General features: G+C 33.7%; 2 protein-coding genes across 2 annotated transcripts; both read left to right on the forward strand.

Moving 5' to 3' along the window:
* The first annotated feature begins 12,139 nt into the window (after positions 1–12,139).
* LOC108458794 (protein GRIM REAPER-like) lies at positions 12,140–12,598 on the forward strand. The gene has a single exon (XM_017758190.2). The coding sequence runs from the start codon at positions 12,140–12,142 to the stop codon at positions 12,596–12,598; it is 459 nt and encodes a 152-aa protein (XP_017613679.2).
* Positions 12,599–38,427: 25,829 nt separating this feature from the next.
* Positions 38,428–39,243, forward strand: LOC108458793 (protein GRIM REAPER-like). The gene has a single exon (XM_017758189.2). The coding sequence runs from the start codon at positions 38,481–38,483 to the stop codon at positions 38,964–38,966; it is 486 nt and encodes a 161-aa protein (XP_017613678.1). The 5' UTR covers positions 38,428–38,480; the 3' UTR covers positions 38,967–39,243.
* The last annotated feature ends 32,846 nt before the right edge of the window (positions 39,244–72,089 follow it).

A 72,089-nucleotide genomic window follows, 5' to 3' on the forward strand; every position in this document is an offset into this window, starting at 1 on the left:
ACTTCACCTATCTTCCATTTTTCATCAAAAGAACATGAAACAACAACCATTTCCTTCATTTTAATTCATGACTAAATGCTCACAACACAACTAAAAATCAAAATATACTTCAAGAGTTAAGGTAGAATCAAGAAGAACTCATGAACCTCAAAATAAAAGCAAGGTACCAAGAACTTACCTTCAATTTTCCTCCTCCTAATAACCGAATACTCAAGAGCTTTCTCCTCTCCTTTCTCTTCTCTAACTTTCAGCTATGATGAACAAAGATGGACAAAACTTTGTTCTTTTCACCCCTTTTTCTTTTAATAAAACTTCATATTTCATCCATTTAATTCTTTAATACAAAAGACATGAAATTCTTATCATGAAACATTTACTTAACCCATTATCATGAAACATTTACCTAACCCATTATCATGGAACATTTACCTAACCTATTATCAATTTGTATCAATTTGTACCATAAATTATGGATATCAAGTGCACATTTTGTCTACAACAACATGATGGCTGACCACTTCATGTAAAATGGGAGGTTTGTCATGCAAATCCTCCTATTTTGCACTCTTATTTATTTGGCTACTTCAATTTAGCCTATAGCATTTTCAAACATCTTCACATAGGTCCTATTTCATAATTTCACTCCCTTTTTTCTTATGGAACAAAAATTAACTAAAATTACCGGGTTCTATCTTAAGCTTGGGCCTTCTAGAGGCCCACTAACATAATTAAACCTATGCCAACATTCATAGGATTCCCGAAAATTGGGGCGTTACAACTCTACCCTCCTTAAAGAAATTTCGTCCTCGAAATTTACCTAATCCAAACAGATGAGGGTATTGCTGTTGTATCGTCTCTTCTGGCTCCCAGACTCAGAAGTTTCCCCTTCTTTAACTTGTTGAAAACAAGCGACCAAAGACTCTTCGTTCAACTGTTTTTCCTTAATCTGATCCACCCAGGTTGGCCTCACTTGCAACTCACCAATGACTTCCATCATCATATGACTCGCAGACGAGCAAACATTGCTCTTAGATCAGGTACAGCTCTACGACTTAGAGCATCGGCTACCACATTAGCCTTGCTTGGGTGATACTCGATCGAACAGTCATAATCCTTAAGCAACTCAATCCATCTCCTTTGCCTAAGGTTCAGCTCCTTCTGAGTCAATAAATACTTAAGATTCTTATGGTCAGTGTATATAATACACCTTTCTCCGTACAAGTAATGTCTCCAAATCTTAAGTGCAAATATCACTGCTGCCAACTCTAAATCATGAATCAAATAGTTTCCCTCATGAGGCTTAAGCTATCGTGATGCATATGCAACCACCTTACCCTCTTGCATTAACACGCAGCCTAAACCCACGTGTGATGCATCACTGTACACAGTAAAATCCTTCCCAAACTCCAGTTGAATTAACACAGGTGCTTCAGTCAGAACTTTCTTCAACTTCTCAAAAGCTTCTTACTGCTTCTTAGTCCATACAAATGGTACTCCTTTCCTTATGAGTTTTGTTAGAGGTGATGCCATCACAGAAAAACCTTCTACAAACCTTCTGTAGTATCCTGCCAGTCCTAGGAAACTCCGTATTTCCAACACTGACCTAGGTGGCTTCCATTCCAAAATCGCTTCAATTTTCCGAGGGTCCACCTTAATCTCCTCAGCAGAGACCACATGTCCTAAGAAGGTTACCTCCCTCAACCAAAATTCACACTTGCTGAACTTCGCAAAGAGTTCCTTCTCCCTTAACACTCGCAACACTATACGAAGATGCTCATCATGTTTCGCTTCGCCAGAATATACCGTGATATCGTCAATAAAGACGACTCTGAACCGATCTAAAATGGTTGGAATACACGATTCATCAGATCCATAAATGCTGCAAGAGCGTTCATCAGTCCAAATGGCATAACCAGAAACTCGTAATGACCATACCGAGTCCTGAATGCTATTTTATGGATATCTGCCTCCTTGACCCTTAACTGATGATATCCAGATCGAAGGTCGATCTTGGAAAATACAGAAGCTCCTAAGCTAGTCGAACAGATCATCAATCCTTGGCAGTGGATATTTATTCTTAATCGTCAGTTTGTTCAACTGGCGATAATCAATGCACATCCGCATCGTACCATCCTTCTTTTTCACGAATAGCACCGGTGCTCCCCATGGAGACACGCTTGGCCTAATAAAGTCCCTATCCAACAACTCTTGAATTTGAGCCTTTAACTCCACTAACTCCTTCGATGCCATCCTATACGGTGCGATGGACACGGCGCCGCCTGTGCAACAAATCTATTCCAAACTCAACTTCTGGTTCGGAGGCAATCCTCGAAGCTCCTCCTAAAAACATCTTGGAACTCCTTTACGGTCCTAACCTTATCCATCGCGCCCCTCCTCTTCTAACCGACTTACAAATGCCAAATAGACCTCACAACCTTCCGAATCCACTTTTCGGCTCTTAATGCCGACACCACATTGGACAAATAATCCTTCGCTCACCTATCACCATAACCTCCTCATCCTTTGTGGTCCTTAACACCATTCGCTTAGCAAGACAATCCGAGTCGCTTTATGCTTAACAAGCCGTCCATTCCCAAAATGAGATCAAACTCTCCGAACGGTAACTCCATCGATCTCCGTGGAAAATGTTACCTTGAGTTTCTAAGGGTACATCCCTATACGCTTTGTCTACCCTAACCGAAAGTGACCTAAAGGACTTAGTACAGATACCCCACTCACAATCTCCTCGAGCGGTCCAAGTTGTCCATAATCCGCTTCGTGGCCTTCAACCAATATTCCTCCACATTCGGGCTATACCGACACGCCTTAACGATCTCCGCTCCGTTAGTCTTGAGTCATTCAAAATCGATCCTCGAATTTCGTTGCGAACTTGTCCCAGAACCCTTTCCGAACACGAAGCATTGCTGCGATAGAGCATCATCCTCGGTACCGCGATCATGAGACTCTACCTCTATTATCGGTGGTACCGGTGCATCCACCGCAGTATATGTCTCAAGACGAAGATCTCGCCGAGCACTTACTCGGCCACGCCCACGGCCTCTTGTACTCATATCGTATTATCTTGATTACTAATTTTATGCATCAATTAATATTCCAATGTTTATTAGAGATGTTTTATGAATCGACAATAGTTGAGAGTTTGTTTTCGCAGAATCAAGTCTAGCTACGATTCATCTCTTATCGATTTTCCTATGGTTTCAGATCATCCTATCTAGAGTATCCTAATAGGGTTTCATGCATGACAGATAATTTAGGAAAATATTCGAAAAATTCGAATACTTACAGACTTGAGCCGAGATTGAATGCCACCTTCTAAAGATCTAAATTTTGAAAATCGCTTTTTTCGCATTCTTTATAAAATTTTCGCTTTCAAAAATCTTTGTTTTTGTAAACCCATTCCACAGAGTTGTTGTAATCGGGCTCGATACCACTAAATGTAGCACCCCAAACCCGACCAAGTTATGGCTTGATCCGCATGCCACATTAAAACGTAAAAAAATCCATTCTAAGTCCGTAAAATCGTATTTAATGTTCAAAAGATTAATTCATTAAGGGTTAAAGTGAATGGAAGTCGCACCGTAGGAAACCGGAAAAGAGGTGGTGAGTCCATCGGATCGCTAATACCAAGCTCCTTCGGATCCAATCCTAGACATGCATACTGCCATTGCCACACCTTAACGTCATGGATATTTCTAGGAAACCGATTTGATTAAGTCATTTTTAGGAAAAGTGATTAATTTTGGAAAATACTTTCATTGCGGAAGCTTTGCTTGTTGTCGTGTTATTTTGAAATCAACTGTTGTTTTTGAAAACGCGCCCTAAAGCTATCCAGTTTCAACAGTTAAAATAAGTAATACCTATCTTAGTAATACATATTAAAACCATCAAAATTAAATAAGCGGCCTTATTACATTTAAAAGCCCAAAACCTCAAACGTAATTAAAAGGATGTCCAGTTCACCGTAAGAAAATCAAACTTTCGAGCGGGTGGCCACTCCAATTCCCTCACGCCCAAGCCCACTATGGTTGGGGATTTCTTGCGTGGATGAAAATAAAAGGGTGAGTTTGGGAAACTAAGTGTAAGGAAAACCCATTCAAAATCCAAGTCACTCAAGCCCATTGGGCCTAAGCCCATTCAGTAATAATGGTCTTGGGCGAGCCCTTTTCAGATTATAATAAACCGGGCCTTAGCCCCTTATTCAGATAACAGTATGGCCCATAGGCCCATTTCAAAATACATGCAACATCAATAACATATGTAAGCCCATTTGGGTAATAGTGATACTGGGCCAAAGCCCTTTTCAGATTACAATAAACTGAGCTTTAGCCCCTTATTCAGATAACAAGATGGCCCATAGGCCCATTTCAAAATACATGCAACATCAAGAAACATATGCAAGCCCATTTGGGAGACTACTCAACCCACCAACCACTACACTCCACCCGTACCAGCCATACACTCCATGTGGGGAATAGCTCAACCCACCCAAATTAACACTCCACATTTGCTGACCTTTTCGCTCGCTTATCAATAAATTGAGGCAAAGCCTCCAAGACATGGACAAGCCACTTTCAAGATTCCTCCGTCAATATCCCAGGTCCATGCATCGATAATAACAACATGGCATGCAAGAAATAACAACATCAAACATGCATTTAGGTCAATTTAACCTAGGGTTATTTCTAATTTATCTACTAGGGTAAACCGTAAATTTTCCACTTTTAAAGGTATTTCAAGAATTTATCTATTTTAGGATTTTTCATGCATATTCCTACTTTTCACGTACTAATGTAATCACGCATCGAGGGTTCTTACCTAATTGGGCCCGTTGGCCCATCATTCCAATTTTGGCCCATTAAGCCCAAAAATATCGAGGGCATAGAAATCATGCACTTTGCGTCCAAACATTGAGCTTACTAAAACATTAATCGATTTACCTCACGAGCATTCGCACACTCGCAAATCTACAAAATATCGGTTTTGAGATTTCGCTTTTTGGCTTTTGCCGATCTAGACTAAGAAAGAGGGTGTTAGTTACACACTGCTTATGCGACGATATCTTGTTAAATCCACACACGAACCGCCTACAATTGGATTACTAACACGTTAATCTAACTATTCAAATAGAAACTACGTATTAACCCCTTACAATATTCGGCCAACCACACCTACAGATCATAGTAAGCATATAAGAAAACAATAAGTAACTCATTAACAAATTTTTGTCAATGTTTACCACATAATCATAATTTCACTGCAAGTTGTCTTCCTGAGCAATAGTCACTAAATCATTTATAACTGGAGCTACGAAACTCCAAATCAAGTTTCGTTAATTTTCCTTGAAAATAGACTCATATATCTTCTATCTATAAAAATTTCAGAATTTTTGGTTTGTCCAATCAATACCAGAGTTTTCTCAAAGTTTCGCATGTTTCACTGTTTGACTAATCTGACCACTCTTCATTACGAATCAAATTTCTCATTGTACAGAATTCAAAATATGTTTTCCTTTATTTCATTTGAAACTAGACTCAACAAGCTTTAATTACATAATTTATTCAGCTTCTAATTCATCTCCCATAATTTATGGTGATTTTCCAAAGTCACGTTACTGCTGCTATCTCAAGCAGATTTATTACCAAATCACTCTTTCACACATACCTTGCATGCATGTTATTTAAACATGTATATCACCAATCAATCATCACATATCTATGATTTTACTTAAGTATAATCTCCATTTCATCATTTTAAAGCACAACATGTTAGCTGGTTTTTCCCTTTAACATCTAAGGCACATGCATGCTCATTTGTTTGGCTCAACTTCACCTATCTTCCAATTTTCATCAAAAGAACATGAAACAACAACCATTTCCTTCATTTTAATTCATGACTAAATGCTCACAACACAACTAAAAATCAAAATATACTTCAAGAGTTAAGGTAGAATCAAGAAGAACTCATGAACCTTAAAATAAAAGCAAGGTACCAAGAACTTACCTTCAATTTTCCTCCTCCTAATAACCGAATACTCAAGAGCTTTCTCCTCTCCTTTCTCTTCTCTAACTTTCAGCTATGATGAACAAAGATGGACAAAACTTTGTTCTTTTCACCCCTTTTTCTTTTAATAAAACTTCATATTTCATCCATTTAATTCTTTAATACAAAAGACATGAAACTCTTATCATGAAACATTTACCTAACCCATTATCATGAAACATTTACCTAACCTATTATCATGGAACATTTACCTAACCTATTATCAATTTGTATCAATTTGTACCATAAATTATGGATATCAAGTGCACATTTTGTCTACAACAACATGATGGCTGGCCACTTCATGTAAAATGGGAGGTTTGTCATGCAAATCCTCCTATTTTGCACTCTTATTTATTTGGCTACTTCAATTTAGCCTATAGCATTTTCAAACATTTTCACATAGGTCCTATTTCATAATTTCACTCCCTTTTTTCTTATGGAACAAAAATTAACTAAAATTACCAGGTTCTATCTTAAGCTTGGGCCTTCTAGAGGCCCACTAACATAATTAAACCTATGCCAACATTCATAGGATTCCCGAAAATTGGGGCGTTACAGTGATCCTTTTTTTAAAGGCGATCAATCGAGTAAAAGAGAATTTTTATAGAATATATATAACTTATTTATCCAAGTGATCAACGATAATTAAGCTTTCTTATTTATTGTTTATCACATATTACTTTAATAATGATATTGTTGGGGCCCAATTTTGGCCCGAGTACAAACCAAGCTCCAACCCCAATTAAACCAAATCAACCCACCCTAAAAATAAAGAAATTAAAACAACCCAAAACCCAATTACAAAATCAGACCCCAGCCGAAATAAATTAAACCAAAAATTAAGACCCAAACTTAAACCTAAACCCAACAGCCCACAACATTTTCAGAAAAAAACAAAACAAAAAAAACCTAGCCCCATAACCCTAGTGCCGCCCCTAACCTCTGCCACCAGCTGCCATGGCAGCACCTCCACTGGCCACGCCTGCAACACGCCACCGCCCTTGTCACCGTCCAACTTGCACCTGCAAATACAGAGAAAATAAATTAAAAAAAGAACAAGTTGTAAAATGGCTATAAAAGCCATCTAAAACCATTGTAAAAGGGGACATTTTTTTGAATACAAAAAAGAAAACAGATTCAAACAAAAAAAACAAAGCAAGCAAATCAAAAACAAATTCATCGAGCAAAGGTTTTTTTTAGTTTGCTTTTCTCTTCATTTTTTCATTTGAATACATATATATATTTCTTTTACTTTTCTTTAAAAAAAAGCATATATACAGACATATATAAAATATAAGAGAAAAAATACCTTTTTTGAACTTCCGGCCATTGTGTGTGGTGGCCGGCGATGGCGGCGAAGGCGGTGGGCCACGGCGGCGATCGGCCGGATTCCTTGCCGGACTTTCAGCCCCTTCAGAGAAAAACAAGAGAGGGGAGAAGTTTTTTTTGAAAAAGTGTTAAAAGTGATTTTTTTAAAAAAAATTTGGCCTTAAATAGACCTCCAAAACGACGTCGTTTTGAGTAGGCCTTTTAGGCACCAAAACGACATCGTTTTGACCTGGACCAGACCGACCCGACCCGAATTGCCTAGGATCCGCGCGTTTTTTTTGCAAATGGGTTATTTTTGCTTTTAGCCCTTTCGCTTTTCTATTGTTTTACAATTAAGTTTATTTTATTTCTAATTTTGCCCTAGAATGTTGCTTTGATTGCATTTTAGCCCCGCGTAAAGTGCTACGTTTTGGGGGGCGGGGATATTTTTCTTTTTGGTCCTCCCTTGTTATCCGCACGCCCAAATAGGTCCTTTTCTTTGTACTTTTATTATTTTAAGTTCAATTTAGTCCTTTTCGTTACTTTTGTTATTTTATTATCAATTAAATATATTATTAATATTAGTATTATACTTGTATTTATATTTATTTTATTCAAACACTATTATTATTGCTATTTCATTATTATTTCTATTCTGTCATTATTACTATTTTTTTGTATTATTATCATTATCTGTTATTATTATCTTAGTATTAAACTAATTAATTTCATATTGTTATTATTATATTATATATTTTCTTTTTTGTGTTCATTTACTTATTACTTTATTATTAATTAATTTAGTATTATTTATTATTATTATCCTTATTAACATGTCATCATTTTATTATTAATATATATGATTATTACTCTTGTTTACATATTATTATTTTCTACTTTGACTTGTTGTGTCATCATTATTATTATTATTATTATTATTATTATTATTATTATTATTATTATTATTTTCATATATATTAGCATTTACATTATCGTTATTATTACTATTATTAATACTCTTATTATTACTACTATTTTTATTCCTTCTATTATTTATTATCGATATATTATTATTATTATTATTATTATTATTATTATTATTATTATTTTTTTTTTTTATTTAACATATTATTATTATTACTAATTTTATTATCATTATTACTATTGTATTATTATTACTATTTTATTTTCATCTATATTGATTTTCTTATTACTTATTTATTTATATTTTCGATATTATTGTATTTTAAACATTATATCTATATTATTATTTCACTATTGTTATATTTTTCATATTATTATCATCATCACTATTATTATCTTTTTAAATAGTTTCACATAATATTTATTTACCACTAGTTTCTTTATTTTCAAATACTTTTAGCTTATTTATTATTTCTCTCTTATTTCTTTTAGCTCATCTGTTTTATTTTGTTTTTGCTTTTATCGCTATCGTTCACATTCGCGTTTATATTCCTTCTGTCATTCCTGTCAATACCGAAATTTGTATTTGTTTATGCATTCTTTATTATCTCCTTTCATTACGAATTTATGTTTTATCCAACCCAATATTAATTCTTTCATAAAGGCAATATTTCGTATTTAGAAATTCGAGAAAATCATGCCCTAACTTACTGGGTTTCAATTTTTCTCGTTTAACCTAAATAACGGAATATTCTTTTAAACCGCAATACGTGTTTTTGAATAAAAAGGTTTACTCTCAAAGGTACGAAGTGTTGTGCCCCAACTTACTGGGTATGACAGCTTATTACCTCGAGATAAGATTTTGGTAAACAAAGGCAATATCCGGTATTTAGAAGTTCGAGATATCGTGCCCTAACTTACTATGTTTCAATTTTTCTCGTTTACTCTAAATAATCGAATACCCTTTTAAAAAGTTAAAATGCACGAACTTCAAATAAAAGTCAAGCTCATTCTCAAAAGTTCGAGATGTTGTATTCTAACTTATTGGATGTGACATTTTATTATTTCGAGATGAGAAGGTCTTTAACATTCGAGTTTTTTTACAAAAAGAGGGATCGTATTTCAAAGTCTTTTAAGTTTTGAATTTTCGACACTAAGACACTAATTAATCAACTAGGTACCAATTTTTGGGCGTATCAAGGGTGCTAATGCTTCCTCGCGCGTAACCGAATCCCGAACTCATTTCTGATTTCCGTAGACAAAAAATTATCGTTTTAGTAAATCTTAACTTTTATTAAAATGATTAATTTGAGGTGACCCGATCACACCTCCTCAAAAAGGATTGGTGGCGACTCCCATTTTTTGTTTTTGTTTCCAAAACTTAAGTCGATTCCCGCTTTTCAAAAAAATGGTTTCGACAGATATCATACGAGATATCATCGTAGCCAACAAAATAATTTGTGTTTGAACATGAAGCATTACAATTTATTTGAAAAATTCTTCCTATACAAATGCTGTCTCAAGATTTAATCATGTATATAATATTTTTAAATGTGAAATTGTGATTTGCTTTTGAATCACAATTTTATGTGCACATTGAACTTGATTATATTGAAAGTTTTTGACGTCATCCTTTGTTCAATAAGAATTGCCATGATGACAGGAACATTGTATTGAAAAACCCAACTAATTTAGCAAGCTCATGGTTTTGTACTTGAACATGAACTAAGCTAATCCCACTCAATTTGACTTTCTTTGGATATTAGGTTTAATTGTTAATTGATTAAGAATTAAGCTTTATTCACTTAAAGTCTGAGTAGGAGTTATAGCCCCATGAGATTTGTCAATTATACAAATTTAGCATACTTGGGTCATTGAAATGCACCAATTCAAAGTTGCGTACTTCTAGATAAAATCTACTCTTAGGGCAAGAATTTATTAAAGGTCCCTAGCCATACACCGAGTATCCATGCATTATAAATTGCTATCTTCCAAATGTTACCATGCCCTCACATGCATACTTTGACATGCATTATTTTGCATGTGTTTCATGCGATTTCGCTTTTTGTTTAACATCCAAATAACTTATGCATCAAAAGTTGGATATAAGATCGATATTCGATATTCCAAAATTAGAACACCAAGATATTTCATATATCTGGTGTGGAACATCAAGAGTCAAGCACCAAGACAGCTCATATGTTAGTTTGGAGCATCGAGATATCTCTTTGTTAGAAGCTCCATATACTATTTGTTTATGGTTGATTTAGTTCCTCTATTATAATTGGATTGTTTTTAAGCTTTATTTTCCGAAATGTGTATATTCAATATTTTCACCAATATTTTCTTTAGTTCCAGAGGCAAATTTAGGGGCTTCGGCCTCCCATAAAATGAAAAATTATTGTTTTGACCCTTTAGAAAATTTTAAAATTTTAAATTAATAAAAGTAAACTTGCACTTTGGCCCCTCTAAAATTATGAAAATTTAATTTAATCTTTTAAAAAATATAAAGATATAAACTATTAAAAGTTAAAATTTCATTTCGGCCCCCTAAACAAATTTTCTGGCTGTTCATTTAAATCTTTTGAGGTTTCTTAAAAATTTATTTTAGGGTAAATTACAAGAATAGTCACTCAACTATTCAGTTCATTCTATTTTCGTCACCCCACTATTATTTTTTTGTTTTAGTCACTTAACTTTTCAAAATTAGATATTTTAGTCACTCTTTTGTTAGATGCTTAATGAAGTCTAACATGGGTTTTATTTCATTGGACTAATAACAAATTTAGCCCTACAATGTTTACAAGATTTGTCATTTTAATCCTAATTATAAAAATTTTAAAAAGTAAAAAGTAGATATAAATTTTAAATATTTGAAAAACAAAAAATAACAGTATTTTTAAGAAATTTGTACCCAAAATGAATTTCAATAGTATTTCCTCTTTGTTCTTTCTTTCATTCAATGACAAATTTGAAAATATCAAGTGTCACGTCCTTAAATGCTATTTATGTAGCAAAAAGTAAAGTCGTTGAAGTTGATGTCATCAATCCAATCATTTTTCTAGGTTTATAAATTTGTTAATTTTGAGCTTTTTTCTAGATTTTGATTAGGCATTTGAGCAAACAATACAATAAAAGAAAAAAAGGCACTAAATTAAAAGAGATTGAACCTAAAAAATAGCTTTAACTTATGGGTTTTCATGTGTTTGGTTGATGAGAAAATGAGAATGGTTGATGGGAGAAAGTAAATATAAATTTTAAAAATTAAATATAAAAATATTTTTAAGATTGTTTAAATATGTTTTATAATTTTTAGAATTGGGACTAAAATGACAAATCTTTTGAACATTCAAGGCTAGACTTGTTGAAAGTTTTAGATTTAGATCAAATTGATAGAATTTGTAAATATTGGACGGCTAAATTTGTTATTAGGCTAATAAAAAAACCCATATTAGACTTTTATTAAACGACAAGAGTGACTAGAATATTTAATTTAGAAAAGTTGAGTAACTATATAAAAAAAATTAATAGTTGGGTGACCAAAATAGAACAAATTAAATAGTTAGGTGACTATTTTTGTATTTTACCCATTATTTTAACCTTATAATTAATTTCTAAAAATATGATAATTTGTGTCTACCTTCCCATTATAAGAATTCAACCCCAACCCGAGTATAAACAATTACTATTTTTAGCAAAGACTTTTGTACTTGAAGAACATGGCTTCCTTTCCCTAAATTTATGGGGTAATCTAGTATAAATATGCAGCTTAAATGAAACACCCTCTCCACCTTCCCTTAGCTTATACTCGTTTGTGCAAATATTCCCTTCCATTTGATAAACAATGGCTTCTAACACTCTCAACCTCATTGCCATCCTCTCCCTTACTATCTCAATCCTCTTATCTTCGTATCCTCAACCAGCCTTCTCAATCCAAATGGAAGATTTCGATGGCGAAGAAGAATATGTGCTTGATCATCCTGTCATTATCCCTAACCTTCGATCAAGAAGCCGGTTCTTAAAAACCTCGCCAACGAAAGATAAGATCAGGAAAGGTGCCGATTGTGATCCCCACCCTTCTCTAAACATATGCAAGGGCATTTCAAAGAAACAACGGGACCGATCTCAGATTGCTGCAAAACGCATTGTCGTAACGTGCTTAGTGATCGGAACAATCTGCGGAAAATGCGCAACCGGTGCAAGTTCGGGCAACGCGTTGTGCGGTGGAGTTTGTACTAATGTTGCTAACAATGTCAACCATCTGCGCAAGTGTGGCAATCGAGGCTCGTCTGGAGTTCAGTGATAATGGATTTTGTGGTTATGCTTAGATTTAAGTATTATAATGGTTTTATCAAAATATATTTGCCAATCGAAAAAGCTTTGTCTAGGGCCGCTTTGATTATGAATAACACTTCGTTATCTATATGTATTTTTGTATAATGGGGAGAATATATATACATTATACACATATATTATGGTGCAGAATTGATTTTAGTCATTATTTTTATATATGTTATATGATATTTTCTTTTAAATTTTAAGTAGACATACTCTCTATTTATTTGTTAAATTTTTTGGTGTGACAATTTGAAATTATAAAAAATACTCGCTCGGTATCCATGTAATGAAATGACATTGTAATGGACTTTTGTAAAGGTTAGTAATCTCTTGTTATTATTGAAGTATTTGTTTATTTTCAAGTCTTCTTGGAGTTGTAAGTCTTCAAGTTCACTAAGTTCAATCATCCATGTTATTAGGAGTGTTTTTTTCTAGGACTTTTGTAAAGGTTCAAGTCCGATCATTGATTTTTTAGTACAACCCGAGGGTTCCATAGGGTTTATTTTATTTTATTTAGTAAAAGTCAGCATGTAGGAGAATTTGTATGTTGGGAAGTATGATTCTGTAAAGGGTATGAGTGAATTCTATGTAAATGTGTCCATTATAATAACTGAATGACACATAACAAAGTATGGTTGGTGATAAGGGGGTTCAAACGGAATGTCAGAAAATTATGTAATGTGACAATAAACCTCGCGGTGATGCTTTGGTGACGTTCATCGGGATAGTAAATACGAAGGCCAATATGGTGAAAATGTAGTCCACCGAAATCGTAAACACGAGAAATGGCCAGTGGGACAGATATGTGGAAAGACCATAACCATGGCACATTCTGGAAATGGCGGACGAGCCACATTTGTCTACTAGGGTTTTTGCACGTCCCGAGGGCGATTATGGGCAAACCTAAGGTGATATTAAGTTTAGGCAAATCCATATCATCAAACATGACGGTTCTATGTGGTGACTTAGTGGCAAACCAAATCGAACCTTTGTGGTGAATTATCTATAAAGCCCTTGTGGCAAATTATCTAAAAGGCCTTTGTGGCTTATTATTTGGGAAGCCTTAGTGGCGAAGTTATTTGGAAAGCCTATATGGTAAATTTTGTAACACCTAAGTGCGAGATGTTAGTCGACCTTTTTGGAAATATCTGGATATGTCTTTGAGGAATTTCTAAAAGAGTTTTCGATAGTTTGCCCAATGGGTTATCTCCCCATAGTAACCCGCCAGGATAGACAGCTTGACATATCTGTGATTATAAGTGGTGTAAGTGCCTGCCAAACCTAGAAGTTCTCACATAATGTATCGAGGTCATCTGGGATTCTATTGGATGATCAAAAACATTGCATTTATCGAATTTAGTTTGTTGTCTAGATCGACTTAAAGATACAATGTGACTGGAATTCTGTCAGCCGCTAGAGCCAGTATAAGAATCTGCCAAGAGTAATATTCGCACGTATATCATTTCAAGAAATATATCCAACTTCTATCTTCAAACGAGATTATGAAATAAGATACGCATTACGGTGTGTAGTTTGTGATCAACTCATCAGGCGAAATGTGTATAAGGTGGTTGAGGGGAGAGATGGATGTATAGTTATCCATCAAGAATCAAAAAAGTATCCATCAAAGTCTGAATGGAAGTCTAGAATCTTCAAGTAGAGGAATTCAATAACAATGTTAAAGGTAATATTAGTTGAGTCTCACTAAGTTTTGATGAACTTACATGCGTCTATTTGTAATGAAAGTTCTTGGAATTGGACCAACACGCCAAAAGGCACTAAGTCAAGATTAAGACAAGATGATCATTTGTAGAGCGATATTATGCATACGGGGCACTCGTAGGAATATGGTGAACAATATATTATGCCACGATTAAGTTTGTTTTACAAAAAGAAATTAAGTTGTAATGTCTCATATTGCTTTTGAGAATCTGTTATAATTGATAAAAATTTTCTTCAAAATCCTTTGACTTAGAAAAGAAAAGAAATAAATAAGAAGCATGTTCAGTATGATTTTTGCCTGTTGTAAAATTTTTGTTAAGTATTTAAGTATAGTGACATCCTATATCCGAATCCGGTGAATCGAGTCGGGTATAGGGTGTTACAACTTCAACACAAGATTATAATTAAACTAATATGAATCTAATAATTAACTAAGAAGAGATAAAATAATCATTAAGATAATAAATAAGTAAATAAGTAAAAACAAATAAAATAAAATAACTAATTTAATAATTGAACTTGTAGAAAAGCCCTAGTGATAACTAAATGCAATATTTTACTTAAAAACTCACATAAATCTAAGTTAAATGTATACAATTACATCTATATGATGAGTACTCATCAATAATAGATTTGAATGTTTGAGAACTAAGCCTTGTTGCCAAGGATTGAACCGTTTGTGTTTAAGGCGAAATTGTTTGATACTATGTGCACATAGTTTAGATGAAATTACCTTCCAAGACTTCAATAATATCACTTCAAAGAGTTGCAAACCTCTTTAAATGTTTTCAAAATCATAGAATTTGGCTCAAATTTCTCTTCACTATAATAGAGTATTAAGGTTAATGTACACACAAATTTCAAGTCGAAATAAGACCTAAACAATTGAGAGCAACCTTTTTGAGAATTATTCATAATTTCTTCTAATTCTTTTATTTATTTACAAATTTCTTGGGATTTTGCAGATAACTTCTAGTCATCAAAATCTTCTCTTCAGTGAACTTATGCACTTCGTGAAGTTGTGTTTAATAACTTGAAGGTGATCCCTTTTTTTAAAACCGATGAATCGAGTAAAAGAGAATTTTTATAGAATATATATAACTTATTTATCCAAGTGATAAACGATAATTAAGCTTTCTTATTTATTGTTTATCACATATTATTTCAATAATGATATGATACGAGGTATCATCGTAGCCAACAAAATAATTTGTGTTTGAACATGAAACATTACAATTTATTTGAAAAATTCTTCCTATACAAATGCTGTCTCAAGATTTAATCATGTATATAATATTTTTAAATGTGAAATTGTGATTTGCTTTTTAATCACAATTTTATGTGCACATTGAACTTGATTATATTGAAAGTTTTTGACATCATCCTTTGTTCAATAAGAATTGCCATGATGACAGGAACATTGTATTGAAAACCCCCCCAACCAATTTAGCAAGCTCATGGTTTTGTATTGAACTTGAATTAAGCAAATCCCACTCAATTTGACTTTCTTTGGATATTAGCTTTAATTGTTAATTAATTAAGAATTAAGCTCTATTCACTTAAAGTAGTTAGAGCCCCATGAGATTTGTCAACCCAACCATTATGCAAATTTAGCATGCTTGGGTCATTGAAATGCACCAATTTAAAGCCGCGTACTTCTAGATAAAATCTACTCTTAGGGCAAGAATTTATGAAAGGTCCCTAGCCATACGCCGAGTATCCATGCATTATAAATTGCAATCTTCCAAATGTTACCATGGCCTCACATGCATACTTTGACATGCATTATTTTGCATGTGTTTCATGCGATTTCGCTTTTTGTTTAACATCCAAATAACTTATGCATCAAAAGTTGGATATAGGATACTCGATATTCCAAAATTAGAACATCAAGATATTTCATATATCTGTTGTGGAACATCAAGAGTTAAGCATCAAGACATCTCATATGTTAGTTTGAAGCATCGAGATATCTCTTTGTATAGAAACTCTATATATTTGTTTATGGTTGATTTAGTTTTTCTATTATAATTTGATTGTTTTTAAGCTTTATTTTTCGAAATGTGTATCTTCAATATTTTCACCAATATTTTCTTTAATTCCATTAAAAAATTTAATGTGACTTACCTTTTAAAACGCATGACGATGTAACATATATACCTTAAGACTTTTTTTGCACATTTGGACACTACAAAATTGTCAAACTAAACGGAAATATCAATATGTAAATGCTTCACTACAAGCAAGTGTGAATTTGTAAATTTTCATTTAAACCTTTTGAGGTTTCTTAAAATTTTATTTTAGGGTAAATTACAAGAATAGCCACTCAATTATTTCAAAGAATAACCACTCAATTATTTCATTCATTCTATTTTCGTCACCCCACTATTATTTTTTTTGTTTTAGTCACTTAACTTTTCAAAATTAGATATTTTAGTCACTCTTTTGTTAGATGCTTAATGAAAGTCTAACATGAGTTTTATTTTATTGGCCTAATAACAAATTTGGCTCTACAATGTTTACAAGATTTGTCATTTTAATCTTAATTATAAAAATTTTTAAAAAGTAAAAAAGTAGATATAAATTTTAAATATTAGAAAAACAAAATATAATAGTATTTTTAAGAAATTTGTACCCAAAACGAATTTCAATAGTATTTCCACTTTGTTCTTTCTTTCATTCAATGACGAAGTTGAAAACATCAAGTGTCACGTCCTTAAATGCTATTTCTGTAGCAAAGAGTAAAGTCGTTGAAGTCGATGTCATCAATCCATTCTTTTTTCTGGGTTTATAAATTTGTTAATTTTGAGCTTTTTTTTAGATTTTGATTAGGCATTTGAGCAAACAATACAATAAAAGAAAAAGGGACTAAATTAAAAGAGATTGAACTGATGTTGCATTGAGATAAGATGACCTTTAACATACTTTATTTCCACCAAACTATGTTGCATCTGATGATTATAATATCGGTGGGAATACTTTTATGGAAACGAGAAGAAGTGTACCGGATGAACAACTGAATGAAGAAGCGGCGAAGTTCTACACGTTACTTGGCGAAATGAATGAAGAACTTTATGAGGGATCAAAATTTTCGAAAATGTCATTCTATATTCGCCTTTTCCACTTAAAATGTTTGGGAGGGTGGACCGGAAACTCTTTGACAATGCTGTTAGAGCTTTTGAGAGAAATGTTCCCATTTGCAAAAATCCCTCAATCATGTAAAGACATGAAGAAAGTGATAAAAGATTTGGGCCTTGGGTACAACAAAATTCATAGTTGCCCAAATGATTGCATGTTGTATTGGGGTGATCGGAGAAATCAACAGTCTTGTCATGTTTGCGGTAAATCTCGTTGGATGAATAGAGATGCAGAAGATGTTAATGAGGATGAATAGGGGCCACAGTCAAGAAGGAAGCCGAACAAGATTTTGCGATATTTCCCGCTAATCCCAAGGCTTCAAAGGCTATTCATGTCGTCAAAGACAGCTGAGTTTATGACGTGGCATCATGATCAACAAATGGATGATGGATTATTAAGGCATTTTGCAGATTCTTTTGCATGGAAATCATTTGACAATAAATTTCCAAGCTTTGCAAGTGATCCTCGGAGTGTAAGGCTCGGGTTAGCATCTGACGGATTTAATCCTTTTAAAATCATGAGCACCTCGTACAGTACTTGGCCTATGGTCATTGTTCCTTATAATTTACCTCCAAGGCTCTGCATGAAGCAATCTTCTTTGATATTATCTATGATTATCCCCGGAGAGAAAGACCCCAGAAATGATATTGACATATATCTACAGCCACTTATTGAAGAGTTAAAACAATTATGGGTGGGTGTTGAGACGTATGATGTATTGAGAAAGGAGAACTTTTACCTACATGCTGCTTTGATGTGGACAATTAATGATTTCCCGGCATATGCGAATTTATCGGGTTGGAGTACCAAAGGACGTTATGCTTGTCCTTGTTGTGCTGCTCAAACGTGTTCACAGTGGTTATATAATGGGAAGAAGTTCTGCTATATGGGGCAGCGTCGGTGGTTAGATGAAAATCATAGATATAGATTTCAGAAGGCTTTATTTGACGATACTGAAGAGTTGAAAAAAGCTCCTGAGCGGACCATTGGATCTGAAATCTTATTCATGTTAAAAGATATGGATTTCGATTCTGAAGTGAATCAACCATCTAATAGGCAAACAAATAGACGATCGAGGGATGAATCTGATGATGAATCTGACGAGGAGGATGACCCTAATGATGCGGACTTGTGGAAGAAAAGAAGTATTTTTTTGAGTTGCCTTATTGGGAGTGTAACATTCCGAATAGGGCATAAACGGAACAGTGGTTGCGAAACCACAAATTCAGGGTAAAAATATATATATATATATATATATATATTTTATTATTATTATTATTTTGAGGTTCATGGTATGATTACATGATTGTGTGAAAATTTCGTGATAAAATTCTATGCATAAAGTGCTTAAATTGAGGTTAGGGACTAAATCGAATAATTTGCAAAACTTGCATTCTAGAAGTTTTTAGTATGATATTATTTTGGAATATTAATTAGGAGATCTTAAATGGTAATTTGACCAATTTTAAGTTCATGGACAAAATTAGGACATGGAAGGAATTTTGAAAGTTTAGTAAGGAGGGCATTTTGGTCATTTGGTTATTAACATTAATAAAAGGTAAAAAGATGATAAAATTGTATCATCTTCTTCAAGTTACCAGCAGAACCTTACCTCTCTCCATAGCTGGGGTTTCTTCAACTTTCAAGCTTCATAGTAAGTGATTCCAAGCCCCGTTTTTAATGATCTTTACGTTTTTGAAGTCCCGATAGCTCGATAAAGCTTATGCTAGCAATAATTTAAGTTAGGAATCAAATTTGGAAAAATACCCATAGGTGAAATTTGTGTATTTCGATGTTTTATGATGGAATATCAAGTTTTAAATTATGTTAGACAACTTGTGCTACTTGGTTTTAAGTGAAAACGAGTAAAAAGGCTTAATCGGTAAAAATATCTAATAGTCATAAGTACATGTTAGTGTGTGAATTTGATGTTGCCATAGAAGGGAAAAATGATCAGCATGTCATAAAACATAAGAAAATAGGATGAAGTTTAATTTACGAGCCTTGGGGAAAAAGTGCAAATATGTGAAAGTTTAGGGGCAAAAATGTAATTTTGCCAAAGTTTGAGTAAAGGGTTGTTTTGATAAATGTTGATATTAAATAAGCTAAATTTGCTATTATAGATCAAGAAGAGCGAAATTCGAGAGTAGATCGGGAAAAGAAAAGTAAAGGACTAAATTGTAAAGTTTAGTCACATTTTGTATCGAGGTAAGTTTACAAGAAATAAATGCAATATTCTTTTATTTTACATTATTATTGTCAATTTCAGCATTTATATATTTATGTTATGAAAATATTTAAAGTCGAATTTAAGGTGAAGTGACAGAGGAAAAGTGTTAGAAAGCCCGGTTGAACCCTAGGAATGTTAGGATATTAGGGTTGACAGAGACGAACGAAATGAGCCATGTAAGTCCATATTAGAAATATGACTTTGGAGACAGGATTGAGCCATGTAAGTCCATATTATATATGGCATTGGAGACAGAATAATTCATGTAAGTCCATGTCAAAGACATGGCATTGGCGAGATATTGATAGACAGAACGACCTAGTATCCTTAGTATTCCGAGTGGTTCAACGGGTCAGGATACGAAAGTTAAATTACAGTGAATTAACAGCAAAGGAAAAGTAGATTATACTTATGAAAAGGAAAGGTCGTAAGAAAGAAGGTAAGGGAATAAAGAAGAAGATAGAAATTGAGAAGTAAAGAAATTTATGATGTTAGATGATATTATGCATAATTATCCATTATGTTGAATGTTGTGATTTATTTGCTTGTAAGCTTACTAAGCATAGTGCTTAATCTCTTTATTTTCTTCTTCTTATAGTACTTATCTAGCCACTCGGGATCGAAGGAAACGCCGGAGGCCGATCACACTATCAAAGAAATAACTCGGTATAATTAGACGTTTTGTTTTGTGTATGGCATGTATAGAAACTTAGCCACTTTTGGTATAATATGAACAATGAATGATGTGTAAATACTTGCTAGTGATTAGCTAATAAAAATGGCCGATGATATGCATGTTTATTAATATGTATGATTGAATGGTGATTATCACATGAAAATTTTGAAAAATGTGAAAGTAACCTAAAAACAGACTCAAGTAACAGCAATGACGTAACTTTGAAAAATCACTAAAAATTACATAAACATAGTTTGAAGATGAATAATATATGAAATTAAATCTTATTATGTCTATTTTCTTATGGAATAAGAAAAATAGGTAAAGGTATTATATTTCATGATATATCTGAGTTTTAGTGAAATAGGGTCAGAGCGATTTCTGGAACCCCTGTTTCAACTTTGGAAATTCACCATAAATTGTACAAAACTAATTAGAAGGTATACTTTATATGGTTATAATCTTTGTTAAGTCTAGTTTTAAGAGAAACAAACGGCTTAGTGATATGAATTTTGTACAGGAAAAAACATGGTTCGTAGTAACAAGAGGTTAGTGCAGTCGAGTTTTGAAACAGGGGAAACTTTAACTAATAAACTGTACTAATTGGCCAAGTCAAAAATCTATGAAAAAAATTAGTAGATAGATATATGAGTCTAGTTTCAGGAAAAATTTACGGATCTTAATTTCGAGTTTCGGAACTCAAGATATGAATTTTTAGGCGACTATGACACAGAATGGCAGTACATTCTGAAATGCTTAAATAAACAATTTAAACCTATTTAAGGGATAGAATAAGTTTAGTAATGCCTCGTGCTCGATTCTCGCAATGCCTCGGGTAAGGAGTGTTACATTTATTGGTATCGAGTAGGTTTAGTCGGTTCTCGAACAGTTAGTGTGAGAAAAGTCTAGCTATACATGCCATACTTGTATTTTGATAGTGTGACGACTCGGCGATTTTTTAAATATTTTGTTTTATAGTAATGGATCCGGGTGAGCCGTGATGATGATGTAGAAAGTAATGCTTTGCTTCCACGTAAGGGCGCTATCTCGAGAATAGGCCAGAATAGTTGATCGGGGAGGAGTGGCTCGAAAGCTCTTCCGAGCTTTGAATGATTTGTTTGCCGAGTTCGTTCGCATGCGAATCCGGTAGTTAGACGCCCACCCCTCATGATTCTCGGGCTACCCATGTAGCTCAAGCTTCCCGATCACAGTACAAGGTAAGAGAAAACCACCAGTTGATAGAATCAGAAACAAGGCGAAAGAGTTCCGAGCAACAAAAGATGATGATGCGAAAGAGCGAATTTTGGTTAGAAAATACTATCGAGTCTTTGACGAATTATCTTGTACACCGAGGAATGTATGAAATGTGTAGTATCACTTCTTAGAGACTCGACCTACTACTGGTGGAAGACACTTGTATCGGTTGTACCGAAAGAGAGGGTCACTTGGGATTTCTTTCAGAAGAATTTCGTAAAAAGTACATCATCGAGGTTTATTGACCGAAGAGAAAGGAATTCTCGAATTGAAACAAGGCAATATGATTTGTGACCGATTATGAGCGTGAATTTGTCGCTCAAGAATATGCTCAAGAATGTGTGTCCACAGAGGCTATCCTGTAAAAGTTTTGAGGATGGGTTAAATGATGATATCCATTGTCGCTGGGTGTCCTAGAAATAAAAGAGTTCGTTATTTTAGTTGAGTGAGCCCGTAAGGCGAGGAGCTATTAAAAGAAAAGGCAAAGTTGAGACAGAGACACAAGATACAAAGAAGAGACAGATGAGCAGATCATTTCGGGCTACATCCAAGAGGCCCAGAGAGTTTTCTACGGATCTAGCTTTTCGGCAGGCAATCTAGTCGAATAGAGGTAGCGATTTAAGGATCCGAAGGCTCGGACCACCTCGACTACGAGTGTAGGTAATGTCGATGTGGGGTAGATCGTGGTGTCCACGGTGTGGTAGACTTCATTATGGTCCTTGTCGGGCGAGCGAAAATGTTTGCTATAAATGTGGTGCTCCAGATCATTTTGTACGAGAATGTCCGAAGTGGCTAGCCGAGAGGTAACAGAGTGCTAGATCCTAAATGCTCCTACTAGAGGCGATCACCGAGGCAACCGGAGTAGGAGCAAGTAATGAGGTACCTCTAGAGATTCGGTGTGAGACCGGATGTTAGAGCCCTGCAAGGACTTATGCTATTCGTGCACGCCAAGAGGCATCCTCCCCGATGTGATTACGGGTACATTTTCTCTACATGATATTAATGTCATTGCTCGATTGATCCGGTTCAACTCATTCTTATGTTTGTATGAAATTGATGCCTAGTATAAGTATGCCTATAGAATCTCTGAATTTGTGATTAAAGTATCGAATCCATTAGGCAAGCATGTATTAGTAGATAAGGTATGTAGAAATTGTCCTTTAATGATTAGAGGCTCTTGTTTTCCTACCGATCTCATGCTATTGCCATTTGATGAGTTTGATGTGATTCTTGGTATGGATTGGTTGACTACACATGATGTGATAGTGAATTGTGGAAAGAAATTCATTGAGTTGAAGTGTGAAAATGGTGAAATTCTTGGGTTAATTCGGAAGAGTCGATAGTTCATTTCCTATAATTTCGTTATGTCCGCCGTAAATACTTGAGAAAAGGGTATAAAGCTTATCTTGCTTTTGTGTTGAACACTAAAGATCTAGAATTGAAAATTGAATCGATGCACTGTGGTATGTGAGTTTCCGATGTGTTTAGGAAGAACTACCGTGTTTGCCTCCTGTTAGAGAAGTTGAGTTTGGTATTGAGTTGATTCCGGTACCACGCCCATTTCTATTGCTCCTTATAGAATAGCTCTATTGGAATTGAAAGAATTGAAAGCTCGATTGCAGAATTAATGAGATAAAGGCTTTGTAAGACCCAGAGTTCACCATGGGTGCACCAGTGCTATTTGTGAAAAAAAAAGACGGATCGATGAGATTGTACATAGATTATCGGCAACTTAACAAGGTAACAAAGAAAGAACAAGTATCCATTGCCTAGAATTGATGATTTGTTTGATCAATTGAAGAGAGCTACTGTGTTTTCCAAGATAGATTTGAGATCCGGATACTATCGATTATGAGTTAAAGAGTCGATGTCCCAAGATCGCTTCCGGACTAGGTATGGTCATTATGAGTTCCTTGTGATGCCATTTGGCTTGACTAATGCTCCTGCCATTTTATGGACTTAATGAACCGAATTTTTAGACCATACTTAGATAAGTTTGTAGTTGTGTTCATTGATGATATTTTGATTTATTCTCATGATGAGACTGAGCATGCAGAGCATTTGAGAACAGTTTTACAAATTCTGAGAGATAATCAGTTGTATGCCAAGTTCAAAAAAAGTGAGTTCAGTTACGAAGTTGGTTTTCTTGGACATATTGTCTCGGTGAAGGTATTAAGGTTGATCGTGTAAGATTTCAACCATTATTGATTGGAAGCCTCCTAGAAATGTATCGGGTTAGAAGTTTTCTTGGTCTTGCCGGATATTATAGACGATTTGTGGAGGGATTTTCCATGATAGCTACCCCATTGACGAGACTGCTACGGAAGGATGTTAAGTTTGAATGGACTGAGAAGTGCCAACAAAGTTTTGACAAGTTAAAGGCATTGTTGACTAAGCTCCTATCTTAGTACAAATGAACCGGGTAAAGAATTAGTGATTTACTGATGATGCATCCTTGAATGGGCTCGGTTGTGTACTCATGCAGGAAGGAAAGGTAATTGCTTATGCCTCTAGACAATTGAAGCCGCATGAGAAAAATTATCCGACACATGATTTAGAGCTAGCTGCTATTGTATTTGCATTGAAGATTTGGGGACATTATTTGTATGGTGAAAGATGCCGGATATTTATCGATCATAAAAGCTTGAAATACTTGATGACTCAAAAAGATTTGAATTTGAGGCAAAGAAGATGGTTGGAATTGCTTAAAGATTATGAGTTAGTGATTGATTATCACCCAGGTAAGGCAAATGTAGTTCTTGACGCTTTAAGCAGGAAACTTTTATTTACATTGCGAGCTTTGAATACCAATTTAGCCATGTCGATGATGGTTCTATTTTAGCTGAATTTAGAGCTAAACCGGTATTTCTTGAAGAGATTTGTGAAACTCAAAAAGATGATAATGAGTTACAAGCTAAAAGAGTTCAATGTGAGTCAGGCATAGAATCAGATTTCTGGATTGGTTCGATGGTTGTTTGATTTTAGAGACGAATTTGTGTACCAAAGAATGATGAGCTTATTCGGAAGATTTTACAGAAACACATAGCGCTTCTTTATCTATTCATCCAGCAGTACAAAAATGTATAATGATTTGAAGAAATTGTATTGGTGGGTAGGAATGAAAAGAGATATTTCAGAGTTTGTTTCTAGATGCTTGATTTGTCAACAGGTAAAAGCCGAACATCAGGTACCCTCAGGATTATTGCAACTGTGCTAGTTCAAATGGAAATGGGACAGAGTTACTATGGATTTTGTGACAGGATTGCCGTTAACACTGAAAAAGAAAGATGCAATATGGGTTGTGATTGATAAGCTAACTAAGTCACTCATTTTATCCCAATCCGTATGGATTATTCACTTGACAAGTTGGCCGAAGTTATACATTTCGGAGATAGTTAGACTACATGGAGTGCCATTATCGATCATTTCGAATGAGATCCAAGATTTACTTCACGGTTCGGAAGAAGTTACAAGAGGCTTTAGGTACGAAGTTGAGTTTTAGTATGGCTTTTCACCCTCGAATCGATGGTCGATCGAGAGAGTTATTCGTGCACGAAGATATGCTTAGATGTTGTGTATTAGAATTTCAAGGTAGTTGGGAAAAATACTTACCATTGGTAGAGTTTGCCTACAATAATAGTTATCGATCAAGTTTGAAGATGGCACCTTATGAAGCTTTGTATGGACGTAAATGCCGCACACCTTTATATTGGATGAGCTTAAAGAAAGCCGATTCTGGGGTTGATCTAGTTAAAGAAACGGAAGAAAAGTGAAAGTTATCGAAATTGTTTAAAAGCGACTTGACATGCGTAAGTCGTATGCGATTTAAAAGAAAAGAGATCGAATATCAAGTTGGTGACAAAGTTTTTTTGAAAGTATCTCCGTGGAAGAAAGTTCTCAGATTTGGCAAGAAAGGCAAACTAAGTCCACGTTTTATTGGACCGTTTGAAGTGATTGAGAGAGTCGGACCATTAGCATATCGGTTAGCTTTACCGATTCAGTTAGAGAAGATTCATAATGTATTTCATGTGTCTATGCTACGTCGTTATCGTTCAGATCCGTCACATGTGATTTCTCAAACAGAGGTTGAGATTCAGCCAGACATGACTTACGGTGAAGAACCCAGGTAAAGATTCTAGCTCGAGAGGTAAAGCAATTAAGGAACAAAAGTATTGTACTTGTGAAAGTACTATGGAATAGACATGGGGTAGACGAGGCTACATGGGAACCCAAGAGGCTATCGAAACAGTACCCATATCTCTTCACGGTAAGATTTTGGACGAAAATCCCTAAAGGGGAGAAATGTAACATTCGAAATAGGGCCTAAACGAACAAAGGTTGCGAAACCACAAATTCAGGGTAAATATATATATATATTATTATTTTGAGGTTCATGGTATGATTACATGATTGTGTGAAAATTTCGTGATAAAATTCTATGCATAAAGTGCTTAAATTGAGGTTAGGGACTAAATCGAATAATTTGCAAAACTTGCATTCTAGAAGATTTTAGTATGAAATTATTTTGGAATATTAATTAGGAGATCTTAAATGGTAATTTTACCAATTTTAAGTTCATGGACAAAATTAGGACATGGAAGGAATTTTTGAAAGTTTAGTAAGGAGGGGCATTTTGGTCATTTGGTTATTAACATTAATAAAAAGGTAAAAAAGATGATAAAATTGTATCATCTTCTTCAAGTTACCAGTAGAACCTTACCTCTCTCCATAGCTGGGGTTTCTTCAACTTTCAAGCTTCATAGTAAGTGATTCCAAGCCCGCTTTTAATGATCTTTACGTTTTGAAGTCCCAGCTCGATAAAGCTTATGCTAGCAATAATTTAAGTTAGGAATCAAATTTGGAAAAATACCCATAGGTGAAATTTGTGTATTTTGATGTTTTATGATGGAATATGAGGTTTTAAATTATGTTAGACAACTTGTGCTACTTGGTTTTAAGTGAAAACAGTAAAAGGCTTAATCGGTAAAAATACCTAATAGTTATAAGTACATGTTAGTGTGTGAATTTGATGTTTCCATAGAAGGGAAAAATGATCAGCATGTCATAAAACATAAGAAAATAGGATGAAGTTTAATTTACGAGCCTTGGGGAAAAAGTGCAAATATGTGAAAGTTTAGGGCAAAATGTAATTTTGCCAAAGTTTGAGTAAAGGGTTGTTTTGATAAATGTTGATATTAAATAAGCTAAATTTACTATTATAGATCAAGAAGAGCGAAATTCGAGAGTAGATCGGGAAAAGAAAAGTAAAGGACTAAATTGTAAAGTTTAGTCACATTTTGTATCAAGGTAAGTTTGATAAATAAATGCAATATTCTTTTATTTTACATTATTATTGTCAATTTCAGCATTTATATATTTATGTTATGAAAATATTTAAAGTCGAATTTAAGGTGAAGTGACGAGGAAAAGTGTTAGAAAGCCGGTTGAACCCTAGGAATGTTAGGATATTAGGGTTGACAGACGTAACGAAATGAGCCATGTAAGTCCATATTAGAAATATGGCTTTGGAGACAGGATTGAGCCATGTAAGTCCATATTATATATGGCATTGGAGAGGAATAATTCATGTAAGTCCATGTCAAAGACATGGCATTGGCGAGATATTGATAGACAGAACGACCTAGTATCCTTAGTATTCCGAGTGGTTCAACGGGTCAGGATACGAGTTAAATTACAGTGAATTAACAGCAAAGGAAAAGTAGATTATACTTATGAAAAGGAAAGGTCGTAAGAAAGAAGGTAAGGGAATAAAGAAGAAGATAGAAATTGAGAAGTAAAGAAATTTATGATGTTAGATGATATTATGCATAATTATCCATTATGTTGAATGTTGTGATTTATTTGCTTGTAAGCTTACTAAGCATAGTGCTTAATCTCTTTATTTTCTTCTTCTTATAGTACTTATCTAGCCACTCGGGATCGAAGGAAACGCGTCGGAGGCCGATCACACTATCAAAGAAATAACTTCGGTATAATTAGACGTTTTGTTTTGTGTATGGCATGTATAGAAACTTAGCCACTTTTGGTATAATATGAACAATGAATGATGTGTAAATACTTGCTAGTGATTAGCTAATAAAATGGCCGATGATATGCATGTTTATTAATATGTATGATTGAATGGTGATTATCACATGAAAATTTTGAAAATGTGAAAGTAACCTAAAAACAGACTCAAGTAACAGCAATGACGTAACTTTGAAAAATCACTAAAATTACATAAACATAGTTTGAAGATGAATAATATATGAAATTAAATCTTATTATGTCTATTTTCTTATGGAATAAGAAAAATAGGTAAAGGTATTATATTTCATGATATATCTGAGTTTTAGTGAAATAGGGTCAGAGCGATTTCTGGAACCCCTGTTTCAACTTTGGAAATTCACCATAAATTGTACAAAACTAATTAGAAGGTATACTTTATATGGTTATAATCCTTGTTAAGTTTAGTTTTAAGAGAAACAAACGGCTTAGTGATATGAATTTTGTACAGGAAGAAACATGGTTCGTAGTAACAAGAGGTTAGTGCAGTCGAGTTTTGAAACAGGGGAAACTTTAACTAATAAACTGTACTAATTGGCCAAGTCAAAAATCTATGAAAAAAATTAGTAGATAGATATATGAGTCTAGTTTCAGGAAAAATTTACGGATCTTAATTTTGAGTTTCGGAACTCAAGATATGAATTTTTAGGCGACTATGACACAGAATGGCAGTACATTCCGAAATGCTTAAATAAACAATTTAAACCTATTTAAGGGATAGAATAAGTTTAGTAATGCCTCGTGCTCGATTCTGGCAACAGTCTCGGGTAAGGAGTGTTACAGGGAGCATCACATATTACTCCACAATCTTGATGTGATGCATATTGAGAAGAATGTCTGCGAGAACATCATCCAGACAATTTTGACCGTCGATGGTAAATCAAAAGATAATCTTCAAAGTCGACTTGATTTAGTTCACATGGGAATTAGGCTTGATCTTCATCCCCAAGTACTTCCTAATGGAAAATATTGGTTGCCGCCTACAATTTTTGCAATGTCAAAGGAAGAGAAAGAAATGTTCTGCACGGTGTTGAAGGATATAAAGGTTCCGGATGCGTATTCATCAAATATATCTCGATGTGTAAGTCTTAAAGATCGAAGACTATATTCATTAAAATCACATGACTATCACATCCTGATGCAAGATCTACTTCCAGTTGCTTTACGGTGCTGTATGTCAAAGAAGGTAACGTCCTGTATAATTGAGCTGTCCAATATAATGAAAGCAATTTGTGGCAAAGTTCTGAATGTTGAAGAACTTGAAAAAGTACAAGATCGAGCCGCTTTGACATTATGCAATTTGGAGAAGATCTTTCCACCTTCCTTCTTCACTATTATGGTGCCCCTTGTCATTCATCTCCCTCATGAAGCAATAATTGGTGGGCCGGTTTTCTATCGTTGGATGTATCCAATTGAAAGGTGCTAATTTATTTCAAAGGCATTCACCTTTATACCTATAGTTATTAGTTTTGATAATGTTGTATATGGTGTTTAGGTTCCTAAGCAAATCGAAGTCTTATTGCCGTAACAAGCGTTATCCAGAAGGATCAATTGCTGAAGGCTACTTGGCAGAGGAGTGTATGACATTCTGTTCTAGATATTTAAATGTTGAAACAAGATTGAATAGACCAAGTAGAAATGCCGGACTCAATGATCCTAACTTGGACAAAACTTATTTATTTCAAAGTTATGGAGAACCAATCGGCAAAGTTGAAATTGTAGAATTAGATGATCGATCTTGGATACAAGCACATAGATATGTTCTTTTCCACCATGATGCACTTGAACAATTACGCAAGTAAGTTCTAGAATATGATAAATATTCTTCTTTTTTTGATTTGTTTATTTTTTAACGAATTAAACATGTGTTTAACATAGTGAGTACAAACAAATCTTAAGATCTCGTCCACGCTCACGAAGATTACAACATCGCGAGATTAATAGGTTATTCGCAGAATCTTTTCATGAATGGTTAAGCCAAACGGCATGCAACTCAACATTTTGTTGACAAATAATAATATTTTCTCATAACATTTATAATTACTCAATTTACTTTCGATTCAATAGGTTTGGTGTGGGATTATCGTTAATGACGAAGTTAAATGGCTTTCTCAAGGTCCGAATCGAGTAGTAAAAAGATATAGTAGCTTCATCATGAATGGATTCAGATTTCATACCAAATATCGCGAGAGATTGAGGAGAACTCAAAATTGTGGAGTAGTTGTTAATTCTTTAATTACAAGTTACGCTAGTGCTAGGGACAGTAATCCTGTCGAGGGAAATGTGGAGTATTATGGACTTCTAACCGACATTATTGAGTTGGATTATTATGGAAAATGGAAAGTTGTCTTATTTCAATGTGATTGGGCTGATGCTAATCTCGCTCATGAATTAAAATGATCGTTTGGTTTTACAATGGTGAATTTCTCTCGATTAATTCACATGGAGAACATTTGATAGACGAGTCAGTATGTATTTTCTTCTCAAGTTAAACAAGTTTTTACTCGAAAGATCCAATTGATGAGGGTTGGTACGTTGTACTCAAAACACCCCTAGAGACTTGTTTGACATGGGGAATGGAAGTAGAGATGACATCGGTGAAAGATCGAAACTTTGCCTTTTCCGAACAAGACTTAGATGAAAATATCCCTAGTACTAGTACACAATTTCAATGGGTTCGTCGGGATGTAGACGAAGATATTTACGATTTATGATGTAGTAAGATTTTATGATTTTTATTTATATGTAATGTTACAATAGTAACATTGGTCATGTTATATAATTTAACTATTTTATATTAACTATTGTTGTTATTTCTTACTAAAATTTTATCTATTTTATGTGTTGCGGAAAAATGCCTAGAAGAAGATTAAGAGATCTTAGTATTGTACGAAATACTACAAATTCGGAAGAAGTAAGTCTTGAGCAATGAGACAGGTTGTTGGATCTTCAAGCGTCTTGGAGACACTTGACGAGTCTGTGGAAATTCAAAGTAATGTTAAGTTTATTTTACAAATTGTATTAAATTTTATTCTTGATTTATTTTAAATTTCAATATAGTAATAATTTATTATTTTTCAGCTGAAAATGGTGGGACGCAAAAGGTCGAGGACGTACGCTCCTAATGATTTATATAACTTAAATTCAGTCGAGCGTGTCAAAGTAACTAGAAGCAGCCATGGTCAGCCTGTTGGACAAGAAGCTCGACTTTTAGCAGGCTATTTGGAGATTATAGCACGAAATGCCAATATGTTGCCCATCAACTACGAATCATGGCATAACATGCCTGATAGCAATAAAAATCAAGCTCTCTCTAATATTAAGGTAACAAAATGTTAATGTAATTATAATACTTTTGTTTAAGTTTCATTTATATTTACTTCCTAAACTTGTGTTTGTTAGGATAGGTTTGCTTTAGAGGTCTCTGATGCCTATATCAAGAAGGCATTGAGTAAAAAATGGAGAGACAATAAAAACATTTTGAAAAAAGAATATTTTAAAAAACCCATAAGCCTCGAAGAAAAATTGCAAAATGTCCCACCGGGAATGCTGAGGTACCAATGGGAAGATGCGGTTCGATTTTGGAATTCGAAAAAAGGAGAGGTATTATGTACTTGTAAACTCTTATAAATTTTTCGGTTTATAGTATTTACTATATACGTAATAATAATTTCATTATGTAGGACCGTGAGCGAGTTGGAACAAGCAGCAGGCAAAAACAAAAATTTACGCATTACCGCAGCGGTCGAAAAGTTTTGCTTGTGTAGCTCAGGCCGAGGTACTATGGATTTATTAAATCTATCAAGTATTAATAACTTTTTACTATTAAATAATATTCTTACTACTATATTGTAGGAAGCCTCGTGCAGTCAAAAGTTGGGCGCCTTCAACTTTTGACATTACGCATGAAAAAAGATGGAACTCCGATGTCATCCGAAATTGCGAAATTATGGTATATTTAGCAAATAAAATTGATTCATTATAAATATTTATAATATTTAATTATAATGTTTTAATTAGTCCTTTTATTAGTGTAATTTAAATAATGTTATGTTGTATTCCTTTTATTGTATATTTCATTTCTAACTCTTTAACCGATTTATTAGGAGAAACTAAAAGATAAGAAGGCGAGTATGAAGCGATCGCTTGATCGATAGTTCTGTTAATTTTGAGGATATTGATAACAGAATTATTAATGAAGTTTTGGGTCCTGAAAGGTATGGTCGGGTTAGATTTCAAGGATCTGGTGTTAACCCGACCCAATATTTTGGATCCACCTCGCACCAATACATGCCTTCCGGGAGTCAAAGTTAAGATGAAGTTCAGAGGTTAAAAGATCAGATAGTTCAGATACAAGCTAGCACAGATGAGCAAATTTCTCAACTTAGAGCGGAGGCAGCAGCGAGGGAGGCGGAGGCAGCAGTGAGGGAGGCGGAGCAGAACAGAAAATACAATGAACTCCAGTAGCAGCTTCAGTCTATGATGACTATGTTCCACCAATTTCAAAATCCGCCATCATAGACATGTTTTCTTGTAACTTTTAACATTATTTTAAGAATATTTGAATATTCATTTCCAATTTATATAATATATTTTTGTATAATTTTGTATTATTTAAATTTGTGTATTTTGGTTGGGTTGGATTTCATGGTATATTTGCTGTTTTTTATTGAATTTCTTGCAGGAGGGTTGGATATAGGTGTAAAAATACATATTGCAAAACTGGGCAAATTAGCGGCGTTTTTTAAAAAAGTGCCGCTAAAAATACAGGTCTATAGCGGCGTTTTTTTACAAAATCGCTGCTAAAAGTACAGGTCTATAGCGGCTTTTTTTTACAAAAGCGCCGCTAAAAGTACAGGTCTCTAGCGGCGATTTTTATAAAAGCGTCGCTAAAGTTCTTGGTCTATAGAGAAGTACAGGTCTATAGCGGCGTTTTTTTAAATACGCCGCTAAAGTTCCTGGTATTTAGCGGCGCTTTTATAAAAAACGCCGCGAACTTTTGTGGCGCTGCATATAGCGACGTTTTTTGCGGCGTTTGGGAAGCGCCGCTAAAAGTATTAGCGGTGCTTAGAAACGCCGCTAAAAGTCTGTTTTCCTGTAGTGTTTTAATTTTCATACCACGCCGAATAAATTAAATGCGTATCACTTTAAGTATCATGTTCCTTTTTTTTTTGCACGATGAATAAAAATAAAATTTCTAAATCGAAACAACATTCATTATTTTTGGAATTAGAAAAGTCGTGTTCCTAACTTACAGAATATGTCTTCTCTCTAAAATCGAGATAATCGAATATATTTTAAAATTAATAAAATTTTTAGCGTTTATTCTCGTTTTCGGGGATTTAAGGCATTGTATCCTAACTTACGGGACATGATCCTTCCTTCTCGAATAACTTGAAATAAACTCTTTTCATGAAAATTATTTTAGTTAGACAGTGCCTTAATACAAAGAGTGATCATATTTTAAATTCTTTTCGAGTTTTCAACTTTCGACACTAAGATATTAATGAATCAACTGGGAACCAATTTTAGGTGTTACGAGGGTGTTAATCCTTCCTCTTGCGTAACCGACTCCCAAACTCATTTTCTAAATTTTGTAGACCAAAAAAATCATTGTTTTAGTAAATCAAACATTTTATTAAAACGATCAAATTACAAGATGATCTAATCTCACCTCATAAAAAAGATTGGTGACGACTCCATTTTCGTTTAAAAAAAACAAATTCGATTTCAAAAAAGAAAATCATAAGGATGAACAAAAAATGTGCTGGTTTAGATAGCCATGCATTATGCATTATAACTTGCTCTCTTCTTCTTCCAAATGTTCCCATGGTCTCACATGCATACTGCACATTTTGATTAAACCATGTATACCTGCCTAGCATTTCGCCACCTTGACTTTGACGTGCATTATTTTGCATGTGTTTCATGCTATTCCAAGTTTTTATTTTTAAGTTGGTATTTTTGTTAGTCAAACCGTTAAGCTTATTTTAGAAAAGGCTTAACTTATAAATTAGTACCTAAATTGTACTATTTTTCCTAAGTTGGTACCTAAACTTTTTTTTGTTACAAGTGGTACTTAAATTTTTTTATTATCCATTTTACACCAAAATTTCATATCCATTAAAAAAATTCTAACCAAAAATAGATTTCCATGTCATAAACTTTAAAAATATTTTTTAGTTATTTTATTTTTTACATTATTTCCCTCTCTTTATTTTTTATGTTTTTCCTTTCTTCTTTTTCTTTTATAATGTCGATAATGCCAGCAATGCTTGAAATTGACTCTCTCAAAGTTGAGACACTAGGGATTAATTTTGTTTACGAACTTCACCACCTGCTTTCTCGACTTGATGGGATAAAAAAAGTACTTTCATTAATCAAAACTAGTGCTTCCAAAATAGGACCAGACTGTTTGGTTGGTTTGGTAACTGATCGAGGTATCAATCCAAAGATAGTGGTTAAACCGATTGACCTGTGAACTGATACAGGCCAATTAAACTAAGCTTTAAAAAATTAGTTAAACTAGTTGAATTGATTTTCTATATTTTAAAATATTTTTATTTTTATGAATTTTTAATAAATTTTAAAATATTTGTACCTAAAAGAATTTCAACAGCATTTTCCACTTTGTTCTTTCTTACATTCAATTGACGAAGTTGAAAATATCAAATGTCATGTCCTTAAATGCTATTTCTGTAGCAAAGAGTAAAGTCGTTGAAGTCGGTGTCATCAATCCAATCGTTTTTCTGGGTTTATAAATTTGTTAAATTTGAGCTTCTTTCTAGGTTTTGATTAGGCATTTGAGCAAACAATACAACAAAGAAAAAGGGACTAAATTAAAATAGATTGAATCGAAAAATAGCTTTAACTTATGGGTTTTCATGTGTTTGATTGATGAGAAAATGAGCATGGTTGATGGGAAAAAGTAAATATAAATTTTAAAATTACATATAAAAATATTTTTAAGATTGTTTAAATATATTTTATAATTTTTAGAATTGGGACTAAAAAGACAAATCTTTTAAACATTCAGGGCTAGACTTGTTGAAATTTTTAGATTTAGAATCAAATTGATAGAACTTATAAATATTGGAAGGCTAAATTTGTTATTAGGCTAATAAAAAACCCACATTAGACTTTCATTAAACGACAAGAGTGACTAAAATACTTAATTTAGAAAAGTTGAGTGACTAAATAAAAAAATTTAATAATTGGGTGACCAAAATAGAACAAACTAAATAGTTAGTTGACTATTTTTGTACTTTACCCATTATTTTAACCTTATAATTAATTTCTAAAAATATGATAATTTGTGTCTAGCTTCCCATTATAAGAATTCAACCCCAACTCGAGTATAAACAATTACTATTTGTAGCACCCCAAACCCGGCCCAGAAGTTATGGCCAGATCCGGCATGCCACATCAAAAATGTAAAAAAAAATTCCATTCTAAGTCCAGAAAATCGTACTTGATGTTCAAAAGATTAATTCATTAAAGGTTAAAGTGAATGGAAGCTGTGCACCAGGTAGGAAACCGGAAAAGAGGTGGTGAGTCCATCGGACTACTTAAGTACCAATCTCCCTTCGGATCCAATCCTAGACATGCATACCGCCATTGCCACATCTTAACGTCATGGATATTTCTAGGAAACTGATTTGATTAAGTCATTTTTTAGGAAAAGTGATTAATTTTGGAAAATACTTTCATTGCGGAAGCTTTGCTTGTTGTCGTGTTATTTTGAAATCAATTGTTGTTTTTTTGAAAACGCGCCCTAAAGCTATCTAATTTCAACAGTTAAAATAAGTATTACCTATCTTAGTAATACATATTAAAACCATCAAAAATAATTAAGCGGCCTTATTACATTTAAAAGCCCAAAACTTCAAACGTAAATAAAAGGATGTCCAGTTCACGGAAGAAAATCAAACTTTCAAAACGGGTGGCCACTCCGAATTCCCTCACACTCCAAGCCCACTATGGTTGGGGATTTCTGCGTGGATGAAAATAAAAGGGTGAGTTTGGGAAACTCGGTATGTAAGGAAAACCCATTCAAAGCCCAAGTCACTCAAGCCTATTGGGCCTAAGCCCATTCAGTAATGAGTGGTCTTGGGCCGAGCCCTTTTCAGATTATAATAAACGGGCCTTAGCCCTTATTCAGATAATGATGGCCCATAGGCCCATTTCAAAATACATGCAACATCAGTAAACATATGCAAGCCCATTTGGGTAATAGTGGTCTTGGGCGAGCCCTTTTCAGATTATAATAAAGCGGGCCTTAGCCCTTATTCAGATAATGATATGGCCCATAGGCCCATTTCAAAATACATGCAACATCAATAAACATATGCAAGCCCATTTGGGAGACTACTCAACCCACCAACCACTACACTCCACCCATACCAGCCATACACTCCATGTGGGGAAGAGCTCAACCCACCCAAATTTAACACTCCACAGATTCTTGACCTTTGTCGCTAGTTATCAATAAAATTGAGGCAAAGCCTCCAAGACATGGACAAGCCACTTTCAGTACTTCCTCCGTCAATATCCCATCCCATGCATCGATAATAACAACATGGCATGCAAAATAACAACAATCAAACATGCATTTAGGTCAATTTAACCCTAGGGGTATTTCGTAATTTATCTACTAGGGGTAAAAGCGTAAATTTTCACTTTTACAGGTATTTCAGTAATTTATCTATTTAGGGTTTTTCATGCATATTCCTACCTTTCACGTACTACAGAATCACGTATCGAGGGTTCTTACCGAATTGGGCCGTTGACCCATCATTCCAATTTTGCCCATTAAGCCCAAAAATATCGAGGGCATAGAAATCATGCACTTTGCGTCCAAACATTGCAACTTACCAAAAACATTAATCGATTTACCTCACGAGCATTCGCACACTCGCAAATCTACAAAATACCGTTTTGGCATTTCGGCATTTCGCTTTTGCCGATCTAGACTAAGAAAGAGGTGTTAGTTACACACTGCTTTGCGACGATATGCTAACGAGATCCACACACGAACTGCCTACAATTGGATTACTAACACGTTAATCTAACTATTCAAATACGAACTACGATTAACCCCTTACAATATTCAGTCAACCACACTTACATATCATAGTAAGCTTATAAGAAATCAATAAGCAACTCATTAACAAATTTTTGTCAATGTTTACCACATAATCATAATTTCACTGCAAGCTGTCTTCTTGAGCAACAGTCACTAAATCATTTATAACTGGAGCTACGAAACTCCAAATCAAGTGCCGTTAATTTTCCCTGAAAATAGACTCATATATCTTCTATCCATAAAATTTTCAGAATTTTTGGTTTAGCCAATCAATACCAGAATTTTCTCAAAGTTTCCCATGTTTCACTGTTTGACTAATCTGACCACTCTTCATTACGAATCAAATTTCTCATTGTACAGAATTCAAAATATGTTCTAGTTTATTTCATTTGAAACTAGACTCATTAAGCTTTAATTACATAATTTATTCAGTTTCTAATTCTTCTTCCACAATTTATGGTGATTTTCCAAAGTCACGTTACTGCTGCTGTCCCAAGCAGATTTATTACCAAATCACTCTTTCACACATACCTTGCATGCATGTTATTTAAACATGTATATCACCAATCAATCATCACATATCTATGATTTTACTTAAGTATACTCTCCATTTCATCATTTTAAAGCACAACATGTTAGCCGATTTTTCCCTTTAGCATCTAAGGCACATGTATGCTCATTTGTTTGGCTCAACTTCACCTATCTTCCATTTTTCATCAAAAGAACATGAAACAACAACCATTTCCTTCATTTTAATTCATGACTAAATGCTCACAACACAACTAAAAATCAAAATATACTTCAAGAGTTAAGGTAGAATCAAGAAGAACTCATGAACCTCAAAATAAGAAGCAAGGTACCAAGAACTTACCTTCAATTTTCCTCCTCCTAATGACCGAATACTCAAGAGCTTTCTCCTCTCCTTTCTCTTCTCTAACTTTCAGCTATGATGAACAAAGATGGACAAAACTTTGTTCTTTTCACCCCTTTTTCTTTTAATAAAACTTCATATTTCATCCATTTAATTCTTTAATACAAAAGACATGATATTCTTATCATGAAACATTTACCTAACTCATTATCATGAAACATTTACCTAACCCATTATCATGGAACATTTACCTAACCTATTATCATGAAATATTTACCTAATCCATTATCATGGAACATTTACCTAACCCATTATCAATTTGTATCAATTTGTACCATAAATTATGGATATCAAGTGTACATTTTGTCTACAACAACATGATGGTTGGCCACTTCATGTAAAATGGGAGGTTTGTCATGCAAATCCTCCTATTTTGCACTCCTATTTATTTGGCCACTTTAATTTAGCCTATAGCATTTCCAAACATTTTCACATAGGTTCTATTTCATAATTTCACCGCCTTTTTCTTATGGAACAATAACTAAAATTGTCGGGTTCTATCTTAAGCTTGTGCTTTCTAGAGGCCCACTAACATAATTAAACCTATGCCAACATTCATAGGATTCCCGAAAATTGGGGCGTTACACTATTTTTATCAAAGACTTTCGTACTTGAAGAACATGGCTTCCTTTCCCTAAATTTATGGGGTAATCTAGTATAAATATGCAGCTTAAATGAAACACCCTCTCCACCTTCCCTTAGCTTATACTCTTTTGTGCAAATATTCCCTTCCATTTGATAAACAATGGCTTCTAACACTCTCAACCTCATTGCCATCCTCTCCCTTACTATCACAATCCTCTTATCTTTGTATCCTCAACCAGCCTTCTCATTCCAAATGGAAGATTTTGATGGCGAAGAAGAATACTTGCTTGATCATCCTGTCATTATCCCTAACCTTCGATCGAGAAGCCAGTTCTTAAAGACCTCGCCGACGAAAGATAAGATCAGGAAAGGTGCCGATTGTGATCCTCACCCGTCTCTAAACATATGCAAGGGCATTTCAGCAAACAACGGGACCAGTCTACTGTATTGCTGCAAAACGCATTGTCGTAACGTGCTTAGTGATCGGAACAACTACGGAAAATGCGGCAACCGGTGCAAGTTCGGGCAACGTTGCTGCAGTGGAGTTTGTACTAATGTTGCCAACAATGTCAACCACTGTGGCAAGTGTGGCAATCAGTGCTCGTCTGGAGTTCAGTGTGATAATGGATTTTGTGGTTATGCTTAGATTTAAGTATTATAATGGTTTTTATCAAAATATATTTGCCAATCGAAAAAGCTTTGTCTGGGGCCGTTTTGATTATGAATAACACTTCGTTATCTCTATGTATTTTTGTATAATTGGGGGGAGAATATATATACATTATACACATATATTATGGTGCTGTAATTGATTTTAGTCATGGTTTTATGTATGTTATACGATATTTTCTTTTAAATTTTAAGTAGACATACCTCTATTTATTTGTTAAATTTATTAGTGTGACAATTTAAAATTATAAAAATATTCGCTCTGTTTCCATGTAACGAAATATCATTGTAATAGACTTAAATTTAATAGAGAATTTAATGGTGTTAATAATTCCTAAAATTCACATCAACATTTTAATCCAAATAAAATATTTAGACTACCTAATAGCATTATAAGAATTTATTTTTTGGACTAAATTATAGAGTAAATAATTGAATATTATAATATACTTTAAGTCTCTACATTTCTTGCATATTTGAAATTTAGTCTTCATACTTTTATTTTTAAAAATTAAATCTCTCTATTTTTGAATTTAAAATCTAGATCCAATTATTAACACCATTAAATTCTTATGCTCAAATCGATGGTATGACATTTTGAAATAAAAAGAAAATACTCATTTACTAGTCATGTAACAGAAAAAAATGACATGACAATGACTTGAATTTAATAAATAAGTTTAATAGTGTTGACAACTATTAAGAGTTACATGAACATTTTAATCAAATTAATGTATTTGAGTTTATCAATGGCATATTGTAAAAATTGATGTACCAAATTATGTCAAAAGTTGAAGTATAAAGATTAAATCTTAAATTTGAGTATAGTATAAAGATCAAAATTGAAATTTAACCATTATTATAATCTTAATTTTGAGTATAGGATAGGGGCTAAACTTGAAAATTGACCATTTTCCTATATAATGCAGACAGAGATCAGAGAGAGCAAAATTGGAAGCTGCATGTCAGTCTTTAAGACTATTAAGGTATTTAAATTAGATATAACTACGTAACGTTTTAATCGAAAAGTTAACAATATTAACTATTTGGACTAATTAACAAAAATATAAAATATTTGGGCTGAACTTGCAAGGCATATGCATATATATACATATATAAGTTTTTATTATTTTTAGTAAATATTAGTTTGCTCATTTCAGAAAAATTTATAATCATTTATACAAATTAAATTAAATTAAAATAATTTTTTATAAAAATATCAGTAGGACATATGGTAAAATCTTAGTCTTGCTTTTGTAGTTAAAATTTTCACCTCCCATGTTCCAAAAATTACCCTTTTAAATAAAATGACGAATAATTGTATTAGGCATATATCGTTTTAGATCAAATTATGCTTATGGTCTCTCTACTATGTTTAAATTTGAAATTAAGTGTCTATTCTTTAATTTGATAAAATTTGGTTCCACTACGTAATATCATTAGTTGAAAATTTGAAATAGTTGACACCTTTAATTATTCTGATCAAAATGTTGAGGATATTTTTTTCTTAAAAATAACTATTTCAACTTCATGTAAATAATTGAACCCCCCAAAAAAAAACTCCATGTAAATAAAGATATATAGTGTTGGAAAGGTGCTTTTAAGAAAAATCACGTAATCATTTTAATCGATATAGCTAGGGATGTTAATTATTTGGGTAACTAATGCCATTATAAAGGTAGATGATCGAATTATGTCAAATGAAAATATAAAGACTAAATCTCAAAAGTGAGCATAATAGAGAGATCAGAACTACAATTTTATTATTATCTCATAATGACTAAAAAAATAGTCATGTCATTAGTTAGTCCAAATTATTATCACCCTTAATATTTTTGGTAGCTTATGTGAATTTTTGTAACAATTATTCCAATTTATTATGCTAAAATTTTTAATAGAATAATATTTAAAATAGATTAAAAAGTTAATCTTAATTATTTTGGACTATCTAATGTTATTGTAAAAAGTAGAGAATCAAATTATGTCAAATTAAAATACAAAGATTAAATCTTAAATATGAGTATAATAGAGGACCAAAATAAAAATTTACCATTAGAATTATAATGGCAAAAATAAAAATAACTGGACCCTACCTTTTATATAGAATTATATAGATAGGTAGAATGATTTAGCATATTTTGAGTCTTTGAAATGAAATGCACCTAGTCATGGCTGGTACATGTATTTCGTGCGCCTCCTATTAGCAACACACAGTATCCATGAAAATCGTCGTCTTATTGGGCGTCCTTCATGAACGAAAATCATAAGAATGAACCAAAAATGTTACCATGCATTATGCATTATAAATTGCTTTCTTCTTCTTCTTCTTCCAAATGTTACCATGGTCTCATATGCATACTTGATTAAACCATGTATACCCGCCTAGCACTTCGCCACCTTGACTTTTGACATGCATTACTTTGCATAAAATCGATTTTTCTTTATTTTAAATTTTTTATTTTTATGAATTTTTAATAATTTTTAAATATATGTAAAGAAAATAATGTTTTTTTTATTCTTTTTACTGTATGACTATTTTTAATGGATTATCTTTTTAAATAAATTTAACGATTGGAAAAAAATAGTTTAAATACTACTTATAATTAGAAAATTATTTAGGCACCAAAAGTGAAAAATGACAAAATTTAGATACCAATTTACTAGTTAAGACCCTTTTTAGAAATAGACTTATCAATTTAGCTAAAGGTTTGACTAACGAAAATACTGATTTAAAAAAAAAAGTAGTTTATTTAGGTATCAAAATGTAAAAAAGGGTATAACTTAGTTACCAATTTAAGGTTAAACTTTGTTTTCAATGCAAGTTCAAATTTGGTGCATTATGAAATTCGAAACTTGTCAACTTTTTCCCCCTCATGGTGCATCTTTTATTAAGGTAGCCTAATGCTTTATTTGTTTGCATGTGTGACTTGTGACAATGTTTGAGACGAATTCCCTACCTTGCGAGCCTCCGTTTATTGCGTAACTCCATAGCACATGCATCTTGTTTCAGTATCAGAAATATCTCATAAATCAGAAGTGGAATTTTAATATATGTCATATTTTAGATTTGGATCACCGAGATAACTCATTTATTTGTTGTGGAGAATCAAAAAGAAGCATCAAGACATTTCATATATTAGTTTGGAGCATCATATCTCTTTAGGGGTGAATAGAACTCGACTTGAATAGACAAGTTGATTTTTCGTTCAAATTTCAAGTTAATTAGATTTAGTTTTCAATTTCCTGAATCAACTCAAATAAATAAATTAAGTTTTTGAGTTCAAATCGAGTTAAAATTTACAATTTGCTTAACTAGAATAATTAGTATAAATAATTGTTGTAATTGCCCAATAGGTTGTTGTCAATTTCATATAACTAAATTACTTTGGTTTTCTCTTCTTCTTCTTTTTTTAAGAGTTTTCAAGTATTATGGTCTCAAATTTATCTGCTATAACGTGGAATTAGGTCATTTTGTCAATAAGTTCTTAATTTGGCCTTTTAAAAAGAACTCAAACATATTTATTCAATTTGACTCGACTCGACTTGAATTTCATTTCAACTGACTTGATTCGAAAAAATTCAAATAAGCTAGGATGATAAATTAGAGAGAGAGAGAGAGAGAGAGAGAGAGAGAGAGAGAGAGAGAGAGAGAGAGAGAGAGAGAGGGGAGGGAGGAGGGGAGAGAGAGAGATGCATGGGTGTTTGGATTTAGTGCCCTTAGTGTAGTATTTCATCTATATGTATTTTTTGAACAAATTGGTTTAATAGAATATTCATCAATTTCATTAATACATTCAATATCTTGTCCTCAATGATTTTTGTATGTAAAGCAAAACTAAAACAAATATTGACTCATTTATTACCTAATGTTTAACTGATACTAAACAGTATTACGTGGTTAGATCATAATACAAAAATAAACATTATTTTTATTTTACTAGTTCAACCAGGATTTTTCCATCTCTCCCTATAAATATATGGCACTAGTAGGGCTTTAATCACACCAAAACAAACAAAACACACACACACACACAAAAGTTTAACATAAGTTTTCAATATTGTTATTCTGGCATAAAGTAGTGGTAATTTATTTTTTATCTTTCGTAAGTTGATATGTCAAATTAGGCTCCCCATTATACTCAACGAGCTTGTTTTCGAGCAATTTAGAGGTCTTTATCGTATTTTTAGTTAGTTTTAGTTCTTTGCACTAATAAGTGAATTAGTGTGCATTTTATGCTATTTTGAGAACCGATATGGCCAATTGGCATCTAGGGTATCTAACAAGGTGGTGAGTGATCAAGGAGTCCACGATGACCCGAACGGAGTGAGAAAATCACCGGGAAAGGAGGAATCGCGATATCAAAGCATGGAAGTTATGATATCCCTAACAGTGTTGAAAACAAGGAAGATTGAGTCATTAATAGTGGTGTTGCGATACCCAAAACTTTCAAGGACCCCTATTTCAAAACTGTTGTGGATATCGTGATACCAAGCTCTGGCTCGCGATATCACTATCAAAGGGAGACAAAAAAAAATGACTACAAAGGTAGTCATTGTCCAAGATGTCCCTCAACCAAAATTAGTGTGAAGCCCCAAAATTAGTATTTGTGGTTTGTTAGATTTTACCATTAGCAAGTAGCTATTTGTGGTTTTAATTATGTGTTTAGGGGCTTGGGTTCAAATCTCAAATCTCAAAATTCAATTATTTTTATTTTTAGGCCTATCTTTGTGCATTGGGCTTAAATGTTATTTTCAGTTGACTCATGTTAGAATGAGTTTGTTGGTTTGGGTGGTAAGGTGTTTGCTAGGTTACTTTGTGGTCTTGTGTACAATTCCTTGTGTGAGTAGATTGGTAATATTTTTTGCTATTTTTTATTGGGTTGATCATTCTATAAGTCTCTTCCTTTTTGCGTATGGCATTGCCACTCCTTTTGGCAGCATCTACTAATTCGAAACTTAATTTGAAAGCCATATTTTGACCCGGATGTTTTCGGGATGCCCCTAATAACCAACGAATGGCAAGTGCTTTTCCTTGTGTGGATCTTATTTTAATGGAAACTTGATGAGTTACTCTATGTATTGCTTGACGTAAAACAGATAGTGGATTTGTTTCTGTCTTTTGTTGAATATTTTTCAAGGCTCGATAGATAATTTAATAAGCCAATGATTTTTTTCTGTGTTTCAAAATACGGTTAACCAACATGTTAACTAATCGATTACGATAAATTGGATCAAATTTTGCGGTTTTTTCTTCTGTAGTATCTCGATGTGACATGAGCGTGAAAGGGGTTCAAGAATCCATTTTCTTTTTATAAGCGATAAAATAATTTATTTTGGATTTTTTACCCCATATTGTAGGGTGGATCTTAAAAGATTGAAAGATCTCCCTCCAAGCCATACATACGACTTTCATCGAATATGATTTTCCTCAGAATTCCATATGTATCTATGAGATCGAGTATGGAATTCTGTTTACCACTTTAAATTGAGTATTCGTTTCCCTCCCTTTTCTGCTAGGATTGGAAATCTCACTTTAAATTGAGTATTCGTTTCCCTCCCTTTTCTGCTAGGATTGGGAATCCTATATTTTACATATCCTTACGATTGAGTCCTTGGGTTTTCGAAATAGTGTAAAAAGAAATGTTTCGAATCATTGCTATTTGATCCGAACCTATTTTAAAAGAGTCGAGGCATTTCAAATTGTTTGTTGACATGGACAAAGTCAGGGAAAACCTTTGAAATTATTTAAATATTGAACATTGGACATATAATAGTTCCGAATCGAATCTCTTTAGAAAGAAGATCTTTTGTCTCATGGTAGCCTGCTCCAGTCCCATTACGAAACTTTCATTATTGGGTTAGCCATACACTTTACAAGTTTCTAGTGATTCACATGGCATCATCAAATGATACAAGTCTTGGATAAGAATCTAGAACGCAGTAGAATGCCCTTGTTGGCGATCCTTTACTCCAGCAGCATTTAGGGTTCCTCGAACAATGTGATATCTCACACCGGGTAAATCCTTAACTCTTCCTCCTCTTACTAAGACTACAAAATGTTCTTGTAAATTATGGCCAATACCAAGTATATAAGTAGTGATTTCAAACCTAGAGTTAATTGTGCTCTGGCAACTTTACATAAGGTAGAGTTTGGTTTTTTGGGGGTGATAGTGGAAAAGTTGATAGATAAGTCACCCTTACTGCCACTCTACAGAACTGTACATGAGATTTTCACCTCATACGGCTTTTCGTTCAATTATTTCGAAGTCATTGGGCATTTTCCTCGTTTGAGAATTTACTCTCTTCTTCCATTCTATCCCAAAGAGTAACTAGGACAAATTCAGTCACGTTTTCATGTTCCAATTAAACGTTTTCCATTTTTCATTATTCTCAAAAGAGAAGATTTTTTTACCAAACATTTGCAGATCCAATCAAATTATCTTGTAATAAGAAAAAGAGATCTTTCTCGATCAATTCCTTTGCCCTTCATTCTTCAAGAATTAGAAATATCCTTTTCAAGTTTGAATTTGTTCATTTGGAATCTGGGTTCTTCTACTTCATTTTTATTTACTTATTTATTATTTTTATTATTTTCCCTATTTTTTATTTTTTTTATAATAAATACCCTATTTGGTGTGTTGGGTTGGTCGGATATGTGTGTAGCGGCTGGGATTAAAAAAATTACATCTGTTCTGTTCCCTTATGTATCTTATTATAGTTTGATTTGATATCTGTCTGTATGGTTTTGATTCGTAAATGAATGAGTTGTTTCCTAAGTCTAAATCACCATTTGCACTTGGGCATCTACTAGTTTAATCAACAGACTATTGAATATGTATATAGTTGGTTTCTTTATGAGATATTAATTCATTTTGTTGTTGTAACGCCCAAAAAAAAATCTCTTATATATTTATTTTTGTGTGTTTGTGACACAACAATGTATTTGCTTCAGTGGTTATGTGTTTTGTGAGTGTCTGAGAAGTCTTGGGTTCAAGCCTTGTCTTGAGCTAAATTTTTGTTTTAATTGAATAAAGCCTTGCTTTTGTGCAGTAGGCTTATAGTTAAAAGTTGGTAAAAATATGTCAGAATGAGCCTGTTGGTCTGGTGGTTAAGTAAAGTGTCAGTGTGCTAAGGGTCTTGAGTTTGAATCCCTGTACGTGCAATGGGGAGTTTTTTGTACTTGTGCCGTGAAAGAGTTTGAAATATGGTAAAATACTGAGTGTTTGAGATGTGTGAGAGGTTGTGGACGGTTTTTGGGATGTTTGAGTTGTAGTAGGGAAATGTGGGAGTAAATTTAGGGATTAAGGAGGAAAGATTTTAGAAATTGTGATCAGATTGTGTAACTTCCTGAAAACTTTTTCTTTTCTTTTGTTCCATTCTCAAAATATCAATTTTTCTTTTGGGTATTTTGACGTTTCCTCCTTTCCATCACTCTCACACCGAATTTTCCTTCTTCTCATTGCTACTATTTTTGTTTTTCCTTCCCTTTCTCTTCTTCGATTCCGTTTTCAATCCGCTTTGATTGCACAATGTAGTTCTGCGCATTCGGTAAGTTGGGTGTTTTTGTTTCTTTTTCTTAACTATTTTTTTGATTTTATTAAGAGGGGTTCAGCTAGTTTTAGGTGTTAATCGAGAGGCTGAACAGTGGTCTTCGATGATTTAAGTGTATAACATTTCTATTGATCGACCGAAGGTAAGGGATTTTTATGATTATAGTTGGTATACCTCACCGAATTTTGATAAATTATCGATTAAAAGTGACTGATTGGAGGTTACTATCGTCTTGACAGCAAGGAATCGTTGAAACGATGTCCCTATTTTATGGAGTTTTAGTTTATTCATTTAGGGTTTCAAAGTAAGTATCGTGCGATTGAGTTGTAAGTATAATTGGCTTTATGTTGTTGTGCTAATCATGAGTTGAGACTAACGATTAAGTTGAAATGTTCAATTTCAAGGTACTACTGGTCTCGAAAGTGTTTTGCTGCGGAACCATAAAAGGTGTGTAACCATAACACTGTAGATGGAAATCGGCGAAAAGCCGAAAACTGTGGTAGGCCGTGTGATGGAACACGGGCGTGTGATCGACAAGGTAGGCCGTGTGCAACACACGGGCCGAACCAAACTGGGCTGTGTGGGCTATACGGGTATGTGGAATTTTTGGGCCAGGCCGTGTGATCCACACAGCCAAGGCCATGTGGGCTACATGGGCGTGTGGGCCCACACAAGCAGACAACATAGGCATGTGGGCCTATTTTCACTGTTTAGTTGCTAAGATTGCACGGGTCGCCCGAGTCGACTGTGGACCTACTGCAGGGTCAGTAAGCTTACCTACACCCCTAATTAACTGAAATGACTGTATGACTGATATAATTATGCATGTTATTAAGCATGATGATATCCCATTGATTTGATATTGTATGCACTGGTTATATGCTTGATATTATGTGATAGCATGCCATAACTGTATATTGCATTACATTGGGTTGGGGGTTGATATTGTTTGGAGGAAGTGCACTGAAAGACCTTGAGCCTAATTTACTGGCAGCTCAGCTACAAACTACTGTCTAGTGCAGCATTCGATACTTTTTAGAGTGTAAGGATAGGTGGGTTGATTATATCCTCACATGGAGTGTAAGGTTGGACGGAGATGGTGTGTAGAGGCTGGTTTGGTAGGATTTTGTGACCGCATATTCGCACTATTTACTGTTACTGCAATGGGCCAAATCCCTACTGATTACTAATATTGTGATGGGCAAATGTCCTACTGCATGACTGCTTATGTTCTGAAATGGGCTAAAGCCTGAACTGGTACTGCTCTTGAAAAGGGCTTAGGCACAAACTGTTAATATTTGCATACTGACTGATTGCTAGTGTGGGGATTACACACTGAGTTTTCGTAAACTTACCCTTCTGATTTATCTGTACAGGTAATCCTCAGACTTAGGTAGATCAGAGCGGCGGAGGACTCAGCAATGTCCACACGCCCCTTTTTTACATTGTTTCGTACTTAATTAGATTTTTAAAGTTTTATTTGGGGCATTTTACTGTAATAATGACCTCTATGGATTTTTGCTTTAAATTTGGATTTTATATTGCTTTATTTTTTATATCTACTAGAGGTAGGTAAAACACGAGGTTTTTTTTAAAGAAAAGCATGTGTTTTAGCAAAATACCTACAAGGACACAAATAGTTTTAAAAAGCTTCCGTAACGTATAATGTTTTGAAAACTAACGATTGAATAAAAACCACGACTTTGGAATTAATAAAAGATAATGATGAGTTCTAAATGGAAAATTTTTAAGCAAAGTTACAGTTTTTCAACATAAGCTACAATTTTCAAGCACACTACCATGTGACGCTAGATTCGGCCATAACGTCCAGGTCGGGTTTGGGGTGTTACATAAATCACAAACTTAGACAGGTCGGCTGATGGGGAGCTCGGTTTCACTGTTTTAAAATGTTTAGTACTACTAGTATTGTTAGTTGTTTTTCGTATTTTCAATTTAGTTGGACGATAAACCTCAAACTACTTGCCTTATATTTCTTTAAATCTTATATGACTCTGAAGGATTTTAAAGCTAAGTTATGAAGTTACTTTATTATTATTATTATAGTTCGTTGTAGCCCTCCAAGCTTGGCCTTGTCATCTAGGCCGGGTATGGATTGTTTCATTCCTTTATAATATTTAGCAATGCCAACAATGTTAAAATTTGGCCCACACGAGGTTAAAACACTCGCAATTAATTTTATTTTTAAATTTCATTGTGTACTTGCTCGATCTGATAGGATTGAAAAAGTTCTTTCATCTATCAAAACTAGTGTTTTAAAAATTATACTGGATCAGTCAATTGGATATGAAATCGGTCCAAAGTTAGGAGTCGAATTGGTTGACTCGCAAGTCAATACAAATAAGTTGAACCAAGCTAAAGAAACCAATTAAATTGATTCTCTCTATTTTTTAATTTTTATGAAATTTTAATGTTTTAAATTTAGATAAAGAAAATAATATCTTTTTATCTTTTTTTTAAACATGAAAACTTTTAATTGATAATTTTTTTTCAAAATAGGCTTAACAGTTTGTCTAACAATAAAGGCACCAACTTGGGGAAAGTATAGTTTAGGTAGTACTTTTAACCAAAAAAATGTTTAGGTACCAAAATGTGAAAAAATGACAAAGTCTAGGTACCAACTTATGAGTTAAGCCTATTTCTAAAATGAAAAATAGATTTAACGGTTTGACTAACAAAAGTATCAACTTAAAAAAACAAAAATATTTTATGCACCATTTGTAACAAAAAATTAAATACTAAGATGGAAAAAATGTATAATTTAAAAATTAATTGATGAATTAAGTCTATTCAAAATAATGGTATTTTAGATAGTGAAGCTATTGAAAATTTAAAATGATAAATTATTTTTATCATTATATATAAATACCATAATTTCTTTTTAAATAAAATAAAAAGAATATACTTTAAATATCATTATGTCTTCTTTCAAGAATCATTCTATTCTAAAAATAAAAATAAAATAAATAAACCAAAAAAGTGAGACCAATAACTCCAATGATATTTTTAAATAAAATAACAAAAAGTTTTAAAGAGTAAGACCTGATGAAACACTATATATAATTTAATCAGTTAAATTTTATTATTAATTTTTATTACGTTGTATATTTAATTTTTATTTTTAATTGTAATCTTTAATTTTTGAATTTTAAAATTTTATCGGGTAATAATTAAATTTATTAAGTTAAATTATACTATTTCTAAAAGGGTTAATGCACTATTTGCCCTCAGAAATTACACTCAATTATCACTTTAGTACTTAAGTACTTAAAGAATTTTTGTACCAATTTTGTACATGGAGTTTCTAACTATGAATCACTTCGCCTCAATTGTTAACTGCATTAAAAGAAAAATGTGGCGTGCTCTCAGCATATTACATTGCCCAATTCTTATTTTCTTAAAATAAATTTTAAAAATAAAAAATAACAAAAATTGAGAAAAATTCTAAATTTTTAAAAATAAAAATATGAAAATTTATAGAAAATTCTCAAAATTGAAAACTATTTAAATTTGTTTTAAAAATACATAAAATACAAAAAAATTCAAAGAAAACAAAAATAAAATAAAATTTTAACAGATAAAAAAATGGAAATTTATATAAAATTTTCAAAATTAAAAAAACATATTTCTCTTTTTAAAAATAGATAAAATACGAAAAAAAAGAAAAAACACAAAAGAATTTCAAAAAATCAGAAAAATCTTTAAAAATTAAAATCAGAAAAAAAATTACTTTTAATTTTTAAAATACATAAGATATAAAAAACTTTTATTTGGAGATAAATACGGAAGGTTTCATTGTTTTATACAAATATCTTAACTCTCTTTACTAATTTTTAGATTTCTCTTCACTTTTTTTTTTTGTATTTTCACTCTTCATATTATAGTTTTTTTAAATAATATACTTTTAAAGTTTCTTCAAATTATATATATTTTACTTTTTAATTTTTTTTAGATTTTAAAAAACTTTATTGATATCATTATGTCTTCTAACAACAATCACTTTTTCCTTCTAAAAATAAAAATAAAAATAAAATAAATCAACAAAAGAAAAAGAAGTGAAACCAACACCTCCAAATAAAGCGGATGTCTTCGTCTTTTACTAATTAAGGATTTCTTTTTTGAAGTAAAAGGCTGGAACTTTATTAAAATTAAAACACCATCATACAAAAGAAAAAGTTCCTATACACCAGAAAAAGAAAAGAAGAACACAACCAAAAAAAAAACCTTAAATCCAGCCAACATCTGAGCTTCCCTCTCCCAACAGAGTAACAACATAGTGATGAATGAAGCTCTTCAAAAGAATTGTCCATCCAGCATCCTGACCACCCAATCGAACCAACAGAGACTTGTCGCCATGAACTCTGACTTCGAGATGTTATTGTGGTTGGACAGATGTCAGATCAGGGGCGAATTTAGGAGGGTTGGCAGGGGCCCGACCCCCCTAAAATGTAAAATTTTTATTTAGGTCCTTAAATTTTAAAAAAATTAATTAGTAAAGGTAAAATTGCACTTTGGCCCATCTAAAATTATAAAAATTTGATTTAATCCTTTAAAATTTATAAAGATATAGACTATAAAAAATGATAGAAACTTAGTAAAATAGAAAATTCTTAAAGAAGGAAAGAAGTAACTAACAGAGGTATTTTCTGTAAAGCTTGACTTATATTCAGTACTGCATACATGACTTATATATAGAAGGAATAAGCCTAACTACTGCTAACAACTCTTTAACAAATACTAACTTTGTTAACTTCTTAACCATCTGACTTATCACTATAACATTCACCCAGCTTCCTCAAGTGGTAACACCCAAAGAAGATTACGAAATCGACTAAACATAGACACTGATAATGGTTTAATGAGAATATCCATCACCTGGTCACAGGCTGGAACTTCACCAACAACCAAGTCTCCACTAGCCACCTTTTCGCGAACAAAAAATAGATCAAGCTCAACATGTTTAAACTTGGAGTGAAAAACCGGATTAGCTGCAACAACCACAACACTAGAATTATCACACTACACTGTCGGTAGATCAACTGAATTGACATTTAGTTCTGCTAATAGTGAGACCAGCCAAGTAATATCACTAGTGGCCGCTGTGAAACTGCAATACTCTGCTTCAGCCGTAAAGCTAGAAACAACTGGCTGTTTCTTAGAACACCATGATATAGGGGTATGACCAAAATATACACAGTACACCATAGTAGACCTCCGATCATCAAAATCAAGACCCCAATTGGCATCAGCATAACTGACCAAAGATAGGTGACCAGACCGGCGAAAAACCAGCCCATGAGAAAAAGTACCATGTAGATATCGCAGAATTCATTTTAACGGTACCATATGGGAAGTAATGGGAGCATGCATGAATTGACACACCCGATTAACAGCATATACAATGTCTGGGCAAGTTAGTACAACATACTGAAGTGCTCCAGCAAGACTGTGATATTTAGTTGGATCAGCCAGTAGCTCACCCTCATTTTTGGACAACATAGATGAACTCACCATTGGCGTATGAACACTTTTGGCATTAGACATAGAACCCCGATCAAGAAGCTCTCAAATGTATTTGCGCTAAAATAAGTGAAAACTACCAGAGGAAGATCGACTTACTTCAATTCCCAAAAAATAATGGAGATCACCCATATCCTTTAAAGCAAACTTGTTACGTAATTGCTTAACAAAACAATTAATTGCGTCAGATAAATTGCCAGTGATAACAATGTCATCTACATAGACAAGCACATAAAGAGTAAACTCGGAGGAAGATTGAACAAACGAAGAAGCATCCAATTTAGAGAGGACAAACCCAGTAGAAATAAAAAACTGCTTTAATTTGTTAAACTAGGCACGAGGAGCTTGCCGTAAGCCATACAAAGCTTTTGTCAAACGACACACAAGTTTCTCACCATTTGGACCAGATTGAACATAACCAAGGGGTTGCTGCATGAAAACTTCATCAGTCAGGTCTCCATTCAAAAAGGCATTATTGACATCAACTTGTCATAGGGGCCATCCTTTAGTCATAGCAATAGACAAAATGGCTCGTATAGTGGCAGGTTTTATAACTAGACTGAACGTTTCCTTGAAATCACAGCAAGAAACCTGGGAACAACCCTTGGCTACTAACCGAGCCTTTCATCGAGCAATCGTCCCATCAGCATTTTTCTTTACTTTAAACAGCCACTTGCATCCAATTGCTTTACGGCCAGAAAGAAGAGTAGTAAGTTCCCACGTAGAGTTAGCGATTAAGGCATCAAATTCAACTTGAATCGCTAGGCGCCAGTCTGGATGAGCAAGTGCCTCATCAACAGAATTGGGCTCTGACTCAACTTTATCCATAGTCAAAGCCTTTGGTTTAAACACCCCAGCCTTAGACCTAATAACCATAGCATGAGTGTTAGTAGTTGAAATAGTAGGACCAGAAACTTGCTCAGGAGGAAACTGAAAAACTTCAGTAGATGAAAAGTCGTCCTGTGCACCAGACCCCGATTCATGCATCGAACTGACTAGAAGATTTTGTGGAGGACTACATAAAGCTGATTGAGGCATCAGACGATTCTGATTAGCCAGAGAGACCCCAGTGTCAGAAATTCTACTAGGCTCCATAGAGTTGAAATAGCGCATAACAGGAACATATGTAGTAGTACCCGGAGAAGGAGGATCACCGGATGTAGAAGAGATAGAAAACAAAAATCGAGACTCATCAAAGACAACATGTCGAGAGACAATTACCTTACCATCTGGTGTTAAATAGTAATAACCTTTATGTTGCGAACTGTACCCAAGAAAAGTAGATAGTTGTGAGCGAAAATCAGGCTTATGATTAACAAAAGGTCATAAGTGCGGAAAACAAAAACAACCAAATACCCGAAGATGATCATAGGTTGGTTCATGACCAAACAGACTTTGATACGAGGATTTACCCTTTAGAACCGGAGTGGGTAGTTGATTAATGAGATGAACCGCATTGCAGAAAGCATAGCCCCAGTAAGTTATAGGTAAATTAGCTTGAGCCAGAAGAATGAGAGCAGTCTCTACAATGTGTCGATGTTTACGCTCAGCAACACCATTTTGTTCAGAGGTGTGAGGACAGGTAATTCAATGAAGAATCCCATGACTTGCTAGAACAGAAGCAAAAGTACGAAACTCACCACCCAATCACTCTGGAATTTTTTGATAGGCTTCCCAGACTGAGTAAGTATCATTTTTTGAAATTGTAGAAAACAATCCACTGCTTGAAATTTGCGTTTTAACAAATAAACCTAGGTAAATTAACTACTCATGTCAATGAACAAAACATAATACAAATTCCCTTCACAAAGAACATATGTTGGTCCCCACAAATCAGAAACAACCAATTCAAACAATTCAGCATATTCAGTACTAGATTGTGACAAAGGCAATTTATGAGATTTGCCTTTTTGACATGCTACACAAACATTATCAAGATATCTTTTATTGAAAGTAAACTGACACTGATCAAGAACTGTCCTTACAATAGTAGGAGAAGGATGACCAAGCTTTTATGCCACAAAGTAAAAACATCATCATCAGCGGTAACTGAAGGGCATAGAACAACCGATTCTGCTAAAAAATGATAAAGTCCATCTCTAACTTGGCCTCGCATCAAGATTTCCTGTGTCTGGATGTCCTTAATCACACAATAAGACAGATGGAATTCAAAAAATACATTGTTTTCAGTAGCAAATTTAGACACGGATAGCAAATTTTTCCAGATGCTTGGAACACATAAAACATTCGATAGATAAATTAATTTCTTATGTATAGGTATAGTTGTAATCCCAATGGAGGAAATCTTAGTGGAAACTTCATTACCTATTAGAACAGAGGAATTACTTGTATATGGATTGGAGGTATGTAAATTGGATGCATTTTGACATACATGGTAAGTAGCCCCTGAATCTGGGCACCAAGACATGCTCCCTACCAACAATGGAACATAAGAATCAGTATTATTAAAATTCAAACAATAGGCAGTGGCATCGAAATAGTCAGAGGCATGCAAGTCAGAAAGCCAAAAGGTACTCCAATAAATTGAGACGAGTCATATTGAGACGAGTCAACATCAAACACACGAGCTCGGGGTTTTGTTTGCCACGGAACCTCAAGGGCAGTAGTCGGCAAAGGCCTATTAAGATGAACACAATTAGCATTGGGCCTGGAAGAATATTGGCCATCATTCAAATGAGGCCTAACAAAGCTACTAGGCCTAAAGTTGTAGCCGGCACCACTCGGCCCACGAGCATTAGCGTCCATGCCCGTTTCACAATCATCATAACATGGGCCCATGGAGTGAAAAACAAACCGTCCACTACCATGCCCATATGACACATCAGCATTCGGCCTAGTACCATGTGATACAAACACGTGCAGCCCAAATGGCACATTTAGTGCATGCGGCCCACGTGGGGCCATATTCCCTATACCCATATTCAGTTTAATAGATGAAGGCAAACACTAATTTTGACCGGATTTGTAATTTTGACCATAGTCATTTGAAAAACCAGACACGAGCCCTCCTTGGTGCGCCACCACCGGCGACTGCTCATCACAGTGGTACTTGTAATAACAACGTTGAGCAAAATGACCATACCGACTACAGATTTGGCATTGAGCGGCTGGGATCCTTCCACAAAATTATCAGCAACTACCACATCTTAAAGATATCTACTTTGTCAAGTCTCGCACTCAAGCAGCACATTAACAAGATGTTGAAAAGGCAACAGGGCCAAAGAAAGCGAGGCAGAAGACACGATTCCCTCAAAATTAGAAGAGAGACCCGCAAGCAAAACCGTCAATCTTTCGGCCTCTAAAATCGGAGAACCAGACGCTGTAAGAAGAGCACACAGACCTTTGATTTTGTCAACGTAAGATCGGATAGATCGACTACCTTTCTTAAGCGAATAAAGTTCATGACGAAGTTTAGATTTCTTTGTACTCTTGTCAGCCAGAAATAAGCTATTCGCCTTGAGCCACACATCGTTCGCGGTCTGGACATCCGTGAAGGGGGACAGAAATGAAGGACTGATGGTAGAGAGCAGCCATAAAGTGAGAAGGTTGTTTTCTTGATTAAAAGTCGAGGCAAACAGATTTGCAGTAAGAGTGCCATCAGAAGCTTGAACGAGCCTTGTCGGAGCAGTCAAAGTGCCATCAAGAAATCCAAGCAAATCGTAACCAGCAAGAATAAAACGGACCTCCTGTTGCCACTGAATGAAAGAACCCTCATCAAGTTTAACAACCTCATGTCGAGGAAAAGAAGTAACGATCTGATCACCGGTGAACACAGAGCCACCAGGTTCAACAAAGTCAGAGTCGGTAGAGTGCATGATAGCCATGCTCGAGAATCACCGAGCGACTGATACCATGGTAGAAACTTAGTAAAATAGAAAATTCTTAAAGAAGGAAAGAAGTAACTAATAGAGGTATTATTCTGTAAAGCTTGACTTATATTCATTATTGTATACATGACTTATATATAGAAGGAATAAGCCTAACTGTTGCTAACAACTCTTTAACAAATACCAACTTTGTTAACTTCCTAACCACTTGACTTATCACTATAACAAAAAATTAAAATTTCATTCGGCCCCTCTAAAAATTTGTTCTGGCTTCGCCCTTGTGTCTGATCAGCCGCCATCTTCCCAGCCACCCGATCATGAACAACAACAGGGCCATCCTCCAACCACTAAAAAGCAGCTCAACAACAGAAACCCCTCTTAATCCATGATATGAGCAACATTGTTTCCTTCTCTGTAAATATGTTGGTATCTGCAAGTAGTGAATTCCTTTGCAAGTTGTTGAGCCTCTAGAACATATGAAGTAATATCTGAGCGATCAAGGCAAGAAGAGCGAAGTTTCCTAATAACCACTAGAGAGTCCCTTTCGATCTCCATCGAACCAAACCCCAAACCCTTGCGAACCAAGCTCTTCTACACTTACCCATGCCTCCGCTGCCAAAGGGGTTGAAACATACTCCATCCAGAAGTAGGTTGCCCCTATTAGAAGGCCCAAATAATTCAAGGTCATGACCCCTGCACGTGTAGACCCCAAGTCCCTATGAAACCCGATATCAAAATTGAGTCACATACAAGGCTCGACTGACAGTCACCATGTTCGAAGGTTGAGTCCTTCTGTCAACCATGTACATAGAATAAGCATCCTAACCTTCGGACATGACCCAAAATAAAGGTAAAAAGCTCTAAATTTGATTGTCGCTTGCCCTCATGCACCAAAAAATTTCTCAAATATTAAACTACCTAAATGGTGAAAATTATTGTTAGACGTTGTCATAAAGCAAATCCTACACCAAACAAAACAAAAAGTCGTTAACCTCATCCATATGCCAAGTGAAACCAAGGCTCAACCAAACTGAGAGCACAAATGGACAATCACGACAAGCATGAAGAGATGTTTCACCACCTGTACCACACCGATGGCACATCAAGTCACCTTGAAGGTGTTGCATGAAATGATAAGCATTGTAGACACATAGTTTTTTAGGAATTTTAACACTATAATTTTGATATTTTCCTATGCATGAATCTGCCAAAGAGTTCTATAAATGTCCTTGATGTCTTGACCCACATTAATGTACTTGTCCTTCGTTGAACTGGGAAAACCATGCAAAAGGAGTCGATAGCCACTCCAAACCATGTACTCTTTTGAACCTTCTAAACACCAATACAACCTGTCAGAGGCCCCTTACTGTGACATAGAAATGTAGAGGATCGTACGGGCCTTTAAGGCATCAAACATTGATAGAACAACATCCTTATTCCACATATTCATATTTGTGTCAATCAAATCAGCAACCGAATTAATACCATTGAATCGTTGTGACTCCACCAGAAATGGTCGATCACTAGAGTGCCATATGACATGTCACAAACTAAAATCTTATTCTCGTTTCCCATCAGCCAACTACAACATTTGACAAGTAGGCCTTTCACCACCTAGATGCTTTTCCTAATAAAAGAAGGTTTGCACTCTAAAGCAAAAAATATCTCGCCTTAAGAACCTTTTACATTCATGAAAAACATCCCCATTTAAATTTTTCTTAGTAAAAATATCAATAAGAGGAGTATAAGACATATTTGAACTGAAAAAATAAAGATTCATTAATTAGTATCTTTGTATTAAGCAAATATTTTCATTTCAGCAACATATCAAGAATGCAGTATGATGTATGCGTCTTGTATTAAAACCTTGAAAATAAAATTTTTTTTGTTGCTACGATCATTCTCACACCCATCAATCATGTCAATTTGGGGTCTCATAATTAACTAGTAAGAATATGGAATAGATCCAATCAGTTCATGAATCTTAATTCTCAAGACTCCATAGGAACCAACGAGCATTTAATGTTTAGCCATCATCTTTAGCTTAAATATAGTTTCTTGGGAAACTATTTCATAAGAGAAGATGTAACGACCCAAAGTTTAAGAGTATCAAAAAAATATACTTTCTTCGTAAAATAAATTCGTAAAAATATTTATTAGAAACATTTACGAAGATAGTAGTGTGGTTAATTAGATTTTTGGTTAAGTGAATTAGCTTGAATTAAGGCTAATTTAGTGAAAGGACTAGATTGAATATAAGGTAAAAGTTGAATTGTGAAATAGAGAAAAGTTAAAGGACTAAATTAGCAATTAAACCATGAGTGCCAAGTGTGTGGTAATAGTGAAATACATGTGGAGTATGTATAAAACATATATTTATAATTATTAGTATTTACTTATATAATAAGTAAATAATAATATATTATTATTATATTAATATTATAATATATTAAGTAAAATAAATAAAGAAAATAAAAGAAACAAAATTTAAAGAAAGAACAGGAGAAGAAACGAAAAAGAAAGAAAAAAAAAGAAAGAAAAAGAAAGGAAAATAGGGTTTTAAGGTTTAAAGCTTAAGTGGTAAGTCAATTTGATCCATTTTCTTGTAATTTTCATTTTTTTGGAATTCTAGAACAAAGCCCTACATGAATTATGTTGAAATTTAGAAAGTTAGTGAATTTTTAGATCTTGATTAAGTTGAACAATTGAATGAATTATGAGATAAAGTGATAGAAATTCAAGTTAGAAATGAGAGAAGGATTGAATTGTAAAAATAAGATATAAGTTTTGTTATAGTAGGGACTAAGTTGAAAGGATTGTAGAATTAATTTTTTATGGAGAAAGTTAAGTGTTAAAGCTTGTTTAAGATCGATTAGAATGAAAATAAGGGATTTGTTTTGAAGAAAAAGAGTTAACCATAGCTTAAGGATTAAATTGGAATTTAGGTAAAAGTTGTATAGAAATTGAAATGTATAATATAAAATGGTATATTGATGATTTTTGAGTTGTTTAATTTTTCTTAGCTAACATAGTACCGGAAATTTCGACAAAGAAAGGAAAAGATAAAGTGGACGAAGAGTAACTCAAGAATTACAGTTTGTATTTATATAAACCAAGCTTAATAATTATTTACTGTATTTTTTATTTAAATTGCATGGAAAATGAAAATGAGGTAAGTATCATTATCTTATTGTACTGATTTGAAATGTGAATGTTTAAATTGGAAAGTAACTGAAAAACCCTATTAACAGTATCGGGCTAGTCGAATATAATTGGCATGTCATAGGATTAGAAGTGTTCAGGGATATTCGACCTTGAGTTAATAAGGCACTATAAGTGTCGCATACTGTTACTGTTCTGGATTATTTCCAATGAGGTACTATGTACCGTACTGTTACTATTACTATTTATTCTAGCTTCGGTCGATGAAGCACTATGTGCTATACCGGTGTGTAGGTTAGATCCGTGTATCCGTCTAGGTCCGAGTTATGTTGATAAGGGCAAACTACTATACTAAACATTGAAGGATACTGACTGAAATTGAATTTCTTACTGATTATGATTCTAATGATAAATATAGCTATGAAATAAAGATAATTGAATGAATGTTCATAAGGTTCTTGTTGTTGGAATCAATGGTTATGTTTGAATGCATAATAAGTATTGGTTTATAGAAATACCACTGAGTGTATACTCAGCGTACGGTTTGTCTCTGTGCGCAGGTTAGGTACAAAAACAACTAATAACTTAGCATCCAAGCCAACTCCCGAACTCAAATACTTGGTGATGTATCTTATTTTGAGAAATGACATGTACCTAGGTTGTATTATGATTTTATTTTGAGTATGAGTGTTGTTAGTGTAAGAATGATAATGGTTAACTCATATATGTAAAGTTTATGTTTATAATATAGCGTTTTATATAGTTTATTTTGAATCAAATTGGATGGTACCTAAGTATAATGTTTGGAATTTTTATGTTAAATAATTACTGAAAAACATGAGTTAGATTGATATACTGGTAGATTTAATGTATATTAGATTTATTTAATCATATTTGAGCTAGTTCAAAGATTGAATTTTAAATTTGCTTGTTATTCAAGGTTTGCAGGGTTGGTAAACTTAAACTATAAGGTTCATTTTAAGTCCACACAGCCTGTCACACGGGCGTGTGATCAAACCATATGAAACACACGGCTTGCACACGGGCATATTGTTAGGTCGTGTATCCCCTGCACCTAAAATGTTGTAAAACAGAACGCTCAGGTATGGCCACAAGGGAAGAGACACGGACGTGTGTCTCGGCCGTGTGAAGCACACGGCCAAAGCACACGGGCATGTGCCCTGGTCATGTGAAAACTACACTAGATTCGAATTGAAAATAAATCCACACGGGCTAAGCACACGAGCGTGTGACTTGGCCGTGTGAAACTAGTTTGTTCATGAGTAGTAAGTCTGTGAAGTACACGGGTAAAGGACATATGGGTGTCCAGGCCGTGTGAGCCACACGGTGTGTCCACAAGGGCGTGTCCCCCAAACTACACGGGCGTGTGGTACTGCTCATCAAAGGAAATTTTGAAACTTTAAAGAAAATTTTATAAACTTCTTATTGAATTGCCGTTTGTTTCTAATATACATTTTAAGCCTTGAGGACTCATCAAAAAGACAATAAGTTATATTCTTTGATCTATATGATATTTATTTACTGAACTATCCAAAATTAAACTGAAATGACTGGTAATACTCCGTAATTCTGTTTTGCTACGGGTAAAGGGTTAGAGGGTGTTACAGAAGATCTTAAGTGTGTAACCATTGACTCAACACCCATTATGAACATGCTTTCATTTGTGAGTCATCTTGGGACAATTTCATTCAGATTCATACACAACTACTTATCCTGGAAAGGAAATCTTATCCAGTGAACCCACATGATAAAGTTTACCTTGGGGTGCAGCTAGGGTAGGAACTAGCTCGAAATTTTATCATACTATCATTTAAGGGCCATCAATAGGGGTCGTAGGTCTTGTTAAATAACCTTCTCCACTCAATATTTTAAAATAATATGCAAGGTTTTTTTATCTCATGTTTAAGGAATGATCATACTATAGTCCTAGTGACATTCTTATCTAATCTATATGGCATGCTTCCAATATATGCATGACATGCTATGACAATTTTATAATATTCACACTCATTTATTCACAAGAATCAATCGATCATAAAATAAACAATTTTGATTCTCCATAGTTTTTCCTTTGAGGGAAAAACTGAATAAGTGAATGTGAACCGTGCACCAGGTAGAGTCTTAGGCAAGGAAGGTGAATCAAGGTTGACCATTTAAAAACCAAGTCTTTCCTAGCTAGATTCAATCCTAGACATGCACCTTCTAATTACCACACTTCTCATTGTAATCGAATAACCTAAAGAAGTGAATAGAATAATACAACACATGTATTTTTTCATTACCACACTTCTTATTTTTTTCATCGATCAACTGCGGATCATCTCATATATATATCACAATTATAACATTACATGATATAAATATTAAAAACAATTATAAAAAAAAATAAGGAGGTGAGTAATTAAAATAAAATTGTCAACCAAGGTTTCCATGGTTTTACTCTAAAAAATAAAATTACATAGTTATTCGCCACAAAGCATTCTTTGGGTCTTCAACTGTCATCGCTCCATCTTTTCCTCGCCATGGACTCCTTTTGGAAGAACTACATTTAACCCTTATGTTCGTTTTCAGATCATAAGAATTCTATGAATTAAAAAAATAGTCCTACATGGAAATGGTAGTCCATGCCCTATTTCCTAAGAACCACAACCTTGACAAAACAAACAATTAGATAACAAATATATAATGTGGCATTCATTCCCATATATAACACAAAAACATATATAAGATCTAAAGAAGGTCGCTTTCTATAATCAAATCATTCAAGAAGAAGAGAAATTTATTTTGATTATCTGTTTATACTTATAGATAGAGAAAAACCTGGTTTGGATACCAATTTCTCACAAATGGGTTTGGAAAATGCAACGAATAATCAATATAGGGAAAAACCAAAGTTTTAAAAAATTCTAAAAAAAAAAATTAGTTGTGGTATCTAAAGTAATAAACATTTAATCAAAATTGCACCTTTTCGATTCCTCTATGATGAACACTTCATTGAGTAGTCTTCTCTGTTATCCTCAAGCTCACGTCTGCCGAGTCACAATAACATTAAACAAGTGTAACAACTAAACCAATGTTGATAGCACTTAAAGGCAATGGCTGAAGCAAACAACAATTGAAAAAAAATGTGTTGCAAAGTTTTAAGATTAGCATAATGGCCAGGTAATTGACGGCTATAATTAAGGGTTGATCGACAAACGCAAAACAAGCTAAAACAACAAGAAATGAAAGAAACAAACATGAAAAGGGGAGCAGTTATTTGGAGACTAAAATAAAATTTAAAAGAAAATAAAAGAAAATCCACCTTTACTACAATTAAGCCACCTTAATCCCGAACCAAAACAAACTCCTACCAACTCACTTCCATCCACTTACCATCGTTTTTTTTTTAAGAATTTTGAACCCAATCCAACACCACCAACAAACAACCCACTAAAGAGTAACTAAAATAGATTCAATTGCTCACACCAAGCTTCGAACACCCGACCTCAAACTCACCTCAAGCTCTTAATCGCTAGGACAAACACTTAATTATGACATAACCCAACAAATTAAGAATTCCTACTTTTGGGGCATTACACTCTTTTACAACCTTAGAAAATACACCCCTTAGAGATTAGAACTTATAACACTTTTGGAGAATTTTGTATTTACGTTTTGATGGTTCTTTATTTTTTGGGTCGGGGTTTAGTTTTATCTCCATCCTTGTACTCTTTGTTCTTTTTCCATTATAGTAAATTATCTTTGCCCGTGGTTTTTTATCCTCTTTGGAGGGGTTTTTCCACATTAAATTTATGTGTTCAATTTTTTAATTTCTTCTGTTATTTTTACTTGTTCGTTGCTTAATCGGGTTGATCCCTAACAAGTGGTAGTAGAGCTAGTTTAGTTTCTGCATATCAACCTATTTAGAGACGGCAACAACAAGGTTTGACATTGATAAATTTGATGATGTCACAAATTTCAATTTGTAGCAAGTTCGGATGACGACAATTCTAGTTCATACAGGCCTAAAAAATGTCATTATTGGGAAAAACCCCTAGAATCTAGATCAGTTAGAATGGAAAGAGGTTGATGAAAAGGCCTTGTCTGTAATCCAATTGTGCCTCTCTAATAAGGTATTGTAGGAGGTATTGATGGATAAGAACTCATTCACCTTATAGAAAAGGTTAGAAACTCTTAATGCAACTAAGTCTCTAGCTAACCGTTTAGTGCTGAAACATCTATTTACGTTTCGTATGAATGAAGGTAAGCTTCTTAGAGATCATACCAGTCAATTCATTACCCTTTAAAATGATTTAAATAATTTTAAGGTTCAGATTAACGATAAAGATCAGAATATGCTATTATTGTGTTCTTTACCCCCTTTATATGAGTCTTTCAAGGAGACCCTAATTTATGGCAGAGACAAACTCTCGTTCGAAGATGTGAAGGGTCATTTATTGAGTAAAGACAAACTTTACAATGAGTTTGGTTTGGATAGCAAGGAAGATAGGCAAACTTCTATTTTGGTAGCATCAAAGAAGTGAGACAAAATATGTCGTTATAACAAATTGTTATAAATTGCGAAGTAAAAAGGCTGCTGAGAGTCTAATTTGGCCGAAGAAAGTGGTGATGATTTCTTATTAGTGTCAATGAGTGAAAGCTTCAACATTACATTTGAGTGGATCTTAGATTTTAGGATGTTCTTTCCACATGTGTCCCAATAGAGAATGGTTCTTTACATATAGTGTGGTTGAAGGTGGAGTTGTGCGCATGGGAAACGATTATCCAATAGTACTATTAAAATTAGGATGTAGGATGAGATGATTAGGTCACTATCATATGTTAGGTATGTATCTAATTTACAAAATAATCTAATCTCTTTGAGTATTTTAGACTCGAAAGGTTGTAGAATCAACATTGAGTCGAGCGACAGTAAGGTGTCTTGCTGGGCTGTCATTTTGTTAAAAGGTAAAAGGACTGGCAACCTTTATATTCTGAAAGGTTTTATAGTGATCGGTGAAATCAGACATCCCTCGTTTGTTACGGAGTCGAAGTCAACTTGTTTGGAGCGTAGGAAACTTGGTCATAGAAGGGAAAAAGGTAAGACCATTTCGTTGAAGAGAGGTTCTCTTTCGGATGCAGGTTTTGAAAAGTTAGAGCACTATATTCATGAAAATCAGACATGGGTTAGTTTTGATTTGGTAGTGCACAAGTCAAAGGCTAGAAGTCTTCCAACTTTTAAGCACAGATTCGACTCAGTTAATTCCCTGTATAGTTCAAGATAGGCCCATGGTAAGCTTTGGCAAAGATGGTGTTGTGAGAATTCGTGTCAATATGAAGATTGTTAGAGTTGTGTGACCCAAATTCTAAGAGATTGCTTGCAAGTCAAGTTAAACAAAATATATTTTTCTTTCTATAAGATTTAGTATTTATTAGTATAATATATTTAGCACTTATTAACATAATTTATTTGACCTACAAATTTAGCCTATAAATATGCTCTTTTACAATCTTAGAAAATACACCCCTTAGAGATTAGAACTCATAGCACTTTTGGAGAATTTTTGTTTACGTTTTGAGGATTCTTTGTTTTTTGAGTTTCGGGGTTTAGTTTTTATCTCCATCTTTGTCCTCTTCGTTATTTTTCCATTATAGTAAAATTATCTTTGCCCGTGGTTTTTTTATCATCTTTGGAGGGGTTTTTCCACACTAAATTTGTGTGTTCAATTTTTCAATTTCTTTCACTATTTTTACTTGTTCATTGCTTAACCGGGTCGATCCCTAACATACTCCATTTCATCTCATTTTTTTATTGATTTTAAGTCTATTAGCTTGTTCATACTCCATCAGACCCTAGGGATCATTTTTAACCAATTCGCATCACATGCTATTTCATACCACGATTCATATGTATGCAAGTATAACAAATCCAATAACATGACAATCCAATTACCATTTAGCCAATTTTTATTTTTATAACCCTATTAACCTGGAACGGACTTAGATCGAATACATAGATCTATACTTTGTCGCCTCGAGTTACCCAAAAACGATGACTACAAAAACATGTACATACTGCCACCATGGGTGGTCCGACAATGATGGTTTTCACAATCTGATTGTTTTGTCATATCGGGTTACCTGGCAATGATGACTATTAACATCTGTACATTCACCAGCCCGAGTCACCCGACAACGATGATTTCTAATCAATATCCTAACCTTATGGCATACCAACTGTATTCAACCCTATCCAAACATCTAATATGGTAACCAATTTTTCCAATTTCATTATACCATTCAATTCATATCCCATCATTCTCAAATCATCATCTTTCACAATTTTATGACATCATATAACATGTTTCAATTCATTTTCATACCACATATCACATATCAATTAAATCATTCTACTTTCTATTTTATTCAACTCAGTCTACTATCTTGATATTTAATCTCAAACATAGCCAATCAATTCATACGACCATTGTCAACTCACCTTGATTCTACATTATAAGAAATATCTTGAATATGCAATAATTAGATTGATCTTGAATAATAGAAATACAAACCAAAATCTCATGTTACTCGTCAGCGACTCTCGCTTTTCCTTTTCCTTTCGATGGTCCGACGTCGTCTATAGCTACATACGATAATAAAAAAAATACAATATCAATTTTCATCCAATTCATATTCAAAGTGTAACACCCCTAACCCAGAACCGTTGCCGGAATAGGTTAATTGTCATTCATTCACATTCATGATGAACATAATATTGAGCAAACGATACTTAAATATGCATTCGAGACCAACAGGGTATCATATAAAAGTTTCGAAAACTTAGAAAAATTTTCAACTTTTAAAAGGTCACATGCCCGTCTGAACATGCCGTGTGCCTCACACGGCCTTAGACACGCTTGTATGTCTAAGCCGTGGCAAAATAGGGCATACATACTGACTTATCCACACGGCCACAAGACACACCCGTGTGCCAAGCCGTGTGAAAATTAAAGAGGCTACTAACTTGGCCACACGGCTGACCACACGCCCGTGTGCCAGCCCGTGTGCCACACACGGCCACTAGACATGCACATGTGTCTAGCAATGTAAAAACTAGAGGGTATACTGACTTTAATTCGTATGGTACCCCAGGGGATACACAGCCGTGTGACATGACCGTGTGTCGCACACAGCTGAGACACACGCCCTTGTCTCTGCCCATGTGGAAAAAAGTAAGCCATTTGAGTAGCCAAATTTGCCACCCTAAAACACAAGCAAATACATTCAGATTTTAACTCATAAGAACAACTCAATTTGCAGCCAAAAGAATTAATTCAATAAACAAATAAAACTATATCCAAACTTACCATTCACATGTTCATACACCTATATATCATCATATACAATCCATTCATAAATCATAACTACCTTTGCATTAAATCAGTCAACCATTATCATGCTAAAAACATACCATAATCAAACACTTATATATACAACCAAAACATAGTACCAAATAAGCCAAATCACATGGCTTAACTTATATACAATTCTTACTCAAAATGTGGTTCCAAAACATAACTTATACTATCAAACTAGCCTATACATGCCATATTTACAAAGGTTCAAAAGTTCAAAATACCAAACGAAAATTTGGATAGTGTGACGCGCAACTCCGACTTGTCCGGAACGAGTGAGCTAGCGAACCTCTATAAGACATAGAAACATAAACAGAGTAAGCTTCTAAGCTTAGTAAGCCCATATAAATGAGAATTAAACTTACCATTTAAAGAAATCAAAAGCAATAATAACAGGCCAACAATTCAGTATAAATCCATCACCTAATTACACATAATCATCACATGTTAGTCATTTAACTAATACATAAATCATATCTTGTTCATATAACGTTATTTAGGCTCGTTGAATCTAATAAACTTCAAAGGATAATCGAGTGAACAATGTCAATAATCCGTCAATTCATTATCATACATGCTCTTTCGAGACATGGCATCATGAGCTAAAACAGGAAGCTCTTTCGAGCTGAACGAGAAACTCTTTCGAGCTATGGTAAGTCCGTAACAAATGCATGAGCTCGACCATTTCGGTAAGTACAGTAACATGTCACTCATATCCAATGAATTCTTATAGTTCAACTAAAGCTCGATAACATATTCGATATCTCATCAAGTAATTCAACTATAAACATTCAATTCAACCAATGCAAGTATAGTATAGTTCGATTCTAATTATACGAACTTACCTCGAGTTGCTTAGATAACTGTCGACTACTCGTCAACCTTTCGTTTCCCCTAATCTAATTCCGGTATTTGCTAATCATTATCTATAATATCAAATTAACTCATTCAAACTTTCGTTCAAATCAAATTAGCCGAAAACATTCATTTTTGGCCAAATTACAAATTTACCCCTATACTTTTGACTACTTTGCAATTTAGCCCTTTATATACAAAATGGCAAATTTGTGCAATTTACCCTTAACCCATGGATAGCCGAATTTCATATAACCTTATAGCAGCCCATATTTCCATTTTCTTCACATTACTAACTACAACATCTCTATCTTTCACAATTTAATCCTCAATTCTCATTTTTGTCAAAAGTCACTTTATAAAACTTGTATAACTATCATCAAGCTTCCATAATCTATCATTAAACTTTCAAGAACTCAAATATTAAACAATGGCACATTGCAAAATCATGACCAAATTCAAAAATTAAGGTACGGACTAGCTAGAGTACAAAGCAACGAGCTCAAAAACATAAAAATCATCAAAAAACTGAGTTCAAACCGTACCTCAATCAAGCCAAATAGGTACTGAACCCTAATGTTTCTTCCTTGACTTCTTTTTCTTTCAATATTCGGTTATGAGGAAGAAAATATGATGAAATTACGTCTTTTTTTTTGTTTTATTTTATTTTTGTTAACTTAGATAACTTATTTACCAATTTAACCTCAATGAATTTTAATAATCACATATATACCAAGCCACTAACTACCACTAACTCCATTTAAGGTATAATTGACATGCAAGACTCCTATTTTAACAAACCATAGCAATTAAACACTTTTAATAATAGAATTCAACTTTTATGCGTTACGCGATTTAGTCCTTTTTACCGAATTGAGCATTTAAACAATAAAATTTCTTTACGAAACTTTCACATAAATAATCTATCATGCTTTAAACCTTATTAAAATTTTAAAATAAATATTTTGACTTCGGATTTGTGGCCCTGAAACCACTGTTCTGATTTGACCTAAAAACGAGCTGTTACACAAATACAAAGCTAAGCATATTTTGCATTTTATTCAATTTAGTTCCTAAAGTTGGGATAAGCATATTTTTCAATATATAGCTTCGAATCAAACTCTAATTTCACATTCACTCATTAGGGAACCATACTTTCTATTTCTAGCATAATTTCATAATAGGTTTTCAATTTATTCAATTTGGACCCTAATGCAACAAAACTAACAACCAGGCTTATTAAGCTTTACAATTTAGTCATTTTCATAATCTAAGCTTAATTTCTATCATTTTTAAGTCTATTTCTTCAATTTCTCAACAATGACAACTTACCTAAATTTCAGAATTGAACAAATTGGCTCATGGGCTATCTAAATCAAGCTTCCATGATCATAAATCTATAAAAATCAAAGAAAAATGGTTTAAGGACCTTACTTGATTAATGACTGGAAGTTTGAGAGTTTTCTTACTTTTCTTCTTCAACGGAGGACGGTACGGAATGAGAAGGATGATAAAATGCTTTCATCTTCCACTATTTGTTATTTCTACTTTAATTAAACTTTGATTAATCTAATTTAATTAACTTAATTAAGGTTTATTATACTTGAATTAACTACTAAACAAATTTAGTGATTTCCACCATCATCATCCGCTATATATTATTTATTAATGGTTTATTTACAATTTTGGTCATTTGGATAATTTCTATCTTAGTCCCCAAGCTTTTTTTTAATTAAAACTTTATAGCAATGAACATTTACAATTTAGTCCCTAGGCCTTAATTAAGACTGTATTTTTTTACACTACTGAATTTTGGGTCGTTAAAGGATTGTCTAATCCAAGTCATCTAGAGAATTAATGGCCATGCATAAAAGGTTGACTTGCCCAACAAGTATAATGTTGTGCATCTTTTGATGTTTGTAACTTAACTCCTTTCAATGTTTCAGATTTGAGGATGAATCGTTTTTAGAAAGAGAGAAATGATGCATGCAAAAAGGACTCAAAGGAGTAAATCTAAGTTTTTCTCAAGGACCAATCATTGTTGGAAAAATCAATTTAGAAAACAGTATTTCTAGGCACTACAAAAGTTTAATTTTTTTCTTAAAATTGAGTCTTGTGATATTTATAGTAAGTCTTGTGATATTTATAGTAATAGGCATTTAACTAAAATCATACATGTGCTTTGTACGAAGGTGGTCTAGGTCGTTTCCTAGTTTTCAATCAATCGATATTCCCCGCTATCCTCAAACTCCGGATCACTTTGAATGTGACCTCAAACAAATCGAACTAGCGCACAAAATGTAAAATTTACATAAATTTTAGTTAGAAACTTAATTCTCTCTATAAATCGAAAACTATGAGTATTTCCTTAAAAATAAAATTTATTGTTTAAAATAAAATTTCTCTATTTTTCGACAGAATATCGATGCTCAAAAGTTATGTCAATAGGTTTAGTCATAGCTTCTATTTATAGAGAAATGATACAAGAGTTCTGTTTGAATAAGGATTATTGAAATAATAATATTTTAATAGAAAATAAAATATTTCACTACAAATAGAATACAAAAGGGTAGCGGCATACCCTTACTAGGACTAGGGTTATTTTTTCTGATTTTTTTAATATTTTTTTATGATTTTTAATTATTTTTATGAGAAAATATTAGATTAAACCAGAAGCTGCCATATGCCACCCTCTGGTTAGTTCGTCAATTTATTTTAATGGTCAACGTGGTCAATGAAAAAAACCATTAACCCAAGAGGGGGCTTAATTGATTAGTTTGGTTAACGAGAGACTTAATTGGGTGCAAATTTAATACAAGAACTTAATTGAAAGAATATAATTATATGGAAGAAAATAAAAACAAGTTAAAACTTTATCTTTAAGAAAATGAAAGAATAGAATGGTATGGAAGAAAATGTTTTATATTCAAATGAAATGCAAAGAGGAAAATTACAAAATACCATTTCAAAAATTTCTCAAATAAGACCCTCTATTTATACCCTTTTAAAAATTTTCAGAAAAGATCTTATGTAATTATTATATCAGTTTCAGTAACTATCCATTAATTGTAAAAGGACATTATGAATTAACATTTGCATTGTAACACCCCTAACCTGTATCCGTCACCGAAACAGGGTTACAGAGTGGTACCAGTACATACAGAACATTTACAGATTAATCGAAACATTACTATTCATTTTCTGAGATCATATATATATATATATATATATATATATATATATATATATCGACCTTTATTTGGGCCCTCGAAGCCCAACATGAACATTAAAATCAAGTCGGAGCTCAACTGATTTCTCATAAAATTTTTCGCTTAATTTTTTAATTTTTTTTTAAAAAAATTTACTTGTGAACAGTACCCATACGCCAGTGTGATTAGGCCGTGTGGATTCCACACGCCCGTGTGGCTTGGGACATGCTCGTGTCCCTTGTCCATGGAGCTTTTTGTTTAGGACATCATCATCAGTTTAGGGGCACACAGCCACATCGCACGCCCGTGTCCTAAAGTGTGTTCCATATACGGCTGAGACACACGGCCGTGTCTCTGCCTGTGTGGTCAATATCTAAGCTATGTTCCAAGCCTTAGTCAACCTTAATCTCTTACACACTTATACAAAATCAAAAGCATATAACATGGTATTCATTTAATGATTAAACATTCTCAATTAAACTACAAACATAGCATTTGTATGTCATCATAAATGTGTCTCTCATACTCATTTTACCTTGTCTATTATGGTACCACTTATACTTTTATACCATGATTATCATCTTACCAAATATTTTCAGCTTAATCATCAAGCATTCATATTTAAAGCTAGATCATATCTTTATAAAATACCACATTTCAGATGCACGGAATAAAATACTTGCCTTAGACATTTCAATCCAACTTCATACCCAACAAGCATCATATTGAAACTAATCATATATATACATGTCATGATATGTATCATTCTCATACTGTTTTCTTATAAACAAATATCATTTGTTTTCCTCCTCCTCCTCTCCATTCCACATCCTTAATGTATATAACATTCTTGTAAGTACAATTTCTTATTAATGCTCACATCAAGCTGTTCACACGAGTCATAGTCACTCAATTATTTAAAATTCGAGCTACAGAGCTCCAAATTAAGATCCGTAAATTTTTCCTGAAACTAGACTCACATATTATTCCACCACAAAATTTTTAGAATTTTTTTGTTTAGCCAATTGGTATAGTTTATTCATTTAATTTCCCCTGTTTCACTATCTGACAGTTCTGACATCTCTTTATTAAAAATTAATTATATCACATACAGAACTCGGATAATGTTCTCGTTGATTTTTATTGAAAATAAACTCATTAAGGATTCTAAGAATATAAATTTGAGCCTCTAATTAATTTTTTTCAATTTTTGGTGATTTTCCAAATTCAAAACAGGGGAACCCGAATTCATTCTAACCTTATGTCACAAAATTCATTATATCTCATAATTTACAATTCAATTGCTTACACCGTTTCTTCTATGAGAAACTAGACTCAATAAGCTTTAATTTCATATATTATTCATCCTCTAATTCAATTTTTAAAATTTATGGTGATTTTTCAAAGTCAACCTACTGCTGCTGTCCAAAACTGTTTTAGTTCAAGATATTTATTACCATTTTCCCTCTAAATTTCACAGGTCATACAATTCAGTCCTTGTTCAATTAGCCCATCTATT

The sequence above is a fragment of the Gossypium arboreum genome, chromosome 5 (genome assembly GCF_025698485.1).
Source record: "Gossypium arboreum isolate Shixiya-1 chromosome 5, ASM2569848v2, whole genome shotgun sequence".
Taxonomy (NCBI): domain Eukaryota; kingdom Viridiplantae; phylum Streptophyta; class Magnoliopsida; order Malvales; family Malvaceae; genus Gossypium; species Gossypium arboreum.

What these genes read in the sequence shown, in the direction of transcription:
- LOC108458794 (XM_017758190.2), top strand. Translation starts at nt 12,140, where the DNA reads ATGGCTTCTAACACTCTCAACCTCATTGCCATCCTCTCCCTTACTATC.
- LOC108458793 (XM_017758189.2), top strand. Translation starts at nt 38,481, where the DNA reads ATGGCTTCTAACACTCTCAACCTCATTGCCATCCTCTCCCTTACTATC.